The sequence below is a fragment of the Oryctolagus cuniculus genome, chromosome 12 (assembly GCF_051225735.1).
Source record: "Oryctolagus cuniculus isolate XC-2025 breed Fujian yellow rabbit chromosome 12, ASM5122573v1, whole genome shotgun sequence".
Lineage (NCBI taxonomy): Eukaryota > Metazoa > Chordata > Mammalia > Lagomorpha > Leporidae > Oryctolagus > Oryctolagus cuniculus.
Genome location: NC_142878.1, coordinates 91,746,486 through 91,818,574, shown reverse-complemented (window position 1 = coordinate 91,818,574; position 72,089 = coordinate 91,746,486). Strand labels below are relative to the sequence as shown.

Here is a 72,089-nt window from a genome sequence, read left to right as displayed (position 1 = left end):
GTTACCCTGTTTGACTTCGGAGTTACAGTGGTGCTCAGCCCTCCTTCTTCCTCCTGCTCCTGTTTAACTACACATCTCCTGGAGTAGCTCCTACGTCTCTGTTCTTGCCCAGTTGCTTGAGGAACTCCTTCAAGTCGGAGTTCCTAAAGGCTTAGTTCTAGGCTGCATTCTCCTCTCTCTACTTCAATGGCTTGAGTTTCTATCTATGGGCATATACATCCCAGAACCTTATTAACAGCTATCTCTTAATCTTCAGGCTAACATACACATAACTGAGATATACGGCTCATAGGCAGCTTAAATCTAAGATATTCAGTGAGGTGGGTGTTTGGTGTGGTGGTGAAGTGTCACATGCGACAGTGCCTGAGTTTGAGTCCCAGCTCTGCTTCCATTTCCAGCTTCCTGCTACCGCGTACTCTGGGAGGAAGTGGATGGTGGCTCAAGTACTTGGACCCCTGCCACTCACATGGGAGAACCAGATTGAGTTGTGTGTTCCTGGCTTCGGCCTGACTTAGCTCTGGCTGTAGAGGGAATTCGGGGAGTACTAGTAGATGGAACACTTCTCTATGTCTATTAGTCTCTGTCTCTCTGCCTTTCAAGTAAAATGCAAATAAATACATTAAATGTTTTTTAAAGTATACACAAAAACATTTCAAAAATTATCTTTGCCATAAACATGCTTCTCCTTTTAAATATATCATAATATAGCAATATTCACTGAACATATAATTACAGGATAGACAATGTGCCAGGTACTGGGTTTATAGCAATGAACAAAATTCTCATGGCCCCTGCTCTCACAGACCTGCTGGCCAGGAAGGGGAGACAAGTCAGAAACATAGAAGTCTTTTCTGATTCTTGTATCTTGGATAACCATCACCAAATTTTCCTGGAGTCTCAATTCCTAAACATCTCTGAAATTTACCTACTTATTTCCATCTTCTCTGTTACCATCCAAATCCAGGACATCATCATCTTCCACCAGACTCCTCCAGCACTTCCTGATGGGCCTCTCCTGCCGAGTCCTGTTTCCTGACTGGTCTCTACTTCCAGTCTTGCTGCTTCCTATCCCTTCCCTACACAGAAACAGCTCAACAGACTTAAGATTTTTTCAAAACATGCTATTTTAGAATCATGCACAAACTCCGAAACACGAGTAAAACTCCTGGACATCATTTATAAAATAAACACAAGACTCTAAAATGTGGAGGGGAGAAGGCATCTGACTACAACGGACATGACGGCACCTGGCTCAGGTTTTCTCTTTGCATCAGAGAGCCCAGACTCGGACCTAAAGAAGGTGGCAACCCAGGGATCATGAACGAGCACAGATATAACAAAACCTGCTCTCTTTAGCCGTGATCATGAAGGGGATGGGATAGCGCTACAGCTTGAACAGGATATGGCTCCTGAACTCATAGGAATGTTGGAACCACCAAGCCATGAGTCGGGGTGCTAGGGGGATGAAGACACTCAGGAGGGCCTGGATAGAAGATCTTAGACCTCCGGGAGTGTGCCTCAGAAGAGCGCTGCTGTGAGAGGGTTGGTCCTAACAGCTGTGTTGGACCCAGCCATCTCTCCGTTTCCTGGCTTGCCAAGTGGTCACTCCTCCACATGTACTCCACCACTGCCATCCTATAACCTCAACAAATGGCTGAATCAGAGGAGCCAAAATAAACCTCCTTCCTTCATACACAGACTGTCTTAAGTATTTCATTGCAGTAATGAAAAACTAACGTACCTAGAAACACAGGAATCTTCTGAGGAACGGTGCCTATTTTCTGGCCAAATGTATATAAAAGCTATAACCCCGGCATAACCCCTATGTCCACCAACAGAAGCTGAATAGTGAGTCTAGTCTTCCATATTCACCAGGCTCCTGACTCCCCCCTCACTGGGGTGACAGCAGAGAAGCTAAACAGGGAGCCAGGACTTCCATCCCTGATGGGTGCACTGAATCCCTACTTCGTGTTAGTGAGACAATAATCAACAGATGTCGACACTAAGATGATGGAGATGCTGGAATTACGTAATAAAGGGTTTTTTTAAAAAACTTATTTATTTGTTTATTTGAAAAGCAGAATGATGGGGAGAGAGAGAGGAAGGAAGGAAGGAAGGAAGGAAGGAAGGAAGGAAGGAAGGAAGGAAGGAAGGAAGGAAGGAAGGAAGGAAGGAAGGAAGGAAGGAAGGATTTTATACACACCCACCCACCCACACGGAGACAGAGAGAAATCTTCCATCTGCTGGTCCACTCCTCAAATGCTCTCAACAGCCCTGGCTGGGCCAGGATGAAGCCAGGAGCCAGAAACTCTCTCTGGGCCTCCCATGCTGGAAAAGGGACTCAAGCATTTGAGTCATCACCCTCTGCCTTCCCCCTTCCCAAGTGCACTAACAGGAAACTGGATCAGAAATGAGCAGCCAGGACTCAAACCAGGCCCTCTGAAATGGGATGTGAGCATACCAAGTGGTGGCTTAACCCACAGCACACCACCCATCCCCATAACAAAGACTTTCAAAGCAGCCATCATAAAAATGCCTTGATGAACAGTGACAGCCACACTTGAAGTAAACAGAAATAAAAAGTTCCCAAAGAAATAGGCGTAGCAAATAACTAGAAAATTTAAAGGAGTACCAAATGAAAATCTTAGAACTAAAGAATACAGTAACTGGGCCGGCGCCGCCGCGGCTCACTAGGCTAATCCTCCACCTTGCGGCGCCAGCACACTGGGTTCTAGTCCTGATGGGAGTGCTGGATTCTGTCCCGGTTGCCCCTCTTCCAGGCCAGCTCTCTGCTGTGGCCAGGGAGTGAGTGGAGGATGGCCCAAGTGCTTGGGCCCTGCACCCCATGGGAGACCAGGAGAAGCACCTGGATCCTGCCTTCGGATCAGCGTGGTGCGCCGGCCGCAGCGCGTCGGCCATGGCGGCCATTGGAGGGTGAACCAGCCGCAAAGGAAGACCTTTCTCTCTGTCTCTCTCTCTCACTGTCCACTCTGCCTGTCAAAAAAAAAAAAAAAAAAAAAAGAATACAGTAACTGAATAAAAAGCTCAGTGAGTGTCCTCAGAAAGAATAGAAAGGGTAGAGGGAAATAAATTAATAAGTTTGAAAACAGAACTGTAGAAATGGCCCAATCTGAACAATAAAGAGAAAAATGACAGGGAGAAAAAACAGAGCCCCAGGGACCCCAGGAACTAAAATGAAAGATCGAACATTTATGTTGTTAAAGTCCCAGAAGGAGAGGAGGAAAGGGCTTTAGACGTACCTAAGAAACAATAACTCAAATCTCCAAATTTGGCAAAAGGTATAAACCTGGAGATTCAAGAAGCTGAGAAAACTTCAAAATGCATAAATAAATCCCAATAAATAAATAAAAACAAGATGTATTACAGCAAGAAATAATAAAACCAGGGGTGGGGCCAGTGCTGTGGTGCAGCAGGTTAATGCCCTGGACTGAAGCGCCAGCATCATATGGGCACCGGTTCAAGACCCAGCTGTTCCACTTCTGATCCAGCTCTCTGCTATGGCCTGGGAAAGCAGTGGAAGATGGCCCGAGTCCTTGGGCCCCTACACCCCCATGGGAGACCTGGAAGAAGCTCCTGGCTCCTGGCTTTGGATCAGCGTGGCTCCAGCTGTTGCAGCCAATTGGGGAGTGAACCACCAGATGGATGACCTCTCTCTCTCTCTCTCTCTCTCTCTCTCTGTATATTTGACTTTCAAATAAATAACCTTTAAAAAAAAAATAAAACCAGGGCATATCATGGCCAACATTCTGAAAATTACAAAGAAGAAACTTTGAAAGCAGAGAGAACAGAATGCCATCTTACCAATAAGAAAACCTAATACAAGTGACAGTGGGTTTCTTATCAAAAGCCATGGAGAGAGGAAGGAAATAGCATATTTTTGAGGTGATGAAAGGAAAGATCGATCCAGAACCCTATACCCAGCAAAAACATCTTTCAGGAATGAAGGGTAAATGAGGATATTTTCATACAAAGAAAAACTAAGAGCATCTGTTATAGGAGACCTACCCTAAAAGAATGGCTAAAGGAAGTTTTCTACACAGAAAAGAAATAACAACCAGGAATCTTGGAACATCAAGAAAGGAGAAAATAGTGACTAGAGTAAAATGTGTAAATAATGTAAAAAATGTAAATAATGGCTAGGCTAAATATATAATAGATTTTCTTTTTTCTGTATTTTCTCAATTATGTCTGCTGTTAAATCAAAAATTTATAACATGTCTGATGTGGTTCTGAATGTATGCAGAGGAAACAGTTGAGACGATCATAAGCAAGAGAAGATAAAGGGCTCTAAATGGAGTTAAGATTTCTATTCTTCATCCAAATAGTTAAATGATGACTGCCCTAAATTCTGTATATTTAATATAATACTAGAGCAATCAATAAAAATTATAGTTATATATTTAAATGTAATATAGATAAATCAAACTGAATTTCTTTTTTTAAGATTTATTTATTTGAAAGACAGAGTTACACAGAGAGAGGTAGAGACAGATAGAGAGAGGTCTTCCACCCACTGGTTCACTCCCCAGATGGCCACAATGGCCAGAGCTGCGCCGATCTGAAGCCAGGAGCCAGGAGCTTCTTCCAGGTCTCCCACCTGGGTGCAGGGACCCAAGGACTTGGGCCATCTTCTACTACTTTCTCAGGCCATAGCAGAGAGCTTGAATGGAAGAGGAGCACCTGGGACTAGAACTGGTGCCCATATGGGATGCTAGCATTGCAAGTGGAGGACTAACACACTGTGCCACGGTGCTGGCCTCCCATTAACAATTTTGAGGGGCCACTATTGTGATGTAGCGGGTTAAGCCGCAGCCTGCAACACCAGCATCCCATATGGGCACCAGTTCAAAACTTGGCTGTGGTGGAATGAAAAGGCCATGCCAAGATGGCCACTGGCAACAGAGCCTGCCTGGCAACAGGCTCTGATTGGATGGCTTCAGAAACCACATGGCAATGTGTGGGGAGCAACTGGGAGCAACTCGGACTAGACTGTTACTGGAATTAAGACTTATTCTAGGCCGGCGCCGCTGCTCACTAGGCTAATCCTCTGCCTAGCGGCGCCGGCACACCGGGTTCTAGTCCCGGTCGGGGCGCCGGATTCTGTCCCGGTTGCCCCTCTTCCAGGCCAGCTCTCTGCTGTGGACAGGGAGTGCAGTGGAGGATGGCCCAAGTGCTTGGGCCCTGCACCCCATGGGAGACCAGGAAAAGCACCTGGCTCCTGGCTCCTGCCATTGGATCAGCGCGGTGCACCGGCCGCAGCGCGCCGGCCGCGGCGGCCATTGGAGGGTGAACCAACGGCAAAGGAAGACCTTTCTCTCTGTCTCTCTATCTCACTGTCCACTCTGCCTGTCAAAAAAAAAAAAAAAAAAAAACTTATTCTATGCATCTGCTCTTCCACAATATGGCGCTGGGAGAGGAGGAAACAGCTTCTACACAGCTGCCTCCAGTTCAACCAATAAACAGCAGGACCTGCTCCCGATTGGAGGAGAGCAGCGTACTCGGCGTGTGGGTAGCAGAGTTGGGATTGGTGGAAGAGGACTATAAAGGAGGAGAGAGACAACATGCACCAGGAACATCTATCTGAAGGAACACCTGTGCAGCCCCCGAGAGAGCCGGCCGGCGGTATGCCGCTCCCCCGCAGAAGTGGGGAAAGTGGCAGGGGGAACCGCCCTTCCACGGAGGTGGAAGGGACAGTAGCCAACCCGGGAAGAACCAGCAGCAAACCCGGGGAGGGCCGAGCAGACGAAAGAACAGCGCAGGGTCCTGTGTCGTTCCTCCACGAAGAGGGGGAGCGACATAATGGTGCCATGACTCGGATATGAAGCCTAGGCAGGGTTTAGTGTCGTTCCTCCACGAAGAGGGGGAGCGACAGCAATGGAACCTGCCTGGCAACAGGCTGTGATTGGTTAGGGCATAAACCGCCCCTTGACCAGATTGGCTGTCTCGGCTATATAAGCTGCTGTACCAACTGAAATAAACAAGTCTGCAGGCTTCTCACCTCTGGCCTGCTTTCACCTGACTCCCCGGGTCTGTGTGATGACTCTGCTCCTCTTGCCCCCACCACGCTGCTCCTCTCAGAATGAATCCACAGCAACACCTGGCTGCTCCATTTCCAATCCAGCTCCCTGCTAATGCACCTAGGAAAGCAGTGAAAGATGGCCCAAGAGCTTGAGTTCCTGAACCCATGTGGGAGACTCAGAAGCAGCTCTGGGCTCCTGGCTTCAGCCTGGCACAGGCCAGCTGTTGCAGCTATCTGGGAAGTGAACTAGCAGATGGAAGACCTCTCTGTGTCTCTCCCTCTCTCTCTGTAACTGCCTTTAAATTTTTTTTAAAGGATTGAATCATATAGTATTTTCTGAGACACAAAAGAATCAAACTGGAAATCCAAGAATGGAGGATTACAGTAAATTCTGACCACTTGGAAATTACATAACACACCTTTAAACAATCCATGAGTAAGAGAGGAAGTCTCAAGAGAAATAAAAAATTTATTAAACTGAATGAATGGAAGAGAGCATATCAAAAGTTGTGAGACACAGTGAGAATAATTCTGCTAGGGGCCAGCCTATGGCGTAGCCCATGAAGCCGCTGCCTGCAGTGTTGGCATCCCATATGGGCACCAGTTCAAGTCCTGGCTGCTTCACTTCTGATCCAGCTCTCTGCTATGGCCTAGGAAAGCAGTAGAAGATGGCCCAAGTCCTTTGGCCCCTGTACCCACATGAAAGGCTTGAAAGAAACTCTTGGCCCCTGGCTTTGGATTGGCACAGCTCTGGCCATTGCAGCCATCTGGGGAGTGAGTCAGCAGATGGAAGATCTCTCTCTCTCTCTCTCTCTCTCTCTCTGCTTCTCCTTCTCTCTGTGTGTAACTCTGACTTTCAAATAAATAAATCATCTTTAAAAAAAAAAAGGAAATATAGTTCTGCTAAGAACATATAAGGCGCTAAATGCATGCTTTAGGAAAAGGTAAAGTCTTAAATCAATCATCTAAGCACCAACCTCAGGAACCTACAAAAAAAAAAAAAAAAACACAAAAAAAACTCCAAGAAAAAAGGATAAGATAAAGAGACACAATAAATGAAATTGAAAAGATAAATAATAGAGAAAATTAATGAAATGAATCTTCACTGGTTCTTTGAAAAGATTTATAAAACTGAAAAACCTCTCTGCAAGACTGAAAAAGGAAAAGGAGAGAACACATCCATTATTTATATAAAAAATGAAATGAGGTGTATCACGAAAAACCTTGTAGACATCAAAAAAGACAACAGGAGAATCATGTCAACAACTTCAAAAACACAAATGTGACAAGTTGGATGAAATGGACTCATTTCTTGAAAAATAAATGGTTACGACTCACCCAATATAAAACAAAAAGTTTGAATAGCCCTGAAACCATTAAGGAAATTTAACCTACAAGTTAAAAATTCTCATGGGAGAAACATGGAGGCCCTGCTGGTTCAAAGGGGAATGCTATAAAATGTGAAATAATAATTAATATTAGTTGACATAATCTGTTCCAGAAAGTAGAAGAGAAAGCAACACTTCCTAACTCATTTGATGAAACTAATATTACCCTGATACCAAGTACAAAACAGGGATGCCACAGACCAAAATCCCTCAATAAATAGATGCAAAAATCCCTAATAAATGTTAGCATTTGGAATGAAGAATTGTGTATATAAAAAGAAACACCATGGCTGTTTTAATTCCCTAGGGCTACCATAACAAAGTGCCACAAACTAATTGGCTTTAACAACAGAAAGTCCCTCTCTCGTGACTCTAGGGGGTAGACTTCTGTAACCAGGTGTCTCCAGGGCCCCTGTGATTCCGGGTGGAGTCCTTCCTTTCCCTGTCCTATTTTCTACAGGGGACTGTTGATGCTTGGCAGTCCCTGCCGAGGAACTGCGCCACTCCAGTCTCTGGTTCTGTCATATGGTGTGAGGTCTGTGTGTCTGTCTTCACACAGCATTTTCCTCTTCTTAAAGGATGTCTCAAAAGGACACTAGTCATACTGAATTAGGAACCCTGGAGTTGGCAACAGTTTCTAAGATATGCTACCAAAGCATGGCGGGAAAAAGAAACATATATAAATTGAATTACACCAAAATTTAAAAGTTCTGTGCTGCAAACCATACTATTAAGAATATGAAAAAAGCAAATGACAGCATGGAAGAGAAAGTTTGCAAATTATATATATGATATGGAACCAGTATCCATAATATGTAAAGAATTTTTACAACTCAATGATAAAGACAAATAACTCAATTAAAAGGCAAAGGATCTGAACTGACATTCTCCAAAGAAGATACACAGATGACCAACAGGCATACAAAAAGGTACGACATCATTAGCCATTAGAGAATATAAGGTAAAACAACAAGAGACCACTTTGCATACACAAAGATCACTGTAATAAAAAAGACAATGACAAATGTTGGAAAGGTTGTGTAGAAATTTTAACTCTCAAATATAGTTAGTTGGAATGTAAAATGATTCAGCCCCTTTGGAAATCACTTTGGAAGAACACTTTGAGTATAACTCAAAGTTATAACACAAGGTTACCAGCAAGTCCACACCAAGGTATACACCCAAAACAACTTGAAACATGTCCATACAAAAAGGCATACATGGATTTTATGGAAGCACTATCCCTAAAAGCCAAAAATTGCAAACAGCTCAAATGTCCATCAACTGATGAGTGCATAACCAAAATTCATATCCATACAATGGAGGCTTACTCCATCACAAAAGGCATAAATACAGATACAGGCTACAATATGCATGAATTTCAAAACATTATGTATGAAAGAAGCCAGTCACAACATGATACATGGTGTATTATATGAAATGTCCAGAGAGGCAAATCCAGAGAATGCAAATCAGTGGTTGTCAGAGGCTAGGGGCAGAGGACAGAGGAATAATTGCTGGGGACAGAATTTCCTTTGGGCATGATGAAATAATCTGAAATCAGATATGATGATTTTACATCTTTGTGAAGGTAATAAAATCATTAAATTGCATATTTTACATTTTAAAAAAGAGTGGTAACACCAAATGCCAGTAAGGTCTCAGGGAAACTCATATATTGCTGGTGGTTATGTGAAATGACATAGTCACTCTGAAAAAACAGTGGAATTTTTCTTATAAAACTGAATTACATCTGCCATACAACATAGCAACTGCACTCCTGGGCATTTACCCCAGAGAAATTGAAAACTCATGTTCAAGCAAAAGCCTGTAAATTAATATTTTAGCAGCTTTGTATTCACTGAGAACTGGAAGCAAAGCATTGGTTCTTAAATAGGTGGATAGTTAAACTGTAGAGTAGTACTCAGCATAAAAAACGAATGGATACATGCAAAAACCTTGATAAACCTGAGAGTAAAGAGTCAGTTCCAAAAAACATGTACTGGATGACACCACCCAAGTAACTTTCTTGGAATGATGAAGTTGTGAAAATGGAGAACAGGGGCTGTGGCTGTGGCATAGCTGGTAAAGCTGCAGCCTGAAGTGCTAGCATCCCATGTGGGCACCGCTTCGTGTCCCAGTTGCTCCACTTGCAATCCAGCTCTCTGCTATGGCCTGGGAAAGCAGTAGAAGATGGTCCAAGTCCTTGGGCCCCTGCACTCACATGTGAGACCCGGAAGAAGCTCCTGGCTCTGGATCGGTACAGCTCTGGCCATTGTGGCCATCCAGGGAGTGAACCACCAGATGGAAGACCTCTCTCTCTTTCTGCCTCTCCTTCTCTGTGTAATTCTGACTTTCAAATAAATAAATAAATCTTAAAAAAAAAAAAAGAAAGAAAATAGAGAAGAGTTACCAGTGGCTAGGGAGGGGTGAAGCCAGGAGGGATGTGGGTGTGGCTATAAAAGGCAAACATGAGGGATCCTTATGGTGACAGAAATGGTCTGTATCATATCAACATTATATCTTGGTTGCTATATTGTGGAGTTTTAAAAGGTATTCCATTGCCTGAAATGGGTAAATGGGACACCAACTAGATCTCTCAGTATTCTTTCTTACAAACACATGTGACTGTAATTTTCACAAAATAAAAAGGTTAATTAAAAATAAGAGTTCACAACAATAAGATAACAGATACAAGGCTATCAGAACGGCCAAAATCCAGAACACTGGCAACATCAACGGTTGCCAAGGACGCATCAGGAACTCTCATTCATTGCTGGTGGGAATGCAAACTGATAGAGCACTTAGGAAGACAATGTGGCAGTTTCTTGTAAAACTAAACATATTATGACCTTATGATTCAGCAATTGTGCTCCTTAGTATTCTCCTTAAGGAGTGGAAAACTTATGTCTACACAAAACTTGCACGTGGATGTTTAAAGCAGTTTATTTATGACTGCCAAACCTTAGAAGTGACCAAGAAGCCCTTCAGCTGGTGAGCGGACAATCTATTTCAAGATATGAAGGAAACTTGAACACGTATCACTAAATCAAAGAAGCCAGTCTGAAAGGACTATAGACTGCATGAATCCAATATCTATTCTGGAAAAATCAAAACTATGGAGACCGTAAAAGAGCAGTGGGTTTCCAGGGGATATACAGGGAGGCAGGGATGAACAGGTGGAGCACATAGGATTCTCAGGGCAATGAAAGAATATGGATGAACACGTGTCCTTACACATTTGTCCAAAAACCTAGAAAGAGCAATCCTTCATGTAAACTATGGATTTGGGTGATGATGTGTTACTGTAGGTTCGTCATTTGTAGTAACTGTACCACACTAACACAAGATGTAAATAATAGGGAAACTACTGGGAGGGGAGGGAGGTCAAAGGGAACTCTGTAGGTCCTGTGAACTTGTCTATAAGCCTAAGACTGCTTTAAAAATTAAGATCAGTAATGTCAAAAAATAAGAAGGTCATCACTGGAGGAGTCTACAAACTGAATATTTTTAAAAAGAAAGGAATCAAATAATGGATATAATATTTCTCTTTATAGACATATGCTATCTCCATTTTGCCTCACCTGATAAATCTACCTAGCTAATAATGATCATCAAATTCTTCTAAAACTAGAGACATAACCAGATGGAAGAATAAAACACAGCCTTGCCGAGAGAGAAGAGATGGCAAGCCTCAGTCTGATGACACCTCTCTAGATCCAGTTACTGATGTACAGAAAAGGGAGGACAGGAGAACACACTAATGGCACCAATGAAGATGCAATCAGCAAAATCCACTGCAGGGAACTGTAGCACAAATGACCTCTTTGATGAGAAATTTCAAGGGGCAAAGAGAGGTTGAATCTTCAGATTAAAAATGACTGATTCAGTTTCAGTTCATTATTGATCATAATGATAGAATTAACAGTCAAAGGGATCACATAAACAAGACTAGTGTCTGCTAATACTAATTGATAGAATTAAAAAGGAGAGAACGATCCAACATGGGAAGCGGGATACACAGCAGACCCATAAAATGGCAAATGTCTTAAACAGCACTCTTGCCTCAGAATCAGCCCTTAAGGCATTCAGATCTGGCTAAAAAGCCCACGAGACTATTTCAGGCATGGAAAGCTAAGACACTCTGGCAAAACAAAAACAAAAACAAAAACAAAAACAAAAACAAAAAAAACCTAAATGAAGGATCTCTGCAAGTGAGATATCAGTGGAAAGAATGGGCCATCAAAGAGGGAGGTACCTTTCTCTGAAGGGAGGAGAGAACTTCCACTTTGACTATGGCCTTGTCTAAATAAGATCGGAGTTGGCGAACTCAAAAGGCTTCCATAGCCTTGGCAACTCATGACAAGAGCCTCGGGTGATTACTGACGCCATAAACAAGAGTGTCAACTGTTAAATCAACAACAGGAGTCACTGTGCACTTACTCCCCACGTAGGATCTCTGTCCTTAATGTGTTGTACTATGCAAATTAACAATATAACTAGTACTCAAAAAGTACTTTATACTTTTTGTTTCTGTGTGGATGCAAACTGTTGAAATCTTTACTTAATATATATTAATCTTCTGAATATAAAGATAACTGAAAATGAATCTTGATGTGAATGCGGATGGGAGGGAAGTTATGGGGGAGGAAGGCCACTGTAATCCAAAAGCTGTACTTTGGAAATTTATATTTATTAAATAAAAGTTAAAAAAAATGACTGATCTGTCAAATCAACAGTCACGGTTTGAACTGGAATTGGAGCCCCAAACTCATGCAGACTTCAAACCTTGAAGTTTTATGGTAGTGATTAATGGAGTAATGGTTGATGGGTCAGGCATGGCATTTAATCCAGTGATGATGCCTAAAGGTGGGACCTTGGAAAGCGATGGGATTGCATTGCATCGCTGGGTGGGAGCTCCTTCAGGGACTCATGATGGTTGCAGAAGAGATCACGAGAGGGCAGATGAAGAATGGGCTTCTCCCCCATCTTCCTACCTCATCATGTGATCACCCCTCTGCCACCTCTCTGCCCAGCAGATGCCTGAGCCACTGGGGTTGCCCTGCCTTGGACTGTAACTCTCCAAACGGTGAAACAAAATAAACCTTTGTTCTTCCTAAGAAGCTCCTTGTAGGTGTTTTAGTTGTAGTAATGAAAAGCTAAATAATACATCAACCAATATCAATGTGGACACTTGATTTGATCTTGATTCATACATTCTAAATTTTAAAAAATACCAATTTGGGAGTTTATTATTTTATGATATTAAAGAATCATTTAACAAGATTTTGAAGATCTTCAAAAGACTGATGTTGCTGAGTATGTACCTGATGGGATTTGAAATTTGAAGCTCTGTTATTTGATTATATTATGCACACTTTAAATTCTAAATTTGAAATTTTTTTCAGAAATGTATTAAATACCCATAAATTATGCTTTTTTGTATTTATTTGAAAGAGTTACATAGAAGGAGGACAGGCAGAGAGTGAGAGAGGGGGAGGGGAGGAGGAGAGGGTGAGAGGGAGGTCTTCCATCCGACTGTTCACACTCCCCAATTGGCCACAACGGTAGGAGCTGGGCTGATCTGAAGCCAGGAGCCAAGAGCTTCTTCCAGATCTCCCACATGGGCGCAGGGGTCCAAGGACTTGGGCCATCTTCTACTGCTTTCCCAGGCCATAGCAGAGAGCTGGATGAGAAGTGGAGCAGCTGGGTCTTGAACTGGCATCCATATGGGATGCCAGTGCTTCTGGCCAGGGCGTTAACCTGCTGCGCCACAGTGCCAACCCCATAAATTGTTTTAATTGAACTTTTGAATAACTAATTTCAGTGTTCAAGAGGTTACAGTTGGGGCCAGCTCTGTGGCATAGGTTAATCCTCTGCCTGCAGTGCTAGCATCCCATATGGGTGCTGGTTTGAGTCTCAGCTGCTCCACTTCCAACCCAGCTACCTGCCAATATGCCTGAGAAAGCAGCAGAAGATGGCCCAAGTGGTTGGGCCCTTGCACCCACGTGGGAGGCCCAGAAGAAGTTCCCAGCTCCTGGCTTTGGCCTGGTCCAGCCCCAGGTTGTTAAGGCCATTAGTGTGTGAAGCAGCAGATGGAAGCATGTAGTTCTCTCTCCCCCTCTCTGTATCTGCCTTTCAAATAAATAAATTTTTTTAAAAAAGAAAGAGGCTGGACTTATTATTAAGTAATAAAGCTGAACCTGGGACTCAGGAAAACCAAGTTTTTAAATTAAAAAGTATGGGGCCGGTGTAAAGCCGCTGCCTGCAGTGCCAGCATCCCATACAAGCACTGGTTTGAGTTCCTGCTGCTCCAGTTCTGGTCCAGCTCTTTGCTACGGCCTGGAAAAGCAGTAGAAGATGGCTCAAGTCCTTGCACCCCTGCACCCATGTGGGAGACCCAGAAGAAGCTCCTGGCTCCTGGCTTTGGATTAGCTCAGCTCTAGCCATTGTGGTCATTTGAGGACTGAACCAGTGGATGCAAGACCTCTCTCTCTCTCTCTCTCTGCCTCTCTGTAGTTCTGCCTTTCAAATAAATCAATCAATCTAAAAAAAAAGAATCACTAAATTTCTGTGATAGTGTGGTCAGGTTGTTTTAAAAGCTTATAGCTTTACGTTGTTTACAGGTGAAATGATAAAGTATCTGGGATGTAGTTCTACATAACATAGGAAGGGGAAGTGACAGGGTATACATGGAAGAAGACTGGCTATTAGTAGATAATGGCTGCAACTACATGATGGATCATGAATTCATTACACTGTTTATTTTGCATTTGTTTGAATTTTTCCATGGTAAAACTGTTGCTTTAGTTAACAGCATAGTTTTTACAAAACAAAATTTCTGCAATACTTAAAAAACTTTATTTATTTGAGAAGTAGAGACAGAAGAAAAGATAGATAGCGAAAGACAGAGACAGAGTTCTCATGTGCTGGCATGGCCTCCAAATTCCTGCAACAGCTAGGGTTAGCCAAGGCCTAGCAGAAGCAGGGAACAGGTCTTCCACTTGGGTGGCTGGAATCCAGTCCCTCAAGCCAGCAGGCATTTGCAGGAGGCTAGCCTCAGAAGCTAGAGCTGGGAATTGAATCCAGGAACTCCGCTGTAAGACGCCCCTGTGATCGGCAACTATTTTTGATCCCCGCCACTCCCTTGGTCTCCATATGCATTAACCACCAAATTCTGTTGATTTACCTAATTTCCACTTCTATCTGCTCCAAACTAAATGTGTCTATGCATGGTTCACTTCTTTGACCTCCTTCTAAAACTATACCCAGAACATTGCTTTAAATTTTTTTTAAGATCAATCCTTTGCTTAAAATCCACTTACATAGTCAACAGAGCCTGTAGGATCTACTTTCACCCTGTGTACAATCACCATTCCCAACTTAGAATGCTCTCCTTACCTTGCTTTTTCATTTATTAAAACATGCATTTATTTATTTGAAAAGCAGAATTACAGAGAGAGGAAATGAGGGAGGGAGGTAGGGAAAGAGGGGAGATGGGGGGAGGGAGGGAAGGGAGGGAGGGAGGGAGAGGGGGAGAGGGGGAGAGGGGGAGAGGGAAAGAGGGGGAGAGGGGGAGAGGGAGAGAAGGAGAGAGGGAGAGAGGGAGAGAAGGAGAGAGGGAGAGAGGGAGAGAGGGAGAGAGTGAGATGAATCTACCATCTTTGATCTGCTGGTTCCCTCCCCTAATGGTCACAACTGGGGCTGGGCCAGGCTGAAGCCAGAAGGCTGGAACTCCATTCGGGTCTTCCATGGGGGCACAGAGGCCCAAGACCTTGACCAATTTTCCCATGCTCTCCCAGCAGTGCTGTACCACAACACTGACCCCTCTCCTTCCTTTTAGACTCTGGGCTCTTCCTGACTCTGCCATTCTCATTAACTCAGAGCATTCACGCATGCAGTTCCCTCTGCTGGAACACCCTTTGCCCTTGTACACACCCGCATCTTTCAGGCCTCAATTCCCACTTTCTCAGGATAGCTTTTCCATTATTCTTGGTCTAGATGATGTCAAACATCTCACATCTTCCTAACAACTTGTCACAATTGAAATTTTTAAATTGCTGGAATTGTTTAATGTCTGTCTTTTCTGCTATAATGTAATCTCAGAGAGAAGGTATTAAGTCATATTATTATATCCCCAAAGTCCAGCATTTTGTCCTAGCAGAAGGTCAATACATGACTGGCTTAATGAATGAATGAATGAATGAATGAATTTGAATACAATACTTAATCAAATTATGAAACAGAATTGCCTGCACCACAGCTGTACTATTTACACAGTTAACCTAATGGCGTCAATCATACTCCATGACAAAGGATTTGCAAAGTTTCCATGTATATGTACACACACACAAAAATGAGGAAATAATAATGACTTCATTAAAAATCCGGGTTACAGTCGCTCATTGCTACTTTCAAAAGTGCTTAACAAAAGAACAAGGATGTATCTTAATATAATCACATACTGTTCAAAGGTGCACATGTATCCAAAGAAAAGTAGCTTTAACCCAAGCCCCAAATATGGTTTTCTGACTTAAAACAGATTATCCAAAGAGTAATAAAAGCTATATATCCCCCAAACTTTACATTTATATGCAATTCTTTTAAGTTGGTCATATGTATGTCATATGTCTGTATACAGTTGTATATATACACTTATCCATATATATGCATATGGTACACAGTCTCTTAAGTTATAAAATGTGAATTTAGTTAGTCTATTCAAGTAAAATAAAAGCTTGACCATTTTAAGGAGTATATCTTCACAAGTTTTAAAATTAATAAGCAAAAACTATAGACTCCTGAACCAAAAGTTTATTTTAAATTACTGAATTTTTACTGCATAAAAAATGTTCATAATACATTACATATAAAGATGTTAAACATACTGAGCTACAATAGAAAATATTTTTGTATCATTGTTGAAATCACTAATATGCTTATTTCTCCTGTGAATGAATGAAGTTTGCCCAAGTCAATTTTGTCATGGAATATCAAGTAGGTTTAAAATTTTTATATTATTGCTTAATAACTTTCTAATAAGGTTTTGAGTTTCCAGTTGACCTGCACATAATATTTTTTTCAATGTATTGAATACTGTAGTAGCTTTTTCTCTCATCTCTGGTGGAATATATTTGATATCGAAATATTCAGATAACTTATACCTGGAGTTATACAGCATGTTAATAACAGTTTCCACGTCACTGGCTTCACTGCTGGCCTGTCCCACTGAGATCAGGCGGGACTGGTACATTTTCTGCAGCTTGTGCTCGGCTGCTTCGGCAAGCGCGAGGCTGCGCTTCAGGTGCTCTTTGGAGGCTATGATGTCCTCTCTGTATTCTGGGTTGCTGTTGTCAAAGAAAGGTGCCCGCCGCACCTGGAGTTTCATATCCGAGATTTTTCTCAAGATTTCATCATAATCCAAGGTCGAGTGTCGTTCACTGGTTGGTTCTTCGAGCTTTTCTATGTCATATTCACCTGAGAGCTGAGGAACATCTTCCGACTCTGTGGACATTGCCATCTCAGTGCTTCTGGTTAAAGTGGTGCCAGGCAGGCTTGTAAATACTTCTGTTGTTGACGTGGTTGCCACAGTTGTTTTCGTAACGGGCTCGGGCTCGGGCTCCGGCTCGGGCTCTTCTTTTTCAATGTAAGGTTCTTCCGCATGTAAAACAACAGAAACATTGTTTGGTTTGATCGACCAGAAGGCTGTACTCTGTGTCCGTTTTTTCTTTGGTATTTCCAGTGTGAAGCCTCTAGGAGGAGAAGATGTCGTTTCTTCACTGACAGGATTGATTAAAACATCATTCTCAGTTGAAGATTCTGCAGGTGGAGCAGATGTGGTTACCTCCTTTGATGCCCTCGATCCTGTAGAATAATCATTTCTTGGAGACTTTGATTTTTTCTCACGGCCTTGATCCCTGGTGGGAACACTTAGTAGTAGGTTCTCTAAAACCTGTACATAATGATTCAAGTTTTGTTCTTCGTCAGGCGTCACAGTTATACCTTAAGGGGAAGAAAATCAAATAAACAATAAGTAACATTTATTATTCTATGATACATTGACAGACTCTGTGGACCTAAATTTATTATGCATGCTATCACTTATTAGTTGAGATTAACTAAGAAGCAAAGTAAATTTGACACAGAGCTAATTCACACTTAAATGAACAATTTTATTTTTGACAGGCAGAGTTAATGAGAGAGAGATACAGAGAAAAAGGTCTTCCCTCCATTGTTTCACCCCCCAAAATGGCCACTACGGCTGGCACATTGCGCCGATCTGAAGCCAGGAGCCAGGTGCTTCCTCCTGATCTCCCATGGGGTGCAGGGCCCAAGCACTTGGGCCATCCTCCACTGTCTTGGCAGGCCACAGCAGAGAGCTGGACTGGAAGAGGAGCAACCAGGACACAACCGGCGCCCCAACTGGGATTAGAACCTGGAGTACTGGTGCCGCAGGTGGAGGATTAGCCTAGTGAGCGGCGGCACCGGCCTTAAATGAACAACTTTCAGGGTTCTTATTAAAAGAGATGAATAAGATTGGTGCAAAAGTTGCATATTAACACAATTTTCTTGAAGAAGCTCCTGGCTCTTGGCTTCTGCCTGGCCCAGCCGTGGCCATTGAAGCCATTTGGGGAATGAACCAGCAGATGGAAGATCTCTCTCTGTCTCTCCTCCTCTCTGTAATTCTGCCTTCCAAATACATTTTAAAAAATAAACTTTTTAAAAAATCATAAATCATTAAAATCAAGTTATCTGAGTCTGCAATTAAATCAATTATATTAAAAACAAAAGTAATAGATAGTCAAAACTCACCACTCCCTAATTGTTCTATTTCACCTTACTATTTAAACTCTGGAGGTTTTTTACCCTATGTATGTGATAAAAATGCAGTGGTGTACACTACGGATCCCTTTCTATCTCCCTGTTCAGCAATGTCAAATTGGTAGCCTGAAATGAACTACTGATTCCACACATAACAAATGCTACAAATGAGGGCTCACCTCTCTCCCCACAAAAGCCAGTTATCAAACATTTACCGGTATGCTGCTTGTCTTCATCTCAAGAAAGATTTAACTATAGTCTACAGGTTACATCCATCCCACCTAAAAAATATTTTTTTTTACTTCCTTGAGAGAGAGGGAGGGAGGACAGAGCAAAGAAAGAGCCTACCTGGTGGTTCACTAACCAAATGGTTGAAGTTGGGCCAGTTTAGTTCAAAGCTGGGGAGCCAGGAATTCAATCCAGACCTCTTATATGAGTGGCAAGGACCCCAAGTGCTAACATCATCACCCGCTGCTTCCCCAGGTGCACATTAGGCAAGAAGCTGGAGCCAGAGCGGAGACAGCAGTACTGAACCAAGCGTTGATACAGGATGCAGGCAACTTAGCTGACATCTTAATCTCTGGGCCAAATGCCCAGCTGCTACTCCCCATCTTAACTGTTTTCATAAATGAGTTTTTATCAGAATCCAGCCACTTTTACTCATTTGTATCATTTATGGGTGTTTTTGCTACAACAGTAGGGCAAAAGACCACATGGCCTGCAAAGCTGAAAATACTATCTGGCCCTTTACAGAAAAGTTTTCCAATTCCTGGTCTAAATCATCAACATTTCACTCAACAATAAAATGCAAGTTCTATTTTTATTGGGGTTTTCTGAATAGTGAAGACTCTTCTTTCCAATTTGGAGAACAGAAGAGATTATTGAATAAAATGTTCTGGAATTCTGTTTAATTCCCCTACTCTGGAATCAGGAATGTTTTAATTTTAAGTGCTGGTGTTTTGTATCACATGTATTTTTCAACTGATTTTGTCATTATCATATGTCCAAATTTATTTAATTCAAGTAAGCAAGTCATTTTTTACCCTGCTGCAAGGTGTAACTCCCACCTGAATGATCCTTCTGTAGGCTAAATGAAAAAACTTTCCAATCAGGAGGTACTTTTATTTGGCTTTTTAGTAAGTACACAATACTCAAAAATTGCCTTACACTGGTATTTACATTTTTCTTCTCTTTTCATTAATTATTCTAACTTCAAAAGACCAGATGAAATTTAATAAAAATTAGAATATTTCCAAATTAATAAGAATTTCATAATGAGAACCGTTTAGTGAGGCAAGGTGATAATGGAAAGATACCAGATCCACCTGGAGATTTGGTTCTAATAGTAGATTCTGCATTTCATGTTTAGAAAAGCTTTGCCTTCTCCAAGATGCACACAACGATACTGGGTGACAAAGGAAGATATATACACAAGGGCACTGCAAACAGTCAGTGTAAAAGAATTAAAATAGTATTTTGGTGCAAAAAAATTACAAACATAGCATTTTCATAATATACATTTCATGAACTTTTTGAAGACCTGTAAAAATAGCAGATTTCAAAATTCTTTGCTCCTAAATAAACTTTTAAGTCCATTTACCACGAATTTGTTGAAGTACCTTTGTTCTTGTGGATTTTGATACTGTACTTGTAATTTTTTTTTAAATCGCTCATGGGCTAGGCATTGTGGCATAACTGGTTAGGCTGCTGCCTGCAATGCCAGCAATCCATACAGGTGCCAGTTCCAGCCATGGTTGATTCATTTTCAATCCAGCTCCCTGTTAATGCACCTGGGAAAGAAGCAGAGAGTGGCCCAAGTGCTTGGGCTCCTGCACCCATGTAGGAGACCCAAATGAAGCTCCTGACTCCTGGCTTCAGGTTGGCCCAGCCCCTGTCATTGTGGCTATTTGAGGAGTAGACCAGCAGATGCAAGATCTCTCTATATATATTTCCCTCTCTGTGGAACTCTACCTTTCAAATAAGTAAAATAAATCTTTTTAAAAATCACTCACATAATGTACTTTAAAATGGACTGGAAGGATAATACACCAAATTCAGAGGGGTAGTTGCCTCTGAGGAGGGGAAATGGGACTGAGTTTAAAGGCAACTTCAGACTCATCTACAATGTTTTACTTCCAAAACACAGGGTATGCATGCGCAAAAAGTTTGTGGGAAAATGGGGCTGGCACTGTGATGCAGCGGGTTAAGTTGCCACTTGCAATGTTGGCAACCCACATTGCAGTGCCAATTTGAGTCCTGGCTACTCCACCCCCAATCCCGCTGCTACTAATATGCATGGTAAGAGAGAAGATGGGCCAAGTATTTGGTTACGGTCACCCACGTGGGAGATCAGGATGGAGTTCCTGGCTTTGGCCTAGCTCAGATGTGGCTGTTTGTGGAGTGCACCAGCAGACAGAAAATCTCTCTCTCCCTCCCTCCCTATATATCTCTCTCTCATTCATTCTCTCCCTCTTCTTCTCACTGTTCTGCTTTTCAAACAAGTAAAAAATCTTAAAAAGTAGAAAGGTATTATGAGTTTTCAATGAACATTTTGAATCCCCTCATAAACAAAAGTCACATTTTTAAAAGGCAAATAACATACAAATAAAATACATATACCCATTTATAAAATGCATTGCCCTGAGCCTATAGTTTCCATAAAGTGAAATATTCTTTAAAGCAAATATGTAGCCTAGTGAATTGAAAATAAAATCTGTGATTGTGGTCCTGGCTCTTTTACTTTCTGGCAGCATGGCCTGAGATAACTACTTCACTTCTCTATATGCAGATGATATAATTATAAATCCATCCATAGAAAAGAATCAGTTGAAGAACTACTACAATTAAGAGAATTTTGTAAGGCAACAAGTTATAAAATTCAATATATAAATATTAACCAGTTAGAAAGTACAATGGGGGCCGGCACTGTGGTGCAGGGGGTAAAGCCGCCGCCTGCAGTGCCGGCATCCCATATGGGCGCCGGTTCGAGTCCTGGCTGCTCCACTTCCCATCCAGCTCTCTGCTGTGGCCTGGGGAAGCAGTAGAAGATGGCCCAAGTCCTTGGGCTCCTGAACCCACATGGGAGACCCAGAAGAAGCTCCTGGCTCCTGGCTTCGGATCGGCACAGTTCCAGCCATTGTGGCCAACTGGGGAGTGAACCAGCGAATAGAAGACCTCTCTCTCTCTCTCTCTGCCTCTCCTTCTCTCTCTGTGTAACTCTTTCAAATAAATAAATCTTTTAAAAAAAGAGATACAATGAGAAAGAAGATGCTTTTCAGATTACAAGAACAATAACAAAAATACCTAATCATGATTAAGACAAGTCAAAAATCATGAGAGGAATTATAGTATGCTAAATAATGAACATCAAGTGTATTAGGGCCTAATCCCTAGAACCTGTGTATGTTTCTTTATTGAAGACATGATTAACTTAGGATCCTGACATGGAGCTATATCATGGATTATGTGTGTAGGTTCTAAATCTAATTATAAATATTCCTATAAAAGAGACACAGAGACTCGAAACACAGAGGCAAGGAGGATATAATTTGTAGGGAGAGGCAGAGATAAGAGTGACATGGCCATAAATCAAAGAATGCTAGCAGCCACCAGCAACTGAGAAAGACAGGCACACATTCTTCCACAGGACTTCCAGAGGGAGAATGGCCCTGCGCCATTTTCATTGTGACTCGGTAAAACTGATTTCAGACTTCTGGCCTCCAGAAATATGAGAATAAATTTATATTTTTACCAGGTTTGTGGTAATCTGTTGCAGCAACCACAGCAAGCTAATATAGGGATATAATAAACCCTTTGGAAAGTTATAATGTAAAATTCAACAAACCGCATGTTCTCAGACATGAAGATTCAACATCAAATGTTTGGATGTCATATTCTCTATTAATTTATACATTAAGATGCTCCTAATAAAATATCATTCCTCTTTTTCTGGAGCTATAAAAATACACTGAAAAGTCCATTTGCAAGAACAAATAAGAATAGCCAGGAAAGGGTCCAGTGTTGTGGCAAAATAGGTTAAACCACTGCCTGTGGCACCGGCAAGCCACATAAACACAGCTTCAAGTCCTTGTAGCTCTGCTTCTGATCCAGCTCCCTGCTAATGCACCTGGGGAAAGCAGAAGAAGACTGACCAAGTGCTTGGCCTCTGCCACACGTAGGAGAGCCTGATGCAGTTCAGTTCCTGGCTTCATTCAGCCTGGCCCAGCCCTGACTATGTGAGCATTTGCGGAGTGAACCAGTGGGCAGATGTCTCTCTGTGAATCTCCCTCTCTTTAACTCTTTCAAATAAATAAATCTTTAAAAAAATAATAACCATCGGGGCCAGCGCTGTGGTACAGTGGGTTAATGCCCTGGTCTGCAGTGCCAGCATGGCACAAATTCGAGTACCAGCTGCTCCACTTATGACACAGCTCTCTGCTGTGGCCTGGGAGAGTAGAAGATGTCCCAAGTCCTTGGGCCCCTGCACCCGCATGGGAGACCCGGAAGAAGCTCTTGGCTTCAAATCGGCACAGCTCTAGCCGTTGCAGCCAATTAGGGAGTGAAGCATCAGATGAAAGACCTCTCTCTCTCTCTCTGCCTCACTCTTTCAGATAAATAAATAAATCTTTAAAAAAATTACAGTCAGGAAAGCAGGGGTTATCACTGTGACATAATAAAACTAGATATCAAAAGACACTCTAGGGGTCAAAACTGTGGCGCAGCGGGTTAAAGCTCCAGCCTGCAGCACCAACATCCCATATGGGTGCCGGTTCAAGTCTCGGCTGCTTCACTTCCGATCTAGCTTTCTGCTATGGCCTGGGAAAGCAGTAGAAGATGGCCCAAGTCCTTGGGCCCCTGCACCCACATGGCAGACCCAGAGAAAGCTCCTGGCTCCTGGCTTCGGATCAGTTCAGCTCTGGCCATTGTGGCCATTTGGGGAATGAACCAGCAGATGGAAGACCTCTTTCTGGCTCTACCTCTCTATGTAACTCTGTCTTTCAAATAAATAAAATAAATCTTTTTAAAAAAGACACTATAAACCTTTTATTATAAAAAATAGTATAGTGCTGGCATATGAAAAGGCAGATGAATGGAACAGCACACAACACCTGCATATGGAAAAATAGCTCAAGGTGAGGGAAAGTTTCAATTTATAAACCATTTCAGCTAATACATGAAGAAAACATTTCCAATTAGAACATTATCAGGCCGGCGCCATGGCTCACTAGGCAAATCCTCCGCCTTGCGGCGCCGGCACACCGGGTTCTAGTCCCGGTCAGGGCGCCGGATTCTGTCCCGGTTGCCCCTCTTCCAGTCCAGCTCTCTGCTGTGGCCAGGGAGTGCAGCAGAGGATGGCCCAAGTCCTTGGGCCCTGCACCTGCATGGGAGACCAGGAGAAGCACCTGGCTCCTGCCATCAGATCAGCACGGTGCGCCGGCCGCGGCGGCCATTGGAGGGTGAACCAACGGCAAAAGGAAGACCTTTCTGTCTCTCTCTCTCACTGTCCACTATGCCTGTCAAAAAAAAAAAAAAAAAAAGAACATTATCATCTTGCAATGATTTTCAATGGTTGCCTGTGTTATAAAAAAAATACCTAGGCATTAGGTGCTTCTCAAGAGAACACAATACCACCTATGAAGTGCTCTTGGAGAAGTCAAACCTGAATCCAACAGGTCTCTCTGGATCTAATGCTATACAGGCAAGCAAAAAAAGATACATAGTAAACCACACCACTGGGATGCAATCAGCAAAATCCAGTCTGTGGGAAACTAGGGGACATAGGACCAGTTTCTTCACCAGATAAATTTCAAGGGTAGAAAGCAAAGGTGGAAGACAATGTAGAAAGTAAAAGATAATTAACAAGCACATCAGTAAATTACACATATGTTATGGGTACAACAGGACTTGCCTCCCCACACTCAAGCAAATGCTTAAACTAATGTCTTAATGCTAATGGCTGAAGGATTAATAGTGGGATTTTTTTTTTTTTTTTGACAGGCAGAGTGGACAGTGAGAGAGAGAGACAGAAAGGTCTTCCTTTTGCCGTTGGTTCACCCTCCAATGGCCACTGAGGCCGGCGCATCGTGCTGATCCGAAGCCAGGAGCCAGGTGCTTCTCCTGGTCTCCCATGGGGTGCAGGGCCCAAGCACTTGGGCCATCCTCCACTGCACTCCCTGGCCACAGCAGAGAACTGGACTGGAAGAGGGGCAACCGGGGCAGAATCTGGTGCTCCGACCGGGACTAGAACCCGGTGTGCTGGCGCCGCAAGGTGGAGGATTAGCCTAGTGAGCCAAGGCACCGGCTGATTTTATTGTGGCTAGGAGATGTAGCCAATGGAAAATCTTTGGGTCTTTAGGGGTGTGCCCTTGGAGGGTGTTTCTTATTAGAGTGTTGGTTTATTGTGAGCTTGAGTTGAGCCTAGGCTTGGCACTGTTTCCTTGTTCACCATGTGTTCCTGCACACCCGCCCTGACCAGCTTCCACAGATGCCAGACTATGGGGCCACCCATTTTGATCTGTAATGTCCAAACTATGAGTTGAAATAAACCCTTTCCTTCCCAGAGAACTTCCTCTCAGGTATTTTAGTTAAAGTAATGAAAAGTGGACTAATACAATGCATAAATCTTATTTCAATCCCAGTGCAATCAAATGAACGGGAGAAAAGATGGAAAATCAGAAAAGTATGAGCCCTAACTGAACACATTTGATACTAAGGAACTATTAGCATTTTAGGTATGAAATTACATTTGTGTATTTTTAAATTCTTTTATTTTAATGCTCAATACTAAAATATTTACTGATAAAATTATATGATGTCTAGACATTACTTCTAAATAATCCAAGCCCAAGAAATTGGTAATGGGACATGCAGTTGAGGGGCAAATAATGTGAGTAGGATCTACCATTGAAACAAGACTAATCACCAGTTAATAGTTTTAACTGCTTATAGGAACATGGAGATTTATTATGCTTGTGTGATATTTCTATTTGTGTATATATTTAAAGTTTTCTGTAGTAAAATTAAAAATTTTTTTAATTTATGGTAAACAAATTTCATGTATTTCATATATACAGATTTAGGAACATACTGATACTTCCCACCCATGCTCCTACTCTTCCTCCTCCTTCCACTCTTATTCTCTTGATTTTTACAATGATCTACTTTCAGTTTACTTTATCCTCATAAGATTGGGAAAGTAGAGTTCAACACTACACTGCTTAGTCCTACTAAGAGGAACAGCCAGGACTAGAACCAGCGCCCATGTGGGATGCTGGCGCCGCAGGCAGAGGATTAACCTACTGAGCCACAGCACTGGCCCCTAATTCAGTCTCTCCACATCTTTAGGAACTTCTACGACCTGTATGTTAGGTCATTTGATAATACACCATCAATCTCTAACACTGTTTTTTAATTTTTCTAATTTCTTCTTTTTTGGGGGGGTCTATTTGCAATGATTTGTCTTCTAGCTCAGACAGTCTTTCTTCTGCCTCACCAAGTCTGTTGCTAAGGCTTTCCACTGTATTTTTTATTTGACATATTGAATTCTTCATTTCTAATATTTCAGTTTGATTTCTCTTCAAAAGTTCAATATCTTGGGAAAATTATTCCTCCATGTCATGTATGGATTTCTTTAACTTATGAATTTATTCCTCATTGCTTCTGAATAATCCTATGATCAATCTTTTGAATTCCTTTTCATATAGTTCATGAATTGCTTCATATTCACATTATAATATTGAAGTGTTGTGCTCCACTGGGAAAATTATGTTGTCTCCCTTCTTCTTCTTTTTTTTTAAGACTGATTTATTTATTTGAAAGTCAGAGTTACACAGAGAGAGAAGGAGATGAGAGGGAGAGGGAGAAAGGGAGAAAGAGGGAGAGAGAGAGGCAGAGAGAGAGAGAACCATCCATTGGTTCACTCTCCAATTGGCAGCAACGGCCGAAGCTGTGCCGATCCAAAGCCAGGAGTTTCCTCTGGGTCTCCCATGTGGGTGCAGGGGCCCAAGGATTTGGGCCATCTTCTATTGCTTTCCCAGGCCATAGCAGAGAACTGGATCGGAAATGGAGCAGCTGGGACTTTCAGTGGCGCCCATATGGGATGCTGGCACCGCAGGTGGTAGCTTTACTCACTATGCCACAGTGCCAGCCCCATGTCTTCCTTATTCTTGTTACTTGAATTTCTGCATTTATTTTTAGTCATTTGTGGAAATACCTTGGTTTTCTCCTCTGATGGATTTTATCTCTGAACTATGTCTCAGTGGTTTAGTAGAGTGTCTGCTCTTTCAGTAAACACTCAGAGGCGTGTGCTGTATGTGGCCAGGGAGCTCTAGTCAGTGTTCCAGGGTGGGCAAGTATCAACGGTGATGCCCAAGGTGAGTGTGGTAGATCTCTGTTGTCAGCAGTGGGGAGGGTATGATCACCTCTTCTGGTGTAATTACATCCTCACCTCCTCTCTTCCAAGGTGATCAATGCTTGGGGGTTGCTCACATTGGATACAACACTCACTCGTGCTGCTGCATGAACCACACAAAAGATCTGTGCAGTCCTCAGTGTGTGCATGGATGCCTCTGCAATGACCCACCCCAGGCAGTCAGAGATCTCTGAGCCTCTGGCGCTGGACAGTGATTACCCAGAGGCCCAGCGACACCCTGCACCCTATCATGCAAAGAGTCCCCACAGTCTCAGCACACAAGCTGCAGAGGATTTGCTCTGCCCTGCTAGCCTGTCCTGTCCACAGAGAGCAGAGAAGTCCCGAGTGCCAGCTGCCTGTGGCGGCTTGAGTCCCAGAGTCTGTGTTATGTTGAGAGGCTGGGGGCACCTCACAGTCCTTCCTGGGCACCCAATCCCCTGTCAACCTTCCCAGCCATACTCAAAGTCAGTGGGAAACAAGGATATTTTGCCTCTAGTAAAATCCCCCAATCACATGTGCGCATAGGAGCCACCACAGCCTCTACTGGTGTCAAAATGGTGTCTTCTCCCCGACGGTTGCTGGGCGCTCTTGTAGGCGGATGGGGAGAAAGAAACAGGTTTGTCACTGGGTTAGGTAGGAACCCTGCCCCCGTTAAGGCTCTAGGCCAGACTCAAAGGCAGTTTGGTCCGCAAGGCTTTCCTTCTGGCAGTATCACCAGTGGCACAAGCTGCTGCAGTCTGGTCTCACCTCGGTCTCCAAAGCTGGCATCTCCTCCAGCCCTCAGCTGCAGGGACTGTTTGTGGTGTCATGCTCCTTGCTGAGCATCTGCTCCTGCCACGCGGGTCCACGATGTTCTTCCTCCTCCTGTAGGATTTCCAATGCAGATTTCTCTCCAATTCTCTCTGGGAGTGTAGTTCTTCCACTTTTTTTTTCCCCCTGTTTTCCCCTCCTCTAAAGCAGTATGTCTTTTCCCTATTCAGACATCTTGGAATCTTCCTGCTCAACTTCTGATCAGTAAAATGCTTTTTAAAATCTGTTTGGAGGGGGTGGCATCGGAGTTTAATAGGTTAAGCCATTGTCTGCAATGCCAGCAAAACATACAGGTGAAGGTTCAAGACCTAGCATCCAGCTCCCTGCTAATGTGCCTGGGCAAACAGCAAAAGATGGCCCAAGTGCTTGGGCTCCTGCTACCCACGTGGGAGACCTGAAAGAAGCTCCTGGCTCTTGGCTTCGGCCTGACCCAGCCCAGCCACTGCAGCCATCTGGGGAGTGAATTGGTGAATGGAAGATGTTTCTCTCTCTCCATTTCTGTCTCTGTTCTCCCTTTTGCTCTATAACTCTTTCAAATAAATAAAAGTTTTTTTAAAAAAATCTGTTTTGGAAATATTTAACCTTCAAGCAACTACCATAAGCAAATCTAAAAGGTGCAAACAATGAAGGCGTACATGCTTTTAAAAAGACACTGCATGCTAAACCTTGATTTTCAAATCATCTAGCCTATCTCTTCTCAAAGTAGCAGATCTCTTGTCTTTGCTCAAAGTAATAAATGAACTTCCCACCAGATGGCTAGTGGGTGAGCTGGGATGTCAAAGGCAGAAGAGGACATACTCACTACTAGTTGACGCCAAGAAAGAACTCAAGTAGTCATTATCCGCTTCTACTGTTACTCAGGCAACACCAAAGACTGTTCATGGCTGCTTAGCAACACAGCACCCTACCTCCTACTCCACTTTTCTTCCCATCTCCCTGTATGCTTTGTCTCTGTATGGTTCTATTATTAAATCCATCCTCTCTCCACACATTTCCTACCTCTTGCTTTTGTCCCCCCAAACATCTACTCATTTCATATTGACCCTCTCAGTTCTACTAATCAGTAGAAGTGCTTTTCCAAATCAATTTAATCTTTATAAAAATTTTTGCAGGCATGGTAGTGAAAAATAATTGAGTCTCAAATTTGCTTACAGTCAGCCCTGACTATAGCAGAAACCCTTTTTCTCTGTTGCTAAGGAGGAAAAAAAATCTAGAGGTGTTGAAGAAAATTCAAATTCTTACAAAGGACAGACTACCTTGATAGAAGCTGGATTAAATGCTTTAGATATTTGTAGTCTACACTGGCATTCTTTAAAATATTCTACTTTTACAGGATAAGCAAAGCCCCAGAACATAACTAAGATAAGGATCTCTTCAAGTTCGAGAAATGGGAATGCTGCTCTCCCCACTGCCTCATGCAGGCAGCATGGTTAACTTTAAGTCACGGTGCCAGTGCTGTGCCATAGGGGTAAAGCCACCACCTGCAGTGCCGGCATCCCATATGGGCACTGGTTCAAGTCCTAGCTGTTCCACTTCCGATCTAGCTCTCTGCTATGGCCTTGAAAAGCAGTAGCAGATGGCCAAGTCCTTGAGCCCCTGCACCCGCATGTGAAGACCCAGAGGAAGCTCCTGGCTTCGGATCGGCACAGCTTTGGCCATTGCGGGCAACTGGGGAGTGAACCAGCGGATGGTTCTCTCTCTCTCTCTCTCTCTGCCTCTCCTTCTCTTTGTAACCCAAACAAATAAATAACTTTCAAATAAATAAATAAAGCTTTAAAAGAGAGAGAATGAGAGAGGGAAAGGGAGAGGGAGAGGGGGAGGGGGAGGGGAAGGAGGGAAGGCAGGCAGGCAGGAAGGCAGGCGGCTTAGGGTTTTGCTGAAATCTAAGATATAGGGACTGTATCTGAGTTTGAGATTGCTGATTAATTGCTGAACTCTCTCTTCTTGATGTAGTACAAGGAGAACTGGTCATGGGACAGAAATAATGGGAAAGTAAACAACTAAAAACTATAGGAACAAAAGTGGCAGCAAATCTACAGGAGGAGCTGGAAGACCATGATTGTAAAGATCGTTGTAGCTCTCACTCACTAAGTGATTACTATGTACCAAGTATGCTATGAAGGGCTTTGAGTGTGAGTGATGTGATAATGAGGAAAAGGAAGACAGTTATAAAGAATACATAACTACGCCGGCGCTGTGGCTCACTAGGCTAATCCTCCGCCTGTGGCACCGGCACCCCGGGTTCTAGTTCCGGTTGGGGCGCAGGATTTTGTCCCGGTTGCTCCTCTTCCGGTCCAGCTCTCTGCTGTGGCCCAGGAAGTGGAGGATGGCCAAGGTTCTTGGGCCCTGCACCCACATGGGAGACCAGGAGGAAGCACCTGGCTCCTGGCTTCGGATCAGCGCAGTGCGCCGGCCGTAGTGGCCATTTGGGGGATGAACCAATGGAAGGAAGACCTTTCTGTCTCTCTCACTGTTTAACTCTGCCTGTCAAAAAAAAAAAAAAAAAAAAAAAAAAAAAAAGAATACATAACTTGCCTAAGATTATATTAAATTTGTAAGTGGTAAGAATGAGTTTAGAGAAACCATACAATACTGTCATATCATGCAAGGAGGTCACATTATGCAGGGATGCTGCTAAAAAGAGTATGGTGATAAAATTATCCTAAAGGAATACAATTCTACTTTAAAATATATGTGATATTAAACAAATAAACAAAATCTGAATCCTGTCAATTGGATTAAAATATTTTAAAATACATGTGAACAGTAAAATAAAATAAGACAAAATTGTGCTGTATTGTCAACTGGACTAAAATGAATCTCTTTCATATATTAAGATGTACCTAGAAACAGTAAAGGTAATCCAAATATAATGTTTCCTTACTATAAAATGTGAGTGGAGACTCACATTCAACAACTAAGAAAAGAACAAATCCATTCTACACAAAGGTACAACCCAGGATACTTTTGACTTTATACTGAGGAAAGTGATAAAATAAGGATTTAAAATGAGCAATGAGGGGCAGACATTTGGCACAGCAGTCAAGATGCCACTTGGGAGGCCCACGTCACATATCGGAGTGCCTGGGTTCAAGTGCCAGCTCCACTTCTGATTCTAGCTTCATAGTTAACAGCACCAGGGGAGGCAGAAAGTAATGGCTCAAGGACTTGGATCCCTGCCACCCACGTTGGAGATCCAGACTGAGTTCTCAGCTGCTGGCTTCAGTCTGGCTCAGCTCTGGTTGTTGATAATTTGGGGGAATGAAAAAGCAGATGAAGATTCATTCTCTCCCCCCTCCCCGTGTACGTGTGTGTGTGTGTCTGCCTTTCAATTGAAATGAAAATTTTAAAATGTAAACATTTAAAAATAAGCAACACAGGGGATGGTATTTTGATATAGTGGGTTAAACTGCTGCCTGCAAAGCCAGTATTCCATATGGGTGCTAGTTCGTGCTCCACTTCTGATGCAACTCTCTGCTGATGTGCCTGGGAAAGCAGCAGAGGATGGCCCAAGTGCTTGGCCCCCAGCATACACATGGGAGACCCTGGTTTCGGCTGTTGTGGCCATCTGGGAAGAGAATCAGTGCACAGAAGATTTGTTTCTCATTTGCTCTCTGCAACTCTATCAAATAAAGAAATATTTTTTTAAAAATAAAAGGGGCCAGAATTGTGGTACAGCAGGTGGACCCACTGCCTGCAATACCAGCATCCATATGGGCACCTTAAGTACCAGCTGCTCTACTTCCTTTTTTTTTTTTTCTTTTTTTCTTTTTTTTTTTTTTTTGACAGGCAGAGTGGACAGTGAGAGAGAGAGACAGAGAGAAAGGTCTTCCTTTGCCGTTGGTTCACCCTACAATGGCTGCCACGGCCAGCGTGCTGTTGGCCGGCCTGGTCTCCCATGGGGTGCAGGGCCCAAGCACTTGGGCCATCCTCCACTGCACTCCCTGGCCACAGCAGAGAGCTGGCCTGGAAGAGGGGCAACCGGGACAGAATCTGGTGCCCTGACCGGGACTACAACCCAGTGTGCCGGCACCACAGGCAGAGGATTAGCCCATTGAGCCGTGGTGCCGGCCCCAGCTGCTCTACTTCCAATCCAGCTCCCTGCTAATGCACCTGGGAGAAGCAGCAGAGAATGGTCCAAGTGCTTAGGCCCCTGAACCCACGTGGGAGACCCAGAGGAAATTGGCTCCTGGCACTTCAATCCAGCCTGGCCCTGGCTGTTGAGACCATCTGGGGAGTGAACTAACAGATGGAAGATCTCTCTCTCTCTGTAACTCTGACTTTTGAATAAATAAATATTTTTTAACTTTTTTAAATAAAAAATATAAACAATACATTTGAAATACACATACAATCCTTTTCAGAGATGGCCAACTAAAAGAGAAACAGGAAAATATGAGGAATAACATGAGCCAATTAGTATAAAAATTGCTGAGATTCACTGTACATAAAATATATGCAAATTAAAAACAAATTTTGCTTTGCTATTGAAATAAGCAAATACTTTTAAATGGCAATATCTATAACTGGATAAAGAAATTATGGCATATATATTATGGCATATATATACTATGGACTACTACTCACCAGTAAAAAAAAAAAAAAAGAGATCCTGTCTTTTGCAACAAAATGCATGCAACTGGAAACCATTATACTTAGTGAAATTAGTGAGTCCTAAAAAGACAAATACCACATGTTTTCCCTGATCTCTGGTAATTAATAATCTAAAATGCAATGTATAAGAATGAAATTGACATTTTGAGATTCAATGATTGTTTGCAGCCCTTGTCTCTATTGTTGAGGAACAATGTTGTTGCTGTTTTTCTCATACTATTTGTTGAACTCTTTACTTCCTGTAGGGTTAATCTTATGAGTATAAAGGAAATGAAAACTGAAAACAGACCTTTGCAAAAATTAAGACTGGGGATAGGAGACAGAGGAGGAAGAAGGGGGGGAGTGTCGCTCCCCGTCTTCGTGGAGGAACGACACAGGACCCTGCGTTGTTCTTTCGTCTGCTCGGCCCTCCCCGGGTTTGCTGCTGGTTCTTCCCGGGTTGGCTACCGTCCCTTCCACCTCCGTGGAAGGGCGGTTCCCCCTGCCACATTCCCCACTTCCGCGGGGGAGCGGCACACCGCCGGCCGGCTCTCTTGGGGGCTGCACAGGTGTTCCTCAGGTGTTCCCCTTAGATGTTCCTGGTGCATGTTGTCTCTCTCCTCCTTTATAGTCCTCTTCCGCCAATCCCAACTCTGCTACCCACACGCCGAGTACGCTGCTCTCCTCCAATCAGGAGCAGGTCCTACAGTTTGTTGGTTGAACTGGAGGCAGCTGTGTAGAAGCTGTTTCTCCCTTCTCAGCGCCATATTGTGGGAGAGCAGATGCATAGAATAAGTCTTAATTCCAGTAACTTAGTCTAGTCCGAGTTGCTCCCCACAGATCCCCCTTTCTTTTTATTTTTTGGCATTGATACGTGCCTGTCTTCAGTGCCCCGTGGCACACACTCTGCTTTGCTTGCTGGAGTTGCCCACAGGTGCTTACAAGCCCTACCAATCAGGCAAACCGAATCCGGGTCCTCTCTTCGCCATGTTGTGAGGAGGTTTTTAGGCGCTGATGCATGCCTGTGTTCGGTGCCCTGCAGCGCATGCTCTGCTCTGCTAGAACTGCCTGCAGGTACTTACAAGCCCTATCAGGCAAACCGAATCCAAGCCTTCTCATTGCCGTCTTGTGGGGAGACTTATTGGTGTTGGTTCGTGCCTATCTTCGGTGACCCGCAGCTCATACTCTGGTCGAGCTGCCTGCTGGTGCTTATCGCCTAATCAGGCAGACCGAATCCAAGCCTTCTCATTGCCGTATTGTGGGGAGACTTATTGATGTTAATTCGTGCCTGTCTTCGGTGACCTGCGGCGCATAAGCTGCTAGCCGCCCGCAGGTGCTCACCACCTCCCTAATCAGGCAGACCGAATCCAAGCTCTCTCATGGCCATGTTGAGGGGAGGCCTTATTTTTCTCTATTTCTCTATCTCCAGGCATTCCTATTTCTCCTATTTTACTTCTATCTACCAGCATTCCTATTTCTCTCATTTTACTTCTAAACTTCTGTTTCTCTTATCCCTGCGGCTTCCCGGTGCCCGCCCCGAGGCTGCTTCTCGGCGGCTTCCCGGCTCTGAGCCGCTTCAGCCCGCGCTTCTCTCATCTGCGCGGCTTCCCGGCGCCCGCCCTGCGGCGGGCTCCTGGCTCTGCGCGGCTCGGCTTCGCGCGCACACTCCGCAGTCTCCACGCCCTTCGCGCACGCACCATGGCCTTCGCGCCAGCCCCGCGTTCCCTATCTATTCACGCCCCGTGCTCTCTCTGCACGCGGCGGCTTCCGTGAATCACACAGCGTAGCTTACGTTTCCGCCACCACCGGCATTCAGTCCAAGTTCCCCGGACTAACCTGGCGAATTCCAACCTGGCGGCCCACGTCTCTGCCTCTGGTTCCAGATTTTCGCCTTTTGCTCCCCGGGCTGACTTGAAGAATTCCAAGCTGGCTTACGTCTCCGCCTCGGCCTGCACTCGCGGCTTCATCCTCCCTAACATTTTTCTCTACCCGGTATGTTTCCCTAAGTTTTCTTCCAACAATATTCCTCCCTCATTTCTCCTGGCTTCTCCCCACAGTCCGTATCCAAGTCTAAGTTTCTTCTAGGTTTCACTTTCACTTTTGCCCTTAGAGATTTCTCCCGGCTTCCCCCCGTAGTCCGTATCCGAGTCTATGCCTAGGCTTTCAATAGCTTCTCCGGCACCTTTTTCGTCCGGCTTTTCCCTAGGCTCTTTGCTAGTCTCTCTCTCTCCGGTATTTTCCCACTTCTTCCCGCTTCTTCCCTCCTAAGTTTCCTATCCGAGTCACGGCACCATTATGTCGCTCCCCGTCTTCGTGGAGGAACGACACAGGACCCTGCGTTGTTCTTTCGTCTGCTCGGCCCTCCCCGGGTTTGCTGCTGGTTCTTCCCGGGTTGGCTACTGTCCCTTCCACCTCCGTGGAAGGGCGGTTCCCCCTGCCACATTCCCCACTTCCGCGGGGGAGCGGCACACCGCCGGCCGGCTCTCTCGGGGGCTGCACAGGTGTTCCTCAGGTGTTCCCCTTAGATGTTCCTGGTGCATGTTGTCTCTCTCCTCCTTTATAGTCCTCTTCCGCCAATCCCAACTCTGCTACCCACACGCCGAGTACGCTGCTCTCCTCCAATCAGGAGCAGGTTTGTTGGTTGAACTGGAGGCAGCTGTGTAGAAGCTGTTTCTCCCTTCTCAGCGCCATATTGTGGGAGAGCAGATGCATAGAATAAGTCTTAATTCCAGTAACTTAGTCTAGTCCGAGTTGCTCCCCACAGGGGAGCACAGGTGGGAGGGAGGGTAGAGTGGGAAGAATCACTGTTTCTTAATTTTTATATATGAAATGCATGAAGTCTGTAAACCTTAACTAAATTTTTTTAAACCTAGGATTTACTGTATATGTTAACTCCTTAGTAAAAGAAGTTATTTCTTGGCTTCCCTTTTTTTTTTTTTTAAGATTTGTTTGTTTATCTGAAAGGCAGAGTGACAGAGACAGACAGATATCTTCTGTCATCTGGTTTACTCCCTAAATGCCCCAACAGTCAAATATGAACCAGGCCAGTCAGGAGCCAGGAATTCCAACAGTCTCCCTCATGGGTGACAGGGCCCCAAGCACTGGGGCCAGCAGACACTGTTTCCCAGGCACATTCAGCAGGGTGCTGGATCCTAAGTGGACTCAAACCATCACTCCCAACAGGATGCCAGCATCACAAGTGGCAGGTCAGTGCCCGGCATCACGATGCTGGCCGTCTTGCCTGTTTTCTGATCCCCAGATCATTAGTGTCTCTCTAGGAGCACCCCGATCTTTTCTTTATAGAATTCAGGATATTTTAACTACATGTATGTGTTTATGTTCTTTGAGAACTGTGAACATTTCTGTGTTGTCACTGTATCTATCCAGTTCCATCTATACAATTCATTGTATATATCCATCTCTTCAACATCTAGAGTCATGGTAGACAGTTAACAGTATTTGTTAGCTGAATGATCAAGCATGTGAACAGGATCCTGGCAGGTACAGAAACTCAATGTACCTCCAGTCATTTATCCTAAGAAGATAATCACAAAAAAGTCTACAGAAGAATGTTGTAGAGGAAAACGAGACTTCATGTTATGTTTAAAATAAATCTGCTACTCTAAAGACTACTTTTTGGTTCAGGAGAAAATGGGGAGTTGTACGATAATAGTCCAATAATTAAGTATATTAAGGAACAAACCTAGATAATACTTTCTTTTATTTTATGTAAAGCACAAAGTTTCTGATAATTAAAGATCCAGCTTCAACCATGTTTTTCTATATTCTTAGTTTGAACATCATAAATACTGTAGTTACACAACTCCAATTTTCAGAGTGCTCCACTATGTCTTGTAACTGCCCCTTACTAAATGGCCTAATATAAGTTTGGATTACATAAACTTAGCTAAATTCTAATGATTTTCTTTTGTTGTACCTTATCAATCTCTAAAGTAACATTGCATTAAAATAATTTTAATGTAACTAACACTTTAAGCAATATTAAAATACCTGAATACAATTCAATAGTTTTCATTGTGCAACCATTACTAAAATCCAAGTGGAAAACAGTTTCATATAAAAAAAAGAAACCTTCTCTCTTCAGCCCCTGCCTCTAGTCCTAGAAGAATATTAACCTACATTCCGGCATTCGCCTGTTCTAGGCATCTCATATAAAGGACTCATGTAGGATGTGTCCTTTTGTGATTGGCTTCTTTCACTTAGCATCATGTTTTCAAGGCCACCTGTATTGTAGCATTTATCAATATCTCACCCCCCCCTTTTGCCAAATCAATATTCCATTCTAGGGTCACATTACATTTTATTTATACATTCATCAGTTGATGGCATATGGCTCTTTCCATTTTTAGAGGTTACGGATATGTTGCTGAGAAGGTTTCAGGTCCAAGTTTTCATTTCCCTTGGGTCCATACCCAGGAGTGGAACTGCTGGCTCACAGATCTAATACCATGTTTAATGTTTGAGAAACCACCAAAGCAGCTGCATCCCCACCAGAAGAGGAGGAAGGATTAAGATATAAAGAAGAAACAAACTGAAGTTACCCCATGAGAAATGTTAAAATATAATTGGAACCAAAATAAAACTCAAGATTTTCAAATATATCTCTTCTAGTTCTGTTCACTAAAATGACCAAAGTAACAAAACCACCCTACCACATGAGTCTGGTGCTTTGCTAACTAAATGTATTCTACTAGGTATTCTATGACTAATTCTACTCAGAGCAGAGCAGATACAAAGTGGGCTTGGAACAACCAGTTACTGTCAGAAAATGAAACAAAAAAATATATAGGATCCTATCAAAAGAACACAAAAGGCATCTCACAGTAGCTACATCTAGTCAAGAAATTAGTAGTTGAGCCTCAGAAAAAAACTGCATTTAAGTATAATAAATTGTTTTTAAAAACCACAAATACATGATTCTTTAGAAAGGAAAATATTCTCTCTTCAACTAATATTTTTCTTATGCTTATGTTACTCAGATAATAAAAACTGTTGCTTACGTTTAATTTCAAATAAATTATCAGAAGACTACAGTATATTACTTAAGGGCTACTGTGGTCAAAAGAACAAAATGATAGGGCTTTTCCCCCCAGAAGACATCAGTGGACAGGCTACTGGAACTTCCTGCCAATCCCACAAAGGTCACTCTCCAGACACTCACGCCCCTACTATCTCAGATGTCAATGCGTAGGTCACAGCAGTCTGGTTACGTTTTCAGAGACCCTCCTGAGACCCACAGCCTCCTGGGGCAGAGACAGGATGAAGTGAACTTGCAGCACAGGCCCAGGTTGATTTCACTTTCAGAATGTACTTCGAATAACACAAAGCTGCTTTTCCTTTGACTTTATTTTGTAACAGATTTGAACATTGTTTCTGGTTACTGCCTTAGTGCCAGGGCTCTTTGAAAAGTTCCTGGAAAATGTGTATTATGAAAAACCTGTGTATGGGCTTTAAAGTTTTCTTGCATCACAATAAAATTATCTCATAATTTCATTTTTTCGTGAATCTTTTCAAGCACCCTCATAATTCCCTTACTTGCGTGGTTCATCAGGACAAAGGTCTCCTTCAGGACGACACAGGCCGAGGACTCACAAATCGAGCCTTCTTTTAATATCAATGTAGAGAGGCAAGTTAAGAGGTTTTGTCACCCAAGACGAAAACCTGGACCACCCCCTCTTTTAGCTGATCTATGTGAAAGTTGATGTGGAAAAAACACCAATTTACTCATTTGATATAAAATAAATCCATAATTAGTATTTCAGTCCTGTTTTTATAGCTTCAGGCCAATGAATATTTAGTAATTTAAAATTATAAAAGGAAAATTATGTAATTTTAATGTATAACTGTCATATTACCTTAGAAATTATTGTACCTTTTTTAAGCAAAGAAATTCTCATAAGAAGTATAAAGCCAGTTTTACAGTGAAAATACATGAAAGCATTATTTTAAAAACTGGAAAGAATTCAAAACTACAACTACGGAAAAATCAGATACAGAATATTGATCAAATATATAAAAACGTAGGCATATAATAAAGGATGTTTATCTGGCACCATCAGGATGCACACATTAGTATGCAAGCCTGAATTTAGGGTAAATCAGTGGGGTATGTTTGAAAGCTTTACAAGCAGTACTGAGGTTTTCAACAAATATGGTTATTTTATATGCCTGTTCTGCTCTAAGATAACCTCAAAACTGTCTTACTTGTCTAGAAAAAAAAAACTGTGTCAATGCTTCACTTTTCATTTAAAAACCTATGTGCCTCATCTTTGGCCCAAGAGTGTGACAACTTTTGAATTTGACTCTCTCACTAACAATTGTTCCAGTCATGGTTACATAAAAGGATACATAACTGATGTAAAGCAAACATAAGAAGGCTGGATTCCTTGTAAATTAATAAATTTAAGGGGAGGGGTAGATGAAGGAAAAAGGGAGGGGATGTGGAGAGGGACCTAGAGCCCGCAGGCTCCCAGCCACTGGTTCACTATCCAAATGGCTGGCTGAAGCTAGACCCCAGAACATCTTCTAGATTTCCCATGTGAATGACAGGAGCCCAATCACCGAGTCACTACTTCTGTCTCCCAGGGGCTGCATTAGCAGCAAGGTGCAATCAAGAGCCTGATCCCGGCTGCTCCTCTTCCCATCCAGCTCTCTGCTGTGGCCTGGGAAGAAGATGGCCTAGGTGCTTGGGCCCCTGCACCTGCGTGGGAGACCCGGAGGAAGCTCCTGGCTCCTGGCTTCCGATCAGCCTGGCTCCGGCCAGTGCAGCCATGTGAGAAGTGAAGCAGCGGATGGAAGACCTCTCTCTGTCTGTAACTCTAACTTTCAAATAAATAAATAAAATCATTTAAAAAAGAGCCTGATCCCAATTAACAAAGCAAGTACTTCAATATGGGATGCAGACATTCTAATCATAAGGTTAAACACTCGACGGTTCCTTTTGTTATACTTATTTTTGAAGAGAAAAAATGTGAATTATTTGGAGAAAAAGAATAAGAAAACAAGACATAGGGGAAAGTAGCCATATAACATTTCCATACACACATATCCCTTAATCCATTTCCATGATTAAGAGATAATTTTTTTAAAAATATATCATCTACAATCTGTATGTATTTTCCTTACGTTTTCTAACTTCTATGTATTCAACACAAAATCATTCCTTTTTCTGGGGACCTGAAAGAAAGCTTAGGGAAAAGGATGCAAAGGAAAAGACTGGGTCATAAAATCACGAAGTTAGCAGGAGATTGCACTGAGTAAGGAGCCCAGAGCGTACCACGTGGCAGTACTGATGTCCCTCCAATTACAGTCTCCATATACATCAGTCAGTTGTGAGCCACTGATCTACCATGACCAAAATGCAGTAACTGGTGTTATTAACAATGACCACTAAGTATCGGGAAAAGACAGCCTCTTCAATATGTTCTATTCCTTTATGGCAAGGGAAAAAAATTCATAGTGGTAAAATAGCTAAAAATGAAGTGTTAATATTTAAAGGGCTTATGTTAGTTATCTAGGACACCTCATCCCACCTATCTAAAGTTTAGGTTGTGTAGTATTTTCAACATTTAAATCTGATTTTAAACCAAGATCTTTTGGGGTCAGGATTGTGGTGTAGTAGGTGAAGCCTCCACCTGGGATGCCACCATCCCATATGGGCACTGGTTCCAGTCCTGGCTGCTCCACATCTGATCCAGTTCCTTGCTAATGTGCCAGGAGAAGCAGCAGCAGATGGCCCAAGTGCTTGGTCCCCTGTACCCTCATGGATTCAGCCTGGCCCAGCCCTGGCCACTGTGGCCACTTGAACAATGAACCAGCGGATGGAAGCTTTCTGTCTCTCCTCCTCTCTAACTCTGCCTTTCAATTAAATAAAAGAACACATCTCAAAAAACAAAAACAAAAACAAAAAAAACTAAGAATTCGCGTGCACTGTAATACTTTTTTCACACCCACCTGTTTGATTCTGTTGATCACTTTGGTTAAACCAAACCCCAACATTACTGAACCGTACAATGAACTGCAGTTAGACTAGATGGGCAAGCCCCACCAAACACCTGACTTAAACACTCGCCATGTGTACCTTTCAGCTGTTGGGCAGGGCCAAGGAGCTCCTGGGAAGCCATATTTTGTAATTCTGCTTAACAGGCCTCAACTGCTGCCCACAATCCACAAACTCTCCCAGTTTCCTGTAGGGGCCACCACCACCTGCGCTGGCACCCCCAGCACGGGCTGCTCCACTTCTGATCCAGCTCGCTGCTAATGGCCTGGAAAAGCAGTGGAAGATGGCCCAAGTGCTTGGGCCCCTGCACCCAGGTGGAGGCCCGGAAGAAGCTCCTGGCTCCCGCTGGGCCCAGCTTCAATGCTTACAGCCATCTGGGGGGTGTGAACCAGGGAATGGAGGATCTCTCTCTCTCTCTCCCTCCCTCCCTCTCTCTCTCTCTCTCTCTAACTGTGCCTTTTAAACAAATAATCTTAAAAAAAAAATCTTTTCCTTAAAGGGACAAGCAGTAAATACTTTAGGCTTTGCAAGCCCGGTGGTGGAGGGGACTCCTGCTGCTATCGCTCTGCAGGAAAGCAGCCTCACAGGACACAAAGGCTTGTGCGTGCCTGCGTCCCAGTAAAACTTTATCTACGAACGACGATACGGGGAAGTGCACGCTTCCCCACGCTTCACCAGAGTTCACACGGCCATCTCTGAGCTGGCCGGGCCAAGCGCGCGCAGCGAGGCACCGGGCACAGACCCAAGGGCCCTGCTGCCCGGTCCCCGCGCCTGGCAGGCTGGCTGCGGCGCAAGGCTCGGTACCCTGGCCAGCAGGGAAGGCCCCGGCCTCGGGCGGTCACAAACCTGGGAGGGTCGCCAGCGGCGTGCCGGGGTGGTCACTCACCCGGAAATGCCGGCACGGACGCAGGCCATAGCAACAGCGCAACAAGGAGGACGAAGGGCTTCATGGGCGTCGTCCGCAGCACTCCGCCATGCGACCAGAACGTCCCGGGACCACCAGGCCGGGCGCTTCAGGGCCGGAAGAGGGTGTCAGCAGCCGACAGTCCCACCTCAGGGCCCAGGGCGCCCTCCTCGCAACGGTTGCCCCCAGTGCGCAAGCGCAGCGGGGTGGGGGAGGGGAGCACGAGCGCCTGAGGCCCGCCCACTCCCGAGGTCACGTGTGGGGGCGGGGAGACCGCTAGCGCACCAGCCCCGCCCCGACGCGCATGCTCGCTCGGCCTTCACAGCTCAGGCCAGTGGGGGCGCGAACGTCTTGACGCCATGGCTGCTGCTGGGGACTTGAGGGCTTTGGGGCCGGCAGGCCAGGTCTTTCTTGCTTTGGGCAGAACACGGACCCTGTGTAGAAGGCGCTGTCGGGTAAATACAGATAGCAGGTGATCACGAAAGTGTGCAGTGGTTGTCACGGGGGGACCCCCTCGGCACCCCACGCCCAAAGTGAAGTTGTCCAAACGGAGGAAAGCGTTAAGGACCAAAAATGTGCAGGCTCGTTGGTGGGTCGGGGGTGAGATTTGGGAGGTGGGGGAGGAGAGGTAGGGGCGTAGATGTCGCCTCGAGGGCTCGAGTTGTTTTTTGCTTTATTGTTTTAAAGGTGACTTTTTTTTTAATGGCATTTTCTGAAAGGGTAGGGTTAGGGATGGGGGAGGGTGTGACTAGCGAGAGGGTAGCACTAGCAAAATCTGGGGTGACCGTGGCGGTGGCTACGAGAATGCACACTGTTAAACGTACTGGAACTGCAAGCCAAGAGGACCCGTCTTGCCGTAGGATTGTTTTGGAGATACACGGAGCCCTGCATCTCAGAAGGCAAGGTTGCCATAAGGGAGATACTTCAGGTTTTTAAGCTGGGTGAGGTCGTGATCAGTTTGCATGGCGGAAAGCTCACCCTCGCTGTCGTGCCAAGGATGGTTAGGAAGGAGGGAAGGCTAGAGCGGGGGCCTGCCTAGGAAGCTGCTCCAGCCGTACAGGCCTGGGTTGATGGGGGCCTGGACTCGCAGTGGCAGAGGCCGTGGGACACGTGGGCAGATCTGAGGGACAGAGAACCACCAAGGGCAGGGGGCTGATTGAACGTGCAGGATGAGCGAGAAGGAGGTGATGCCCGGTGTTGGGGTGGAGACAGGCGATGAGTCCTGTTTCCAGCACCACATGTGGAGATGGGCTTGCGACTCGCTACCCGCAGTGGAGATGTCTGCAAATGAGGACAGTCTTGCACCCAGGACCCATTCCTGGGAAACACAGGTGGGCTAGAGGGAGGAGGGTGGACCTGCGGAGGAGACCCCAAGTGGGGAGAGGAAAAGCAGCGGATCACCGACGCTTTGTAAAAGAGGAGGAGCCCAGGCTGTCCAGTGCTTCTGAGCCGGCAAAAAAGAAAAGAGAGAGAGAGAGAGAGAGAGAGAGAGAGAGAGAGAGAGAGCTTACGCTTAGCAACTAGATCCCCTGCAGAGGCAGTCTCTGTGGGGGTGTTCGGGCAGAAGCCAGACCACCGTGAGCTGAGGAATGCGAGGTGGTGAAGTGGGGACGGTACAGTGCAGGCGACTTTGTCAGGTTGCTGCAGGAGCTTGTAATGCACTCACCAGCGCTTAGTCCAGAATACAGCTGCGTTCTCCACTCTCGATGTTGCAGCTGGGGCTGGTGTTGTGGCACAGCCTTAAACCTGCAAACTGGCATCCCATGTGAGCACCAGTTAAGTCCCAGCTGCTCCACTTCTGATCCAGCTCCCTGCTAATGCACCTGAGAAAGCCACAGATAATGGCCCAAGTGCTTGGGCCCCTGCTACCCACGGGGGAGACCTGGATTGAGTTACAGGCTCCTGGTTTCAACCATCTAGGGAGTAAACCAGCAAATGCAAGAAATATCTCTTTCCCTCTGCCCGTGACTCTCCCCTTCACTCTTAACTCTGCCTTTCAAGTAAGTAAATCTTAAAAAAAAAAAAAAAGTTGCAATTATTTGGAAAGCAATGTGGAATATGTAATAAAATCCTTATGTAAACACTATGATATAAATTGTGTAATAAAGTGATCACACTTAATGTTCTATGTCAACTGTACTGTATTATCCTATAATACAAAGACAAACAAAATACAAATTAAGGAAATGGACTGAGGTTTTTTGTCACCCCCTAAATTCAGATGTTAAAATCTTAATCCCTGTCTGAGGAGTAAGAGGTGGAGCCGGCCGCCCCTAGTCATCATCTTTATATGCGCTGTCTCAGGATAGGATAGTAGCATCTCAAACGTGCACATTATGTGACATGCTGATTTTTTTCTTTTCCCAGTTCATGGCAGTGTTGACAGATGCAGAACTTCTGGAAGAGCTGCTACTCAGGTGAAAAGTTTGGTGGTTTTAGTGAAAATGCCAAGTTCTGAATATCAAAACTCAAGGCCACTGGACCTGAGAGCAGAAAGCCACAGATTGGAGTGGGGTTCAGAATGGTCTGAGGTTGGTTTTCCTGGTTGTTCCAGCAGAGAGGCCAGGTTGCAGTGCACACACACAACCACCTGACAGGTTTTGGAGGGAGAAGAGAATGTTCACATCCACCTTTTCAGAGTTGAGGGAAAATGCAGACTTTTCAGACAAGCTGTGTGTTCAGCCTGGGGCCAAAGCGGCTGTGCTCCTATGGCTGACTCAGTTACTGAAGTGGGCAGGTCAAGTGGGCCGCTTGCCAGGGAAGCTCAGAAATGCTGAGTGAGGGCCTGGGGCTCCGATCAGAAGGAAGCCAGGTGCTGGGATATGCACCGGCCTACAGTAAGTACTTGGCAAGCTTAGCTCAAGTACGCACTGGACTGAGCAACTGGAATCTAACAGAGGGAGCACCACAAAAGTGCTGGGATGCCACTTTGAAGACAGGCTACAAGAAGAACCATGGTTGCACCTGTGCACCCCCAGCCCTCTGGTAGTGTAAAAGAAGCCCACTGCTGTGTCATGAGCTGCCCTGTGCACCACGGGGCTGATGTCTCTGGCCGACAGCCAGTGAGGACCTGAGGCCTAACCACAGTCACGTGAGTGATGTGGACTAGATCCTCCCTGGACAAGCCTGGAGAGGACCACAGCTAGCCTGCTGATGTCTCCCCCTGCCCCGAAACCTTTTATTTAAGGAACACAAACTGCATGCATTTCATAAGTACAACTCTAGAAACATAATGGTTCTTCCCACCTGACCTGCTCTCCCACCCACACTCCCACCCCTCTCCCTCCTCCCTCTCCTATTCCCACTCTTATTTTTAACTAAGATCCATTTTCTTTTTAAAAAAATATTTATTTATTTGTTTATTTATTTGAAAGGCAGAGTTACAGAAAGGCAGAGAGAGAGAGAGAGAGAGGTCTTCCATCCGCTGGTTCACTCCCCAGACGGCCAAAACAGCCGGAGCTGCCCTGATCTGAGCCAGGAGCCAGGAGCTTCTTCTGGGTCTCCCACACGGGTACAGGGGTCCAAGGACTTGGGCCATCTTCCACTGCTTTCCCAGGTCATAGCAAAGCTGGATTGGAAGTGGAGCGGCCAGGACTCATATGGAAGGTCTATATTCAGATTTCTAGGTATCTCCATCCTGTCTTCCCCTGTGGCTGTACCAGTTTACATTCCCACCAGCGGTGGATTAGAGTACCTTTTCCCCCATATCCTCACCAGCATTTGTTGTTTGTTGATTTCTGTAGGAAAACCATTCTAACAGGAAATCTCATCATGGTTTCGATTTACATACCCTGTGGCTAGTGATCCTGAGCATCTTTTCATGTGTCTGTTGGCCATTTGAATTTCCTCTTTTGAAAAATGTCTGTTTAAATCCTTTGCCCATTTCTTTTTCTTTTTCTTTTTTTTTTCTTTCTTTCTTTCTTTTTTTTTTTTTTTTTTTTTTTTTTTTTTTTTTTTTTTGACAGGCAGAGTTAGACAGTGAGAGAAACAGACAGAGAGAAAGGTCTTCCTTTTCCATTGGTTCACCCCGCAAAGTGGCCACTATGGCCGGTGTGTTGCAGCCAGCACACTGCACAGATCCGAAGCCAGGAGCCAGGTGCTTCTCCTGGTCTCCCATGCAGGTGCAGGGCCCAAGGACCTGGGCCATCTTCCACTGCACTCCTGGGCCACAGCAGAGAGCTGGGCTGGAAGAGGAGCAACCAGGACAAAATCTGGCGCCCCAACTGGGACTAGAACCCGGGGTGCTGGTGCTGCAGGTGGAGGATTAGCCTAGTGAGCTGCGGCGCCGGCCCCTTTGCCCATTTCTTAACTGGGTTGTTCGTTTTGTTGTTGCTGAGTTTCTTGATCTCTTTATATATATTCTGGTTATTAATCCTTTATCAGTTGCATAGTTTGCAAATAATTTCTCCCATTCTGTCTGTTGCCTATCCACTTTTCCTGAGTGTTTCTTTTGCAGTGCAAAAGCTTCTCAATTGGATGTAATCTCATTTGTCAATTTTGGCTTTGATTGCTTTGCCTCTGGAGTCTTGTCAAAGAACTCTTTTCCTGTGCCAATGTCTTGCAGGGTTTCCCCAATGTTCTCTAATAATTTGATGGTATTGGGTCATAGATTTAGGTCTTTAATCCATTTTGAGTGGATTTTTGTGTAAAGTGTAAGGTGGGGATCTTGCTTCATACTTCTGCATGTGGAGATCCAGTTTTCCCAGCACCATTTGTTGAAGGGATTGTCATTGTTCCAGGGATTGACTTTGACTTTGTCAAAAATAAGTTGGTTGTAGATGCATGGGTTAATTTCTGGCATTTCTATTCTGTTCCATTGGTCTATCCATCTGTTTTTGTACCAGCACCAGGCTGTTTTGATTATGACTGCCCTGTAGTATGTCTTGAAATCTGGTATGGTGATGCCTCCAGCATTTTTTTGTATAAGATTGCTTTAGCTATTCGGGGTCTCCTATGTTTCCATATGAATTTCAGCATCATTTTTTCCATATCTGAGAAAAATGTCATTAGTATTTTCATTGGGATCACGTTGAATCTGTATATTGCTTTCAGTAGTATAGACATTTTGATGATGTTGATTCTTCCAGTCCATGAACATGAAAGATTTTTCCTTTTTTTTTTTTTTGCCACTTCTTCTATTTCTTTGTTTTATGTTTTGTAGTTCTCATCATAGAAAACTCTGACATCCTTGGTTAAATTTATTCCAAGATATTTAATTATTTTTGTAGCTGTTGTGAATGTGATTGATCTTAGAAGTTCTTTCTCAGCTGTGCGATTGTCTGTGCATACAAAGGCTATTGATTTTGTGTGTTGATTTTGTATCCTGCCACTTACCAGGAATCTTTTGGACCCCCTAAATATAGAATCATGTCATCTGAAAATAGGGATAGTTTGACTTCCTCCTCCCCAATTTGTATCCCTTTGATTTCTTTTTCTTGCCTAATGGCTCTGGCTAAAACTTCCAGGACTATATTGAATAACAATGATGAGAGTGGGCATCCTTGTCTGGTTCTGGATTTCAGAGGGAATGCTTCCAACTTTTCCTCATTCGATAGTGTCGCTCCCCCTCTTTGTGGAGGAACGACACAGGACCCTGCATTGTTCTTTTGTCTGCTCGGCCCTCCCCGGGTTTGCTGCTGGTTCTTCCCGGGTTGGCTACCGACCCTTCCACCTCCGTGGAAGGGCGGTTCCCCCTAGCCACTTTCCCCACTTCCGCGGGGGAGCGGCACACCGCCGGCCAGCTCTCTCGGGGGCTGCACAGGTGTTCCTTCAGATAGATGTTCCCGGTGCATGTTGTCTCTCTCCTCCTTTATAGTCCTCTTCCGCCAGTCCCAACTCTGCTACCCACACGCCGAGTACGCTGCTCTCCTCCAATCAGGAGCAGGTCCTACAGTTTATTGGTTGAACTGGAGGCAGCTGTGTAGAAGCTGTTTCCTCCTCTCCCAGCGCCATATTGTGGGAGAGCAGATGCACAGAATAAGTCTTAATTCCAGTAACTTAGTCTAGTCCGAGTTGCTCCCAGTTGCTCCCCACAGATAGGACACTGGCCGTGGGTGTGTCATAAATTGCTGTGGTTGTGTTGAGGAATGTTCCTTCTATACCCAGTTTGCTTAAAGTTTTCATCATGAAAGGGTGTTATATTTTATCAAATGCTTTCTCTGCATCTATTGAGATAATCATGTTTTTGTTCTTCAAGTTGTTAATGTGATATATCACATTGAGTGATTTGTGAATGTTGAACCATCCCTGCATTTCAGGGATAAACCCTGCTTGGTCTGGGTGAATGATCTTTCTGATGTGTTGTTGGATTTGATTGGCTAGTATTTTGTTGAGGATTTTTACATCTATGTTCATCAGGGAAATTGGCCTGTAGTTCTCTTTTTCTGTTGTATCTTTTTCAAGCTTAGGAATTAAGGTGATGCTGGATTCATAGAAGAGTTTTGGAGGATTCCCTCCCTTTCAAATGTTTTGAACAGCTTGAGAAGAATTGGAGTTACTTCTTCTTTAAACATCTGATAGAATATAGCAGTGAAGCCATCCTGTCCTGGGCTTTTCTTTGTTGGTAAGGTCTTTATTAATGATTCAAGTTCTGTCTTGGTTATGGGTCTGTTTAGGTTTTCTGTGTCTTCATGGCTCAATTTAGGTAGGTTGCATGTGTCTAGGAATCTGTCCATTTCTTCAGGTTTCCTGGTTTGTTGGCATACAGCTCTTTGTAGTAATTTCTGGTGATTCTTTTATTTCTGTGGTATCTGTTGTTACATTTCCTTTTTCATCTCTAATTTTATTGATTTGGGTCTTCTCCCTCTTTTTTCTTTTGTTAGTTGGGTCAATGGTGTGTCAGTTTTGTTTATTTTTTCAAAAAACAGCTCTTCACTTTGCTGATCTTTTCTATTTTTTTGTTTCAATTCTGTTTATTTCTTCTCTAATTTTAATGATTCCTTTTCTCCTACTAGTTTTGGGTTTGGTTTGCCATTGTTTTTCTGAGTCCTTGAGATGCATTGATAGCTCATTTATTTGGTCCCTTTCCAATTTCTTAATGTAGGCACCAACTGATATAAGTGCTTTTGCTGTATCCCATAAGTTTTGATATTTTGTATTGTCAACTTCATTCATTTCCTGAAATTTTTTGATTTCTTTAAATCAAATGAACCCATGGTTCATTCAGGAGCATGTTGTTCAGTCTCCATGTGTTTGCATATGTTCTAGAGATTGCTGAGTTGTTGATTTCCAGCTTCATTCCATTGTAGTCAGAGAAGACCCATGCTTTTGATTTTGATGTTTTTGAATTTGCTGAGACTTGCTTTATGGCCTAGCGTGTGGTGTAGCTGAGAGAAGGTTCCATGCACTGGAGAGAAGAATGTGTATTCTGCGACTGTAGGATGAAAAGTTCTGTAGATATCCATTAGGCCCATTTGGTCGATAGTGTCGATTAACTCTATTGTTTCCTTGTTGATTTTCTGTTTGGTTGATCTGTCCATTGCTGAAAGTGAGGTATTGAAGTCCCCCTATTACTATTGTTCTGGAGTCTGTGTCTCCCTTTAGATCCATTAGCATTTCTTTCAAATAGCCAGGTGCCCTGTAATTAGTTGCATTTATGTTTATAATAGTCATATCTTCCTGTTGAATTGATCCCTTAATCATTACAAAGTGCCCTTTGTTTCATGTAACAGTTTTTGTGTTAAAGTCTATCTTTTTTGATATTAGGATGGCTGTGCCAGTCCTTTTTCAGTTTCTGCTAGCATGTCTGCGTGTGTCTTTGTTGGTGAGATGTGTTTCTTGTAGGCAGCAAATAGATGGGTCTTGTTTTGTAATCCCTTCACCTGCTGATGTCTTGATTGCAGCCTCTTGAGAGCCATAGAGCCAGCAACAGGGAGCTCAGGTCCTGACCCACGGAAGGTAGGGTGACACATGCTTGTTATAAGGTAGAGGGATATAAGATCCTTGGCGATAGCTGCCTACAACTGTGTCTGTCCATATGCTATCCATAGAAGCCACACCTGGAACAGCCACTCCTAGAAAACACCTGCAGTTGGTACCTACTTGATTGAGCTCACAGTCATCAATTATGCCTTAGTATCCATCCATTTTTCATCCCCACGTGGCAGGTTAAATGATCTTCACATCCTTTTTAAAAATATAATTTTTTTGTTTTATTTGAAAAGCAGAGAGTCAGAAACTGACAGTTGGAGATCTTCCATCTGCTAGTTAGTCTCCACTGCCCTCAATGGCCAGGCTGGGTCAGGTGAAAGCCAGGAGAGGGGATCTCATTCTTAGTCTCCCACTGAAGTGACAGGAACCCAACTGCCTGAGCTGTCAACCGCTTCCTCCCAGGATGCACACCAGCAGGAAGCTGGATCAGAAGCAGAGTAACCTGCACCAGAACCAGCCACTCCGACTTGGGATGCAGGCGCCCCAGGCATCACCCTCCCTGCTGTGCCAAATGCTTGCCCCGTCTTCACATCCTTGATGGCAACACAATGGCTGCTCTCCAAGGAAGTGGTAGAACTTCTGTTTTGCTATTTTGATGGGGATTGGGAGAAGGGGGTAGAATAAAGCTCTGTGCGTTTCCACTTACTTTGGTCTAAAGATCAGGAACCAAAGTAAAGATTCTGCCCGTGCAGAGTTGTAGCTCTTTCAAATGTGCACCCAAGAATTAAAAAACCACTGCCGGAGGGTCTAGTGTTCCACTGAACATAGCTTAAGGTGGACTGAGGTTAGAAATGATCACTTCACCCTGTCGGCCCAGTCCTAACGAGTGGATGATTAGCCAGAAGTACATAACCCCAGAGGACCAGAGCTTTTCCTTTTCTTGGAACAGCTGTACCAGTAGGTGGCCACTCCTCCCTTTTGGGAAGGCGAGGCGGGAACAGCTGCAGTATGTACCTGTGGCAGCATTACCAAATTCTTCCAGGACTTTCCAATTTCCTCTTCATTTAGGAGACATTGGATTTGTAAACAGTCCCAGAGCTGGACTTGTTGTTTGCTTGTTTGGTAACTCAGCAGCTTTCATCTCGTGAGCCATTGTAAAGGAAATGGTGAAACAGCTAAGGTGTAACCTACTGTGGAATTCCAATTGAAAAGAATGAGTTTAACTGTAGCAAGTCTATGATTGACATACCAACATGGAGAACTCTCCAGTATGTGGTGTTAAGTGGGAAAAAAAGAGAGCGCAGAAAAATAACTTCTTTCCATTTATATATCAGTCACAGCATAGTTTTGTCTTTACATGAATTCACCAGAAATCATTCTGGAAGGAAACCCAGCAAGCTGGTGACATGCCTGCTTCTAGGAAGAGAAGTGAGATTGGTGGCTTTGAAGGGAGAATTTTATTTTTACTGTAATCATGTTTCCTATCCCTTAAGTTTTTCCAAACAGGATTATATTATGTATTGTGCAATGCTCTTGTAATTTAAAATAAACGCAATCACTTTTTGCTTTCTGCTTATGCTGCAATCTTTCAAGATGGTGCCAAAAGGCAAAAAGCCCAAGAGATCAATCTGGAGGTTTAATTTGGACCTTACTCACCTTTGGAAGACACACACATACATCCACAGAGAGAGGGAGAGAGGGAGCGAGCGAGAGAGAGAATATCTCCCGTCATCTGGTTCACTCCTCAAATGGCCACAAGGTCAGAACTGGACCAGGATGATATGAGGAGCCTGGAACTCCATCCAGGTCTCCCATGCAGGTGCAGGAGCCCAAGTACTTGGCTACCATCCACTGCTTTCACAGGTGTACTGTCAGGAAGCTGGATCAGAAGTGGAGCAGGGCCAGTGCTGTGGCATAGTGGGTAAAGCTGCCACCTGCTATGCCAGCTGGCATCCATGTGGGCACCAGTTCATGTCCCGGCTGCTCTGCTTCCCACCCAGCTCCCTGCTAATGACCTGGGAAAGCAGCAAAGGATGGCCCGAGTGCTTGGGCCCTGCCACCTGTGTGGAAGACTCCAAAACAGCTCCAGTCTCCTGAGTTTAGCCTGGCTCAGCTCTGGCCATTGCACATGAAAGATCTTTCTCTCTATCTCTCTCTCCTCTCTCTCTCTGTTGGTCTGACTTTAAATGCTTAATAAGAAGTGGAGCCCCCAGGACGTAAACCAGAGTTCATATGGATGCTGATTTCAAAGGCAGCAGCTTAATGCACTGTGCCACAACAACGGCGCAATTCAGGAAAGTTTGGATCATTTCTCCAGGAGAAAAACTGGAAATCTCAGAAAAGGTGTTGAAAATGTCAAAACTAAAATCACAATTGTTTCTGAGAAACAATTTTCTAAAAGGTGTTTGAAAGAATATACAGGCCGGCGCCGCGGCTCACTAGGCTAATCATCCGCCTTGCGGCGCCGGCACACCAGGTTCTAGTCCCGGTCGGGGCACCGGATTCTGTCCTGGTTGCCCCTCTTCCAGGCCAGCTCTGCTGTGGCCCGGGAGTGCAGTGGAGGATGGCCCAAATACTTGGGCCCTGCACCCCATTGGAGACCAGGATAAGCACCTGGCTCCTGCCATTGGATCAGCGTGGTGCACGGGCCACAGCGCGCTGGCCGCGGTGGCCATTGGAGGGTGAACCAACGGCAAAAGGAAGACCTTTCTCTCTGTCTCTCTCTCACTGTCCACTCTGCCTGTCAAAAAATTAAAAAAAAGAAAGAAAGAATATACTAAGACGTGCCTTAACAACAATCTTCAGAGGCCCAGAAGCTCCTGGCTCCTGCCTTCTGACCTGCCCAGGTCTGGCTGTTGCAGCCATTTGGGGAGTGAACCAGGGAGTGGATGATCTCTCTCTCTCTCTGTCTGTCTCTGCCACTCCTTCTCTCTGTGTAACTAAATAAATATTTTTAAATAGAACAATCTTTCTTTTTAAAGATTTATTTATTTGAAAGGCAGAGTTACACAGAGAGAAGGAGAGACAGAGACATCCAGTTCCCTGCTGATGCACCTGGGAAGCAACAGATGATGACCCAAATACTTGGGCTCCCACCTGCCATGTAGGAGACCCGGATGGAATTCCTGCTCCTAGCTTTGGCTTAGCCCACCCCTGGCTGTTGGGGCATGAACCAGCGGACAGAGGATATATCTTTCCCTCCCACTCCTCTTCCCCGCTCCCCTCTGCCACTCTGCCTTTCAAAAAAATAAATCTTTTAAAAAGAAAGGAACAAACAATCTGAAAGGGATTTTTAGTGTATTAGTGAACTAAAAAATTGTACTTTGTCTCATTTATTCTTTTATGAAAGAGTAGACTGTTTGTAAAAAAAAATCTTTTTTTGCAAAATCAAAATGCTGAGAGACGGGAGGGCCGGTCACTGGAATGGATGTCCTGTGTATCTTGTTTTCCCTTCCTTCACTCAAAGGTTTTCTGAAGTGGTTTATTCAGTACCCGAAGTGGGGAGCCGGCACTTCTGCTTCACCTGTGGGCTTTCAGGCTGTTCTGATGCTATTCACACAGGATCCTTTGCTGTCTTCTGACTTTTCCCAATGTTGTCATCATCTCCCCTTTGTAGGTTTTCCTTTGCGTCTGTTTCCCACAGCACCTTGGTGGTGCTCAGGAAAGATTTAACAAATAACAGTGCCTGTTCCCCCAAACTGAAGAAAGAGAGTCCATCCCCCTCTCCTCTCTGAGCTATCCAAATCTTTCTCCTGTGTTTCAAGGCACAGGTGCCACCCCTGTGTGCTCCCTGCAGGTAGGATGTGTCATGTCATCCTAGCTCACATTTCCTGTCCCATGTAACGGTTAAAGTCTGATTGCTACATTGCTTCTTTGCAACCAGCACCCCTAGACCACGGTCTTTGAGGGAGAAGTCAGTCACCCTGACATTGCTCCCTCCCCAGCACAGCCCGTCTTGCATTCACCAAGTGCTCACAGATGCATGTTGGAGTCTCACTGAAATGAATAGTTTAGAATTTTCTACATGGGCTTTTTGACAAAATCCTAAGAGGAGCTAATAATAGTAACCAACTACAGAGACAACTTGCAAGTCAGTTTTCAGCTTCCAGGAAGAATCTCCACTCTGCGTGCCTGTGGTGCTGTGACTGAGGTCCAGGTGGAGTGAATGAGGCATGGTCTCAGCCGCTGTCTGCTTTTCCTGTACCCTGCATGTGTCTTTGCGGACTGTGGAATCTCTGTTCGCAGGCTCCTCTGGCCTGTAGTAACTTAGTGACCCAGGGGGCCTCACTGTTGAGGACAGCCCTGTGAAATGTGGTGTCATGTTCAATCTCACTCACTTCCTTTTCAGGGACATGGGGGGTTCTGCCCACTCTCCCTCCCTGTCCCCACAGTGGACTTTCCCTGTACATCCAGCGTTCAGTGAAAGCGTGCAGGTGCTGCTTGCAGTTCCTTCGCCTGTGTACCAAGTGGGTTTGGGTTAGCAGGCTGAGGTTAGCCCAAGATAGGTTTGTCTCTTGGGAGGAGGAAGCATAGTAGGAGGTTCTACATCATTTTTCCAGTATTTTCTTTCTTTTCTTAAAGATTTATGTATTTATTTGAAAGAGTTACAGAGAGAGACAGACAGACAGACAGGTCTTCCATCCACTGGTTTACTCCCCAAGTGGCAGCAATGGCTGGAGCTGAGCTGATCTATAGCCAGGAGCCCGGAGCTTCTTCCGGGTCTTCCCACATGGGTGCAAGGGCCCAAGGACTTGGGTCATCTTCTACTGCTTTCCCAGGCCACAGCAGAGAGCTGGATTGGAAGTGGAGCAGCTGAGACTCGAACCAGTGCCTACATGGGATGCCAGCACTGCAGGCGACAGCTTTACCCATTACGCCACAGTGCCGGCCTCATTTTCCTGGTTCTTTCCACAGCCTTTCAATGCATGGGACAGCTCCAACCATGTCCCTCGCCTACCTAACACCAGTACAGTTTTCACATCTCAGCTCTCAAATGTCACTTCCTTACTCACTTGGCTCAGTGCCCTGGAAAATGAGTTGAAATACAATACAATGAATGAGCAAATGGATGAATTCGCCCATGCTTCTATCTAGCCCGAGGCCCAGCAGCTTTGTCAAGGAGGACTTCAGCCACCCGGGGGCAGCAGAGCCTCACCAGCAGCAGACGGCCTCGCAATGACAGCAATTCAGAGCCTCCCCTTGGCTGCACATCTGGAGCTGGTTTTGATTTTGCTGCACCAGGAATACTTTGCACTTGTGTTTTTTACATGGTTCTCAATGCTTTGCATTCTAAATGCACAAACTAACATTCGATAATGTTTAAAATTATTTAGTAACGATAGCATTTGCTCTCCCAATAAGGGCGTCTTCAGTGCAGGCTGTCTAGAAGAATGTTGCGATCCAGTCTCTCTCTGACTGTCAGCTGAGCCAGTGCAGCCACACTGCAGCCAGGCCTAGGCTGAAATCAAATTATAAATGAGATCTGGGAGCACCCAGGACAGGCAGGCTGACCCTGGGGAATGCCCTCTTTCTGCAGGTTCTGCCCCATCTGAAGTGGGCAAAATGCATTTTCTGTTCACTATACAGGACTTTAAATAGTCTCTGTGGGGTGTTTTTGTTTTAATACATGGATGGCCAAACAGTGCTAGAAGGTGGATGGGCGTAGCTGGCGAGGGATTGTGAGCCTGTGAGCCTCGGAGTATTTTTAGTTCTGCCTGAGAAAACTCTCTCTCTTCCTCGCTCTCACCTCTCTGGAAGCCAGTGTGCAGCCCTGTGAATAATCAGGACTGTGTCATAGTGGCAGGGGAATGGACAAATAGGATCCATGGAATAGAATAGAAAACCCAAGGAAAAATCCTGTTTTTACAGTATATGATTGTTCTGGCATCTCTGTAAATCACTTTCCTGGTGTTGCATACTGACATGGTAGCATGTATTGGTACTTTATTCCTTTTCATGGACAAACAATATTCCATTGTAAGTATATACCCCCAATTTTTTTATCCTTTTTTCTGCTGATGGACATCTGGGTTCTTTCTGCCTTTGAGCAATTATGAATAGTGCTGCTTTGAACACGCATGCAAATGTATTTATTTGAGTACCTGTTTTCAGTTCTTTGGGGCAATTCTTTTTTTTTAAGATTTATTTAGGGGCCAGCACTATGGTGCAGTAGGTTAATCCTCCCTTGTGGCGCCAGCACCCCATATGGGCACCAGTTCTAGTCCCAACTGCTCCTCTTTCGATCCAGCTCTCTGCTGTGGCCTGGGAAAGCAGTAGAAGATGGCCCAAGTGCCTGGGCCCCTGCACCCACATGGGAGACTAGGAAGAAGCTCCTGGATCCTGGCTTTGGATCAGCGCAGCTCCAACCGTTGCGGCCATCTGGGGAGTGAACCAACGGAAGGAAGACCTTTCTCTCTGCCTCTCCCTCTCACTAAAAAGATTTATTTATTTATTTGAAGGGCAGAGTTACAGAAAGGCAGAGTCAGAGAGAGGAGATGCACCGGCCTGGGGCAATTCTTTGAAACTGTTGGATCCAATGGTAATTCTGTCCGCTACCTTCTGAGGAGCCACCACACAGTTCCACAGTGGCTGGATATTTTTCTTTCCCAGCAGAAATATACGGGGGATGGAATTTCTCCCCATCCTTCTGAGATCTGTAATTTTCTAGTTTGCTTGTTTGTTTGAATCGAGGCCACCCTGGTGGGAGTGAAGTGCTATCTCACTGAGGTTTGAAGCGTTTCCTCAATGACCAGTGATGCCGAGCACCTTTCAGGCGATTTTTGGTCATTTGTATGTAATGTGGAGTAAAGCGTCTTCAAGTCCTTTCCTCATATTTTTAATTGGGTTGTTTCCTTTTGTTGTTGCGTTAAATAGAGCTCTCGAGATATTTTGGGTACTAGACCTTACCAGATACATGCTTTGAGATACTCTCCCCCATTGTATGGTTGACTTTTCACTTTCTTCATAATGCCCCTTTTTTAAAAAAAGATTTATTTATTTACTTGAAAGAATTACACAGAGAGAAGGAGAGGCAGAGAGAGAGAGAGAGAGAGAGAGAGAGAGGTTTTCCATCCACTGATTCACTCTCCAATCGGCTGCAACAGCTGGAGCTGTGCTGATCTAAAGCCAGGAGCCAGAAGCCAGGAGCAGGAGCAGGAGCAGGAGCCCAAGGACTTGGGCCATCTTCTACTGCTTTCCCGGGCCATAGCAGAGAGCAGGATCGAAAGTTGGAACAGCCGGGTCTCAAACCAGTACCCATAAGGAATGCCGGCACTGCAGGCGGCAGCTTTACCTGCTGCGCCACAGTGCTGGCCCCTCATAATGCCTTTTTAAAGCATAAGATTTTTAATTCTGATGAAATACAATTTATCTGTTTCTCCCCTAGTTGCTTGTGCTTGTGGTAGCATATCTGGGAATTCATTGCCAAGTCAAAGTCATGAAGATGTGCCCCTGTTTTCTTCTGAGACTTTACAGTTTTAGCTTTTATATTTAAATTGTTAATTCATTTTGAGTTGTTTTTTGTATGATGTGGCAGGGATGGATATCTGGTTGTCCCAGCATCATTTGTTAAAGAGACTGCTCTTGTCCCATTGAACAGTCCTGAAATTTTGCCAAAAATCGATTGGCTGTAGATGCGTGAGTTTATTTGTGGGCTCCTGGTTGTGTCCCATTGGTCCGTGCACCTGCCTTTGGGGATACCACATTGCTGGGACTACTACAGCTTTGTAATAATTTTTGAAATCAGGAAGTGAGTCTTTTGCAACATGAAGTCCTATGATCCATGAACCCAAATGTCTTTTCATTTATTTATGTCTTTTAAAATTCCTTTCAACAGTGTTCTATGATCTTCAGTATACAAGTCTTTCACCTCCTTGGTTAGATATAGTCTTAGGTAGATTATTTTTTGGATGCTATTGTAAATAGAATTTTCTTAATTTCCTATTCAGATTATTTATTGCTTGTGTATAGAGATATACCTGTGTGTCTTGATCTTGTAACCTGCACCTTTGAATTTATTAGTCTTGGCTACTCCATGCCCCAGTCCATTTGGATCCTTCCAGAAATAGCACTCTTTTTTAGAGCCACTCACAGACAGCTTCTGCTTCCTGTTTTAAAAATATCCTAAAATTTGTTTGGGTGGTATCTGATGGAGACAGATGCAGGCTTTGGAAAACCCAAGGGAATGAGATGTGGCTTCGGAAGGAAGGCAGAGCTTTCTCCGTCTCCTCGTTCTAAACTAGGTCGGTGTGAATAGGTGTAAATGTACACTTTAAATCTTTAAGCTCTATACCAGCTTTGTTTGCTAAGTGACTTTGTCTTTATTTTTTTAAATAAGATTTATTTTTATTTGGAAGAATGACAGAGAGACAGAGACAGAGAGAAAGAGACCTTCTGTCAGTTGGTTCACTCCCCAAACAGCCAAAACAGCTAGGGTCAGACCAAGTTGAAACCAGGTGCCAGGAACTCCATCCAGGGCCCCCACGTGGGTGGCAGGAGCCTAGGTAATGGGGCCACCATCTGCTGCCTTCTCAAGACCATTAGCAGGGAGCCGGATCAGAAGCAGAGCATCTGGGCTCCACCCAGCACTCTGATATGGGAAGCCAGGGTTGCAAGTGGCAGCTCAGCCCACTACACCACAACACCAGCCCCTAATAAGTGACTTTAATATGTTACCTAACTTAAAACTTTTCCCAAAAATACTGGCGATCATCTCTTAACAGATCCCTGTGCGTGCGGTGTGGGAACCTGATCCTCCACAGGGTTCCCTCTCTTCTCTACACTCACTGCTGCCTCTGCCACTAGTGTAGTCAGTGCAAGGGAGGACTGTGATGTTCAGGGTCCAGACCTAACTGCCAACATCCTCCTAGTTACTAAAAACATAACCCAGTCTAAAACACAAAAAATAATATACGTGCAACCCCAAAAATTCAAATGAAACACCACTAGTGCTACTCCCAAGAATTAACCACTCTTGACAGTCAGTGCAGTATCTCCTGAATTATTTATGAGCACGCAGATGCACTTGTATTCGGATTAGTGTATTTTTCCACTTATTTTATGAAAGGCAGTCACGCTGTGCACACTGCTCTGCGGCTTGTTCTCGTTTCTGCGACGTATTCCAGGCTTATTTCCGTGTCAGTGTGTGCAAATGCACTGCCTTCTTTGTTTTTTTTTTTTTGTTTTTTTTTTTTTAAGATTTTTTTTTTTGTAATTTATTCAAAAGTCAGGCTTACACAGAGAGAGAAGGAAAAGCGGGGAGGAGGGATCTTCCATCCACTGGTTCACCCCTCAATTGGCCGCAACGGCCGGAGCTGCGCCAATCCGAAGCCAGGAGCCAGGAGCCAGGAGCCAGGAGCTTCTTCCAGGTCTCCCACGTGGGTGCAGGGGCCCAAGGACTTGAGCCATCCTCCACTGCTTTCCCAGGCCTTAGCAGAGAGCTGGATCGGAAGTGGAACAGCCGGGACTCAAATTGGCACCCATATGGGATGCCGGCACTGCAGGCGGCAGCTTTACCCACCACACCACAGCGCCAGCCCCTCCACTGCCTTCTTTCCGATGGCTTCACAGTCACCCAGGTACAGATCCATAATAAAGTTGGCAATCCTGTTGTTAACATCTAGGTTGTGAACTTTTAACTGTTACAAATCTTATGCTTAGTCCCCAGTAAGCTTTTCTTGTTCGTGTATTTTTGCCAGTCTGTGTCAGTTCAGTACACCAGATTCTTAGACATGACTTTATCAGGGCATATGTGTATTTAAAACTTTGTATATGGGGCCAAATTGCACTCCAAAACATTTGCGCCCAGTAACCTTTCCACAAACACAGGTCTGAGTTCTCTCTGCCCCACCTGGCTGTGGCAGGGGTCTTGGTTTTCCCTCTCCCCACTCTGATAAAGCTGATCCAGCCTCAGTTACTCATGAGTTAAGGTTGTCTTGGTTTTGAAGGAATTTGCAATTTAAATCTTACTGGAGGTGCAAACAGCCAAGTCTTCAGTGGTCGATTATTGAAGTTACTGTAACCTTTCTGTCCTGTCAACATTTTGATGGTTTTCTTTCCAGTCTAGAAGTCATTTTTGTTTGTTTTGGTTTTGTTTTTTTAAGTAGCAACAGGCAAAAAGGTGTTAATCAAATTTGACTGCAATGAATTTATTTCAAGACTTGAGACCTACCATGAATCAATGTTTACAGATTCCCTGGACCATGCAATTGGCTGGAAGACAACTTATAACCCAAGGAAAGCATCACCATTATCTCTTGTTGTTTTGGCCCCAAACCCCCACAGTGCAGTAGTTTGGTAATGTTGTTATTGATTTTTTTTTTCTTTTTAGTTATTTAACTCACTTGTGGTACAATTCTAGCAGGCTATAATACTTGCCAAGTCTTTTATTTTATTCCACATTCAAAAGTCTGTATCTCTCAATTCTCTTGTATATTTAAAAGTTCAGCCTTGGAACCTCATTTCTAGGGCTCTCTGAATTTGTACCTGTAGGTATGGCAACAGCCTCCGGGTGATATTGAGAAAGCTAAATCTACCCCCAGGTTCTTAGGACAATGATAAGCTTTCTGTATTTATCTCATTTTAGACTCTTTTTTCAGACTTGCTTCACTTTTATTTATTTTAAGGGATTTATTAGTATATTAGATTTTCAGGGTCATGGCAAGTGCATAATAAATACAACTCTCATCAGTTCTCATGTTAATGTAATAGTAATACAAAGAGAACAGATTCAATGTAGTTCATTGATACAAATCTGAGAACATGATATTTCCCTCTGTCCTCCATCCTTCCTTCCTTCCTTTTTTAATTTTTGAGATCACACATTTTTAATCTACATCTTAGTCAAAGCTTGATGCTTCACTAAATAAAGAGTTCAGCAAGTAAAAAATAAAAAGGCCCTAGTTCAGCAGGAATTCAGGCAAGGACTATAAACAATAATCACATGAAAAGATGTCCATGTCACTCATACTCAGTAAATTTTAAAATAATCACAGACCATTAAAACTGTAGTAGTATAGCTGGATATATTAACCACTACAATTAAGAGAAAGCATGATATTTTTCTTCTGGGGTCTGGTTCTTATTGGAAATGGTTTCAGCTTTTCCTCATTTAATATGATGCTGACTGTGGATTTGTGCCTTGATATGTGGAAGTATGTTCCTTGTATTCCCAGTTTTTAAAGATTTTTGTCATGATGGATGTTGTAGTTTACCAATTGCTTTCTCTGCATCAGTTGAGATAATCATATACATTTTATCCATTTTATTGATGTGATACACCATGTTTATTGATTTGCATATGTTGAACTATCCCTGTATTCCTGGGATGAATCCCACTTGGTCCAGGCGGGTGATCTTTTTGATGTGTTGGATTCAGTTTACTAGTGTTTTGCTGAGTACTTTTGCATCTATGTTCTTCAAGGATATTGGTCTGCAGTTCTCTTTTTTGTTACATCTCTATCTGGTTTTGGAATTAAGGTAATGCTGACCTCATAGAATGAGTTTGGCAAGGTTCCTTCCCTTTCAATTGTGAATAAGAAGAATTTCAATGAGTTCTTCCTTAAAAGTTAGGTAGAATTTAACAGTGAAGCCATCTGGTCCTGGGCTCTTCTTTGATGGGAGGGTCTTTATTGCTGATTCAATCTCAGTCTTGGTTATTGTTCTATTTAAGTTTTGTATGTCTTTGTGCCTCAATTCTGGCAAATTATATGTGTCCAGGAATCAATCCATTTCTTCTGTATTTTCCAGTCTGTTGGCATACAGTTGTCAGTAATCATTCCTAATTCTTGGTGAATCTGTGGTAGCAGTTATAATATCTCCTTTTTCAACTCTGATTTTGTTAATTTGGGTCATCTTCTCCCCCTTTCCTTTTTTTTTGTTGGTTAGTTGAGCCAATGATTTATCAGTTTTGTTTATTTTTTCAAAAAATAGCTCTTCATTTTATTGATCTTTCATATAGTTTTTAGATTCTACTTTTTTTTATTTCTCTAATTTTTATCTGTTTCCTCCTACTAATTTTTGGATTCAGTTTGTTTTTGTTTTTCCTAGGTCCTTGATATGCATTGTTAGATCATTTATTTGATACTTTTCAGATTTTTTGATTACTGTAAACTTTCTTCTTTCTATTTTTTAGAAAACTTTAATAAATATAAATTTCAAAAGTACAACTTTTGGATTATAGTGGTTTTTCCCCCCATAACCACCCTCCCACCCACAAACCATCTCATCTCCTACTCCCCCTCTCATCCCATTCTTCATTAAGATTCATTTTTAATTATCTTTATATACAGAAGATCAACTTAGTATAAACTAAGTAAAGATTTCAACAGTTTGCACCCACACAGACACACAAAGTATAAAGTACTGTTTGAAGACTATTTTTACTGTTAATTCGCATAGTACAACACATTAAGGACAGAGATCCTATGTGGGGAATAAGTGCACAGTAACTCCTATTGTTGATTTAACAGTTGACACTCTTATTTATGGCGTCAGTAATCACTGAAGGCTCTTGTCATGAGTTGCCAAGGCTATGGAAGCCTCTTGAGTTCATCAACTCCAATCTTATTTAGACAAGGCCATAGTCAAAGTGGAAGTTCTCTCCTCCCTTTAGAGAAAGGTACCTCCTTTTTTGATGGCCTGTTCTTTCCACTGGGATCTCACTCAGAGATCTTTCATGTAGGTTATTTTTTTCCACAGTGATTTGGCTTTCCATGCCTGAGAAACTCTCATGGGCTTTTTAGCCAGATCTGAATGCCTTAAGGGCTGATTCTGAGACCAGAGTGCTGTTTAGGGCATTTGCCATTCTATGAGTCTGCTGTGTATCCTGCTTCCCATGTTGGATTGTTCTCTCCTTTTTAATTCTATCAATTATTATTAGCAGACACTGGTCTTATTTATGTGATCCCTTTGACACTTAATCCTATCTTTATGATCAGTTTTTAAACTCATCACTCTAACCAGTAAGATGGCATTGGTACCTGCCACCTTAATGGGATTTGGAGTCCCATGGCATAAACTTCCTCTTAACGTTTCTTTTGCTGTAGCTCATAAGTTTTGATATGTTGTATTTTAATTTTCATTCATTTCAAAGATTTTTATTTCTCTTTTCATTTCTTCTCTGACCTGCTATTCATCCAGGAGCATGTTGTTCAGTCTCCATGTGTTTATATATTTTCTAGAGTTTCTTTTGTTGTGTACTTCCATCTTCATTCCATTGTGGTCAGAAAATAGACACATGATTTAAATTTTTTTTTATTTGTTGAGACGTATTTTATGGCCATGTATGTGGTCTATCCTAGAGAATGTGCATTCTGCAGTAGTGGGATGAAACATTCTGTAACTATCTATTAGGTCTGTTTGGTCTGTAGTACAGATTAGTTCTATTATTTATTGATAATTTTTTTGTCTGGTTGATCTGTCCTTTGATGGAACTGGGGTGTATGAGTCCTCCATTATTATCGTATTGGAGTTAATGTCTCCTTTAAGATCCATTAAGATTTGTTTCATAAAACTGGTGCCCTGGCGTTGGGTGCATGGACATTTACTATAACCACATCTTATTTAATTGACCCCTTAATCATTACATGATGACCTTCTTTGTCTCTTTTAATGGTTTTTGTCTTAAAGTCTATGGTGTATTAGAGTAACTGCTCCTGTTCATTCTTTATTTCCATTTGCATGGAGTATTTTTTTCCATCCTTTCTGTTTCAGTTGGTGTTTATCTTTATTGGTAAAATGTGTTTCTTATAGGCAGCATATAGATGGGTCTTGTTTATAAATATATTCAGCCATTCTGTATCTTTGACTTGAGAATTTAGAATTGATAATTAATGGCTTGCTCCTGCCACTTTTCCATGAATATTCCTGTTGTTTTGAATCTCATTTTTCTGTTACTAGAATGCCTTCACATTCTTTCATGATGCTGAATGTTTTTCTCTGTTTCCATGTGTGCTACATCTTTAAGTATTACTGATAAGGCTGACTGAGTGCTGACAAGTTCCTTAAATTTTTGCTTGTCAGGCTGGCGCTGTGGCATAGCAGGTAAAGCCACTGCCTGCAATGCCAGCATCCCATATGGGCGCTGGTTCAAGTCCAGGCTGCTCCACTTCAATACAGCTCTCTGCTGTGGCCTGGGAAGGCAGTAGAGGATGGCTCAAGTGCTTGGGCCCCTGCTCCCATGTGGGAGACCCAGAAGAAGCTCCTGGTTCCTGGCTTTGGATTGGCTCAGTTCTGGCCGTTGTGGCCATCTGAAGAGTGAGCCAGTGGATGGAAGACCTTTCTCTCTTGCCTCTCCTTTTCTGTGTAACTCTGACTTTAAAATAAATAACTAAATCTTTTTAAAAATTTTTTGATTTTCGGGCCAGCACCACAGCTCACTAGGCTAATCCTCCTCCTGCAGCACCTGTACTCCAGGTTCTAGTGCCGGTCGGGACACCGGTTCTGTCCCGGTTCTTCCAGTCCAGCTCTCTGCTGTGGCCCGGGAGTGCAGTGGAGGATGGCCCAGGTCCCCGGGACCTGCACCCACATGGGAGACCAGGAGGAAGCACCTGTCTCCTGGCTTCCGATTGGTGCAGTGCTGGCCGTGGTGGCCATTTTTGGGAGTGAACCAATGGAAAAAGGAAGACCTTTCTCTCTGTCTCTCTCATTGTCTAACTCTGCCTGTCAAAAAAAATTTTTTCTTTTCTAGGAATGTCTTTATTTCATTTTCATTTATGAATGAGAACTTCACTGGGTAAAGTATGCTGAGTGGGCAGTTTCTTTCTTTTAGGACTTGGACTATAGCTCTCCATTCTCTCCTGGCCTGTAGGGTTTCTGTTGAGAAATCTGCTGTCATTCTGATGGAAGATTCCTTAAAGGCGATTTGGCATTCCTCTTTTACATATTTTAAGGTATCCTTTTTATGTTTTACTTTTAAAGTTTGACTGTAATGTGTCATGGTGAAAATCTTTTCTGATCATGCCTGTGGGTTCCATGTGCTTTTCACATTTGGATGTTCATATCTTTCTCAAAATTGGGGACATTTTCTACTTTATTTCACTAAATAAGTTTTCTAAGCTTTTCTCTTTTCCATATCTTCAGGAACTCCTAAGACTCATAAATTTGGTCATTTGACGATATCCTGTACATCCTAAGACTGTTTTCAGTCCTTCTGTTTTGTCCTTATTTTTTGCCTGAGATATTTCAAAAGACCTGTCTTCTAGATGAGATGATCTTTTGCCTCACCAAGCCTGTTGTAACTTTTTATTTGACTTATTGAGTTTATTTTTACTTGGCTTGTTGAATACACATATATTATTTGACTTCTTGAATGTTTCATTTCTAATATTTTTGTCAGATTTTTCTTTAATACCTCTATCTCTTTGCAGAATTTCTCATCCATGTCATGTATGGATTTCCTTAGTTCATGTAACAGTTTCTCTGTGTGTGTGTGTGTTTTTTTTTTTTTTTTTTGACAGGCGGAGTTAGACAGTGAGAGAGAGAAAGGTCTTCCTTCCATTGGTTCACCCCCCAAATGGTCGCTACAGCCGGCGTGCTGCACCAATCGGAAGCCAGGAGCCAGGTGCCTCCTCCTAGTCTCCCATGCGGGTGCAGGGCCCAAGGACCTGGGCCATCCTCCACTGCACTCCCGGGCCACAGCAGAGAGCTGGACTGGAAGAGGAGCAACTGGGACAGAATCCGGTGCCCCAACTGGGACCAGAACCCGGAGTACCGGTGCTGCAGGCAGAGGACCAGCCCAGTGAGCCGCGGCGCTGGCCTGTGTGTGTGTGTGTGTGTGTGTGTGTTTGACAGGCAGAGTGTACAGGGGGAGAGAGAGAAAGGGAGAAAGGTCTTCCTTTTGCCATTGGTTCACCCTCCAGTGGCCGCCGCAACCAGTGCACTGCGGCCGGTGCACCTAGCTGATCTGGCAGGAGCCAGGTGCTTATCCTGGTCTCCCATGGGGTGCAGGGCCCAAGCACTTGGGCCTTCCTCCACTGCCTTCCCGGGCCACAGCAAAGAGCTGGCCTGGAAGAGGGGCAACCGGGAAAGAATCTGGCGCCCTGACCGGGACTAGAACCTGGTGTGCGGGCGCCACAAGGCGGAGGATTAGCCTGTTGAGCCGCGGCGCTGGCCACAGTCCAATATTAATGTATTATTATATTCCTTTTGGGGAGTCATTTTGCCTTCCTTGTTCATGTTAATTTTTTTCCACATTGGTTTGGGGTTTTTTTAAAAGATTTATATTTTATTTATTTGAAAGGCAGAGTTACAGAGAGAAAGAAAAGGGACAGAGAGAGAGGTCTTCCATCTGGTTCACTCTCCAAATGGCTACCATGGTCGAGGCTGTTCCTAAAACCAGGGACCTGGAGCTTCTTCCAGGTCTCCCACGTGGGTGCAGGGGCCCAAGCCCTTGGGCCATCTCCTACTGCTTTCCTAGACCATAGCAGAGAGCTGGATTGGAAGTGGAGCATCCAGGACTCAAACCAGCACCAATATGGGATGCCGGCACTGTAGGCAGTAGCCTTACCTGCTACACCACAGCACTAACTCTTCTACATGGTTTTTTATGCATCTGAGGGAATCACTTGTCATCCCTTGGGGATGGATTTTTTTTTTTTTTATTGTTATTGAAGGTTTCATTCTTTGACTTGTGCCTCTCTGGGTCAGTGGAGGGCCTGAGACTTGTACTGGAGTTCCAGAGGTGTGTGCTAGGTGAAACCAGGAAGCTCTGTCCACCATTGGGAGTGGGGTAAGAGTCTAGAGTGACACCCAAGTTGGGCTGCTATACCACCTCTGGCTTCAGTCAGCAGTAGGAGGGGATCTTGGAACTAGTGTGTTCAAAATCCCAGCCCTTCTGTGTGCCAAAATGAACCGGCTTATTTACAGCCTAGAGTGAACTCACGGTGCCCGTGCACCCCACCCACCCAGACACTCACACCATACAGAACACGAGCCTACTTCGGGGTGTGTCCCCTGAGCCCTCTGTGAGATCTGTCCGCAGTTGCAGGGAACTCAGTTTCTGCAGTCAGGCTGCACAGGTGCACAGCAACCCAGCCACATCCTAGAGCCCGCTCAGCTCCGCGGCCTGTGCCCCGGACTCAGTCACAGGGACAAGAGGCCTGCTCTCCGCCCTGGGAGCTGCCTCGTACCCAGCGTGAGCTCCCTGCAGCTCCCGAATCAGGACACAGATCAGCCACAACTCCACCTCAGCAAATCGAGACTGGCACTTTGGTGGGTGGAGGGGAGAGAAGAAGCAGCGTGGTCTCCCTTCACGGAGTAAAGTAGTTGCTCGGCACCCCCGCCAGTCCCCCCGGCCAGACTGAAAGCCAAGGCGGACCGGGGAATTCTCCCTCAGTCAAAGCCACCAGTGGCGTGGGCTGCAGCATCCTGTTCTCACCTCGCCTGAGCAGGTGGCGGTCCCAGCCAGGCACCTGCCGTGAATGTGCAGGCGTCACTGGTGGCATGCAGCCAATGGATGTGTGTTTGTCCTCTCCCTACTGTTCTGTGGAGCCTCTGCCCTGTTCTGTCACTCTTCACTGAGAACATCTCTCAATGAGTCCCCTGGGAACACGGTCTTGCCTTTGTGTTTCTGGTATCCATGGTGGCTGAGGTCAGTGTGGCTTCTCCCTATTCAGCCACCGTGGATCTCCCCATTTTTGCTTATACAGCACTCTCCCAAGACTTATATCCAGGACCTTGCAGGTTTGCATGTGCTGTTGTTGACCAGAGCTTTATTTGAGTCAGAGGGGCATTGGTCAGGGCAGAAGGGAAAGTGGGCATGGGGAGGACTCCCCGATTCTCAGCTGAATGTTCCTGCTTCAGCACGAAGCGGAGGTGGAGAACTCTGTGCCTCGCTAGAAAGGTTTCCAGAGCAGCCAGGCAGAGAGCCCCCGTCCTGTTAGGTCAGGGAGCACTGTGCTCCGAGCAGCACCTGGTTTACCTCGATGGGCCTGCCCGAGTTCAGAACTGCAAGACCTGCACCCTGGGGAACTCCGTAGTTCCGCACAAATCCAGAGGGTCATTGTTGCTTGCAGTGCAGACAAGCTCGGCATCGATAGACAAGGCTTCAAACCTACAGAGAGAAAAGGCAAAAATAGACCAACGGAACCATGCAGACCAAATCTTCTGCACAGCACAGGAAACCTGTCAGCAGAGTGAAGAGATAACTTCCATAATGGGAGGAAATGTCCGTAGACTGTCATCCAGCCAGGGGTAAATATCCAGAACATACAAGGACCTCGGGGCCGGCGGCAGTGCATAGTAGGTTAAGCCACCACCTGCGGTGCCAGTATCCTTTATGGGTGCTGCTTCACATCCCAGCTGCTCCTCTTCTGATCAGGCTCTGTGCTATGGCCTGGGAAAGCAGAAGAAGATGGCCCAAGTCCTTGGGCCCCTGCACCCGCATGGGAGACCCAGAGGAAGCTCCTGGCTCCTGGCTTCGGATCAGCGCAGCTCCTGCTGTTGCAGCCATTTGGAGAGTGAACCAAAGGGTAAGAGACCTCTCTGTTTCTCCCTCTCTCTTTATGTAATTTCTCCTCTCAAATAGATAAATGAATCTTTAAAAAAAATAAAGTTAAAAAGGACCTCAAACAACTCAACAGCAAAAAAAAATCTGATTAAAAATGGGTAGATGATCTACATAGACATTTCTCATATGAACAAGTATAAATGGCCAACAACTACATTAAAAAATGTCCAGCATCACTAATCATCACAAAATGCAAATCCAAACCACAGTGAAGGCCAAGCATTTGACTTTAGTAGTCTGGATGCAGGTTCATCCATTCACGTCCCTGCGTTCAAGACTCGACCGGTTCCTGACTCCAGCTTCCCGCCAATGCAGACCCTGGGGGGCAATGGCTGTGTCTCTAATGGTAGGGCTTTTGTCACTCACACGGGAGAGCTGGGTTGTGTTCCCACCACTTGGCTCCCAGCTTCAGCGTGGCTCAGTTCCCACTGTTGTAGGCATTTGGGGGATGAACCAAATGATGGGATCTCTCATTTTCTTTCTCTCTTCCCCCAAAATAAATAAATAAGAACCCATGATGAGTTATCATCTCACACCAGTTAAAATGTCTATAATTTAAAAAAAATAATAACAAATTCTGGGGAGGATGCAGAGAAAGAGAAATTCTTACACACTGTTGGCTGGAATGTAAATTAGTACAGCCATTATGGAAAACAGAATAGAACTTCTTCAAAAAGCTAAACATAGAAATACGACGTGACCCAGCGATCCCACTGCTGGGTTTGGTTCCAAGAGAAATGCAGTCAATCTGTCAAAGAGGCGTCTGCACACTTCTGCTCACTGCAGCAGTGTTCTCAAGGCCAGGACAGGGAATTAGCGTATGTTTCTGTCAGTGGATGAATGGATAAGAAAAATATGGAACGTGTACACAAGTGGAATATTATTCAGTCATAAAAAAGACTGCAGTCCTGTCATCTGTGGCAGTAGAGATGGAGCACTATGCTAATGGAGTAAGCCAGGCACAGGCAGACAAACGTAGCGTGTTCTCACTCATACATGGAAGCAGAAACTGTGGACCTCTTGGAAGCAGAGAGAATAGTGCTTACCGGAGGCTGGGCGGGGTACCAGGGAAGGGGATAGAGAACAGTTGGCTAATGAGTACAAATACAGTTTTAAGGAGGATGACGTGCTAGTGTTTCATAGCACAGTGGGGCAACTGTGGTTGGCAGCCATTTATTGCATGTTTCAAAACAGCTAGAAGAAAGGATTTTGAATGTTCCCAATACAAGGAAGTCATACATGTTTGAGATGACGATATGTTAATTACCCTGATTTGATCAGTACATACTGTATACATGTATCAAAATATCACACAGAACTCCAACAAGATGTACAATTATTATGTGTCAGTTTAAAATAAGCCAACTTGGGACTAGCACTGTGGCCCTGCCACCCACATGGGAGACCCAGATGTTACTTCAGGCTCCTGCCTTTGGCCTGACCCAGCCTTTTGGGAGAGTGAATCAGGGTTTGCAAGATTCTCTCTCTGTCTCTCTGTTTCTCTCTCTCTCTCTCAAATAAAAATGAAAATAAGTAAGTTTTTGAAAAATTGTAGCATGTCTTAAGATTTACATTTAACAAAGTAACCCACTTAAAACACTTCAAATATGCAATTTATTATGTTCATGCTATTCGTAAAATAATTTCAGACTTTTAAGGACATTAAATTACACACCCCATAAGTTAAAAAATGTAAGGTGAGCATCTTCTCCTTTCTGTTGGTCTAACTCTATGACTGCAGGAATGACCCTACAGAGCTGAGACATCGAAATTCTAAATGTAAGGTTCCCCACTGATGCAAGACCTGGCTGTGACAGGTCCAAATGGGGTGGGCAGGGTGAGTGGTCAGCTCACCTTTAAACTGGCAAAATGTAAGAGACTGGGGAGGGGGTTACCAAGAACAAGGCATGCCTGCCCCAGGCTTACCCTACGGCGACACTGTAGGGAATTTTTAAAGAATAATAAAACTGGCTGAGGGGGCTGGGGGTACTTCATTCATCGCCAATTATGAAGCTGCTCACCAGCATCCCCTGTCAGAGTCGCTGAGTCCCGGCTGCTCTGCTTCCAATCCAGCTTCCTGTTAACGCACCTGGGAAACCAGTGTCTGATGGCCTGAGTCCTTGGGCCCCTGGCACCCACACAGGAGACCTGGATAGAGTTCCTAGCTCTTGGCTTCCGCCTGGCCCAGCCCCAGCCGCTATGGCCATTTCGGGAGTGAACCAGCAGACTGGAAGATTCCTCCCTTCTCTCCCTCTCACTCTGCCTCTCTTTCACGTAAATGAATAAATCATTAAAAAAAAAAAAAAACTGCTTTGGAGAGCAGGATGTCCAGCTTCCCAGTGCAGACCTCTGAAGTGCGAGCAACGAACAGCGAGTTAAAAATGGGTGCTGTTGAGCAAGGCAGGAACGTTTTTGTCCAGAAGGGTGCCTGGTGCCACACTGTGGAAAGGGGGGCAAGCACAAGACTGGACCAAGTCTCCCTGGTCTGTTTGGGCGGAAGACAGGCAAGACAGTTGGCTTCCCCTGCACGGATACCACCAAGAGCAAACGCATCCCCTGGGGAGGATTTGGAGAATCCAAGAAATACATCCTGGAACCAAAATGATCCTCGCTGGCATTAAGACAAGAATGAAAGGGCAGGCTTGATAGCTCATCTCAGAAATGATACTAATGAGTAATGATTGGCAACTGCCTCATTTATTACAAAACTGGAATGCCTCATGACTTTTTTATGTGCACCATAATTAAATTCTCATGAATGGCTGACAAAATATTTTTCTCCGACAGTCCTGATTTAAATAAAGTTGCCTCGTGTGGTTACATAAATATGGTTGGGTTTACTGAAAGTTTGGTAGTAATTCCAGTTCCGTAATTGCCCTTACTGTTTTCCCCTTCCAAGGATATGATTGGACTCAACTAATAACGTTCAGCTCTTCGCAAAGATTGTGAATGCCATCCCAAAACCTGCTGGGAGATTGGTCTTTGATCTGTTGCTTCATTCCCCCAAACAACTGCAACGGCCGGCCAGAGCCGAACAGCTCTGAAGTCAGGAGCAGGAGTGGTCAGAGTTAAGACAGAGTCACTTGTGTCAGCCCTAACAAAACCAATCAGTGCGGCCAGGAGGTTATGAAGAAAGGGTTGTTAGATGTAATCACCTGATACTAATGATCACAAAAGACTCCACCAGAACCACATTACACAGAGGCCACCACAGCCTTAGGCCACAGCCTGCAGCACCAGCATCCCATAAGGGCACTGGTTTGAGTCCCTGCTGCTCCTCTTCTCATCCAGCTCCCTGCTAATGAGCCTAGGAAAGCAGTGGAAGATGACCCAAGTGTTTGGGCCCCTTGCACCCATGTGGAAGACTGGGAAGAAGCCCCTGGCCCCTGGCTTTGACCTGGTCCAGCCCAAGCCGTTGGTGACAATTTGGAGAGTGAACCAGCGGATGGAAAATCTCTGTCTCTCTCTAACTCTGCCTTTCAAATAAATCAACATTTACACACACACAAAAATGATACTTCTGCAAGGACACCTGCCCATCAATGGTCTGTCCAATCTCAGACTAATGCCTCCTTGCTTACTACTCATTGTGGCTGAAGATAATTGTCTCAAAACATTTGATGCAACCCTCCTCTTCATTTTTCCCTTTAAAACCTTTCCTTTGCCTCAACCTCCTTGAATCTTCCTATAGTTTACTATAGCATTGTATATTGGCACTGTGATGCCATGGTAATTCCATTGCCATGCTCTGGCACTCCCATATGAATGCCATGATTCTCCAGGGAGCCTCCCTCTCTCTGATTCTTGTCTGCATTAGGTTGACAACCCAGAGAAGCCCAGAGCAGGTGCAGAGGGAGCCCTTCGCCCTCGTTTCCCCAGCTTGCTGTTCTCTGCCCGGGTGAATCTGCTGTCAGGTTGAGGCAGAGGCCCCCTGCTGACTTTATTTGGGGTGCTCTGAAAAGGTTGCTTCAACAAGCCTGCAGGCAGCCGCCTCACGACTGTGGGCTCCGGTGAGTGCTCACGTCGAGGTTCTCTTGTGTTCTGAGTGGGAGTTCACGTCTTCCCTTGGCTTCTGAGGACACCTGGCAGAATTCCGTTCTAACCAGTAAGGAAGCTGCCCCCCCTCTGCCTGCTTTGGCAGCACCCCTGGAGCTCTGGAGCGCACGGTGACATCTTGTGGCCTCTTTCTCGTAACTGCTTTCCACGATTCTTCAATGACAGAGAGTTAATCTGCACAGGCGTCTGGTCTCTGTCTAGCTCTCTGTTTTTTCCCTCTGCCTACTTTGAATCTGCTTTTTTTTTTTCTATACTAAGATAATTTGGTTTTGCAAGTTTGCTTGGAAGTTTGTTATTTCAGCCAGTCCTGGCTGAAATGTAAACATTGAAAGAAGTTAACTCCTAAACTCATTGGAGATGGAAAAAAAAAAAAAACTAAGCTGCTTTGAGAATAAATAAGCTGTTTTAAATTTGTTGGTAAAAATATCTTCAACATTTTAGCATACATTCTGCCTGGTTTGCTGGCCAGTCAGAGTTATATTTATTTCTTTAAACATCCAAGATCATGAGAGTGTAGGAGCCGACATTGTGGCATAGCGGGCTAAGTTACCACTTGTGGGGAGCAACTCGGACTAGACTAAGTTACTGGAATTAAGACTTATTCTATGCATCTGCTCTCCCACAATATGGCGCTGGGAGAGGAGGAAACAGCTTCTACGCAGCTGCCTCTTGC

The 72,089-nt window shown here is 44.3% G+C and overlaps 1 protein-coding gene across 1 annotated transcript; it reads right to left on the bottom strand.

Moving 5' to 3' along the window:
- Positions 1-15,658: 15,658 nt before the first annotated feature.
- Positions 15,659-41,262, bottom strand: SPESP1 (sperm equatorial segment protein 1). Its single transcript, XM_008249803.5, has 2 exons — positions 40,969-41,262; positions 15,659-17,430 (listed from the first exon to the last, which is right to left on the bottom strand). The coding sequence occupies exons 1-2, from the start codon at positions 41,030-41,032 to the stop codon at positions 16,412-16,414; spliced, it is 1,083 nt and encodes a 360-aa protein (XP_008248025.2). The 5' UTR covers positions 41,033-41,262; the 3' UTR covers positions 15,659-16,411.
- Between the last annotated feature and the right edge of the window lie 30,827 nt (positions 41,263-72,089).

Excerpts from the sequence above, each read along its gene's own strand:
- SPESP1 (XM_008249803.5), bottom strand. The coding sequence starts at position 41,032 with ATGAAGCCCTTCGTCCTCCTTGTTGCGCTGTTGCTATGGCCTGCGTCC. Across the intron at positions 17,431-40,968 it reads GTCCGTGCCGGCATTTCCGG|GTATAACTGTGACGCCTGAC; the intron begins GTGAGTGACCAC and ends CTTCCCCTTAAG.